Genomic DNA, 54,258 nt, shown 5'->3' on the forward strand with positions numbered 1-54,258 from the left:
TTGTTTGTCACGACAGAGAAGATAATTTCCTGTCCGTTAATTGTCGTTCGTACTTCAAAGTCCGTTCTTTGTTTGTCACGACAGAGAAGATAATTTTCTGTCCGTTAATTGTCGTTCGTACTTCAAAGTTTAGATTTTGTTTTTGTTGTCCTTGTTCAGAGAAGATTATTTTCTGTTTGTTTATTGTTTGTATTTAAAAATTAAAGTTTACATCTTGTTTATAATGTATAAAATCCTAAATTTTATCAACATTTGTTAAATTTATTTCGTATTGTTTTTTTATTAATTCTTTACTAATTAATAAATTTGTAAATTTTTAATGTTTAAAAAAGGTATTTAATAAACTAAATTTTTTAAATGAAAGTTTCTGTATGAATTATTAAATTGGACTATGTAAAAAAATTATTTAAATTTACTATATAAGAGTGTTATAGTTTTAAATGGTAAAATGAAAATTACTACAGTATAAAAGTATGTCGAGTGTAAATTTACCCTTTAAGTGTGCGGAATGTTTATTTGAAAAAGGGAAACACGCAGAGATAAGCAGGAGATTATTAGAGGTGTAAGTCTACTATCTGTCACGTAGACATGTGTAGAAATATTTTAGGATTTTAAAAAATTGCGATTTCATGTTGAATGAGGAGGGGCATTATTGAGCTTGAAACTTGTACAGATAATATGTACTAGTAAAACTAAACTGAATAGAAATGAAAGATGAAAACTGTGCAAGTGTTCGAGTGGTTGAACTATATAGTATTCAAGTAGCAAAGTAATGAATTATATTTCATTTGTAGAGAATCATAAAATATAATCTATACATACAAGGTTTAAATTTTTATAAGTCATTTAAAGTATACTTTCTTACTTACTGTATTGCAACATATGAACAAAGTTCATCTTAAGTTTCGATACATACGAAGGTGAAATGTTACTTTATTTAGAAGATATTAAAATGTCAGTATTAAGATTTATGTTAAGAAGTTAGTCATTACTTGTTCTCCAGATGTTGCCTGTACCATATTTCTTTTGCCTTTACCTACGTAGTGTAGCTGTTACGTAGCTTTTAAGCTGACGACTTTGTCTTATGTAGTATAGCTGTTATGTAGCTTTAAATTACTGCTGACGACTTCGCTTTGCGTAGTATAACCTGTTACGTAAGTAGAAAGTTTTCTTTTACTCTAACACGGATAACAATTATTACCCCGAATTAGTCTTTGATATCGAATTTAAAATTTATAACACAAAAATATATTTGAAGCATTATTTATTTCTTATTTAACTTCGCAATAATTAAACAAACAAATAATAACCATTGTATTTAACCTTTTTTATATAAATATCCATTTTTAATCCATTTTTTATATATTAAATATATTTGTTATAACTTAAAATAACTCACAGAATAGCGTTCAGTTTTGAATTTTGAAGTTTAAGTTTAAAGACACACACTTAACTAAAGTATTGTCATTGATATAATAGATTCTACAGTATTAAATCACTACTGGAAAAAGGTGAACCTTGGCCTATTATAAATACTGTATATATAAAAACGTGCAAGCACCCTCGTGAAAGAGTGTTATAGATGTGGGTGCCGGGAGGTGGACAGAGTCACACTTTCTTTTCTCTCGGCTAACAGGTCGGTGAGACCTGCCCACGTCTAGATGGCGGTTCCGATTCGTTACGCGTCACGCGTTATGCGAGTGGAGGAAGTTGAGGGGTCCGACGATAGAGCGGCGGCGGCGGCGATACTCGAATAACTGACATTAACAACGAATTAAAAACAACAACAATTTATTGAGACTAAAGCGAAAGTTACAATAGGGGCGAGCTACTGTCGTCGAAGTTCGGATACGTGGAGGGAGAGTTTACACGAATTTGGGGAGTCATACCTCGTATTCCGAATCGGTCTTGTGACGGGGTTGAGATATCCTCGGGTATCTTTTCGTTAGACGTCGGGACGCGCTCGCATTAGCCAAGGGACCCTACGTAACCGACTTCGAGTCGATCGGACGGACTCTATGTAACCGACCCCCTTTCCTCTCTCGTCGCCCTTTTATTCGAATGTTGTTCATCATGATTCATGGTTTCTCCGTGGGAACCAAACAAGAAAATATTTTATTATTAGCGTTTTGGTTCCGGCGGGTTCGAATTTTCACATAGGAAAACCCTTTTATTCAGTCGACGTGGCGTACTGTGATTTGCTCCTATTAGAGTGCGAAGATACATATTTATAATAAGTGCTTCACGTAGAGAAGAATAAACTTTTGTTACTAAAATAAAAATAATATATAATTAGTAGGAAACAGGAGATCGTGTCGCTAAACTGAAAACACATGTTTGTGTATTAGCATTAGAGACTGCCGTGGCCTGATGTGTATATCACTGTCGGCTAGTTCTTGGTGCATGATAACAGCATCTGTGCCATAAACTCGACAGAACGAACAGACTGTTGCCTATTTCGAATTTGGAAACAAAGAAAACAACGTCGCTGCACCCCTTGCCTGGCATTTGTAGAACTGCGCTTTGAATCTAAAGGCTCTGCTGCACTCGTTGTTACCTATCGCGGTATTAAAATAGATCGCCGAGACGATCACGTTATTACCTTTTCCTACCGTAGTCGCCATCTTTAATTCTGCGATTCCTAGCGGCCGGATCGTAAAGCTATGTATTTCGCTGTTGCTTCGAAGCTTGTTCTACAAGATGGTTTATCCTCCATTACTATACGAAAAAGCCATTGCACTCATACCAACCTTAGGATACTGTTCATTACTGATTAAGGCGGTGTGTAGCAAATTCTTTTTAAAATCCTTTATTGAACCGAGTCCGTTCTCGAAATTTAATCGGTCGACTATTCATTTCGAATGAATAGTAAACTAGAATATAAAATTCTCTTGCTCCTCATTGTGTCTGAATTAAAACAATTTATAGAATAGAATGATTTTTTAAGCGAAAATGTCACGTTAAGTTTTGCTTTCACTTGTTTTATTTCTTACGTACTGACTATCGAATGAAATTTATAAAACAGAAATAATTAATGTAAATTAAAAGGCACGTGCTTCACGAAACATAGTTTTAGAAAATCAATTGCTCAGATATTCTATCTCTTTAGGACGACTGAACTTTTCGTTGATTCCTCCAAGTGTAATACTTTTTCTGAATTTTACAGAGTAGAAACAAACAATTTCGGACAATCCTTAATTTTATACATCTTTCGAGATATGTACAGCCTTAGACAATTAAACACGGCCTCAAATTGATCTTTTAAGTTTTCGTCATTCCTACTTTGCTGTTTATCAAACAATAGCGAGGTTGAGGCCGAAGTTTTAAACGAGAAACTTGTACGTCGGACGTTCAGCGCCGCTTTCATGTAAGCCTAGAAGTTTGACAATGGCGTTTGGAATGTCGAGCATGATTCCACTGACTTTCCAAACGCCATTGCCAAACTTCTAGGCAAACGGGAAAGCGGCGCTGAACGTCCAATGTTTTCGCGTTTAAAACTTCGGCCTCAATCTCGCTAATAATATCGTACTGGTGACGTCGAAGATTGCACATAGGAACTCACTCTTTGTTGCTTAACATTTATTACGCGTGTTCGCTCTCTCGCTAGGCGTTGTTCCTCTACTCTGACGATGTCGCACCTTTGCAGGGATTTAAAATAATTCAATCGAAAAGGAGAGTGATGAAACCGATTATGATTGCTTTTCGACTTGATATAGGGGCGTTTCAAAAGTTGATTGGTCGTGTCGGAATAGCCGAGTGGTTTAAGGCGCCAGACTTAAGCTCTGGTCCTCGTGTGAGGGCGTGGGTTCAAGCCTCATTTTAGACAGATCGTTTTGCTCGAGTGAACACACCTCGGGGTTCAAGCTTCTTGTTCGTTTTCCATCAGGAACGTGTTATACGATGATTGCGCTTATTGAAATCGTAGAAAATGTTGTATAAATTAGTAAAATTTTTCATATTTTAATCAGAATTCAGGTATTTTAATTATTATATGCCTTTCCTATGCACCGTTTTCTTGCTAACAGCAGTGTTATATATGTATTTCAATAATATTTTTAATTAAAATAGAACTGTTTTTCACCATAAGAGGGCGCTGTGTGATGTTTACATTTTTATATTTGAAATTAACGCCTGCTGGAGAATTAGGTTGGTAGCTTGTTTACTTTATTGTAGCAGTTGCGATATTTAATTATTGTATTATAAAATTATACACAAAAACGATTTCTAATTTATTCACACTTACTAATAAGGATTCTTATGGCAATAATTCTTGTTATCCAACTTTATTTTTATGGTTTTTCGGTTAACTATTTCTACCATCTTTTCGACGCCATGTTGGAAACAGAAACAGAAACAGAAACATCATTATTCATTATGTGGCCCGATGCTAGCATTTCTAATTAATCTGCATTAAGAGAGTGTACATTATGTTTAAAATAGTTGGTAAAAAATCGACGTAAAGAAATTTAAATTTAGTATCAACTAGGACACGCTGCATGCTTTCTCATTTTCATTTAAACATGGCGTCGAAATGACGGTAGAGTGTACTGAAAACACGTGCATCTCTAGTTACAAAAAATATAACTTTTGAGGTATTTAATAAGAATTTGTTTTATTTACATGGGTATACTATAGATTACCACCTATGGAATTTCGGGTCTTTGGGTACATATCTGAACTCAGGAGACCGAGACGAGTTCAACGATACCCTACTTTTGGATCAGAGACGAAAAATAAAAAAGTTATTATACTTTTTAAGTTACCATACTTTTTTAATGCTCTCATGAAGACGGCACCATAGTTGCCAGTACTGCCATCTTGCGGTAAACTCTGCAAATCATGACGTCGGTCTACGGTCATTTCCAGTAGGGTTAAACATGCGATACGAGAGCGGAGAGAGCGACGCGACTTCCGATCATCGCGCGATTGCCATTTCGGTTAATGTTACTTATGGCAGCGAACATGGCAGCCGTTCGCACTGTTCGTGCTCTCGACCGACCACCCGGAGGGGAGCTGCCGGCAGGCCGCCATGGGCTAAACGTCACTAGTTATTGACTCACGGTAGTTCTTGAACAAAGTAAAAAAGGGGGGAAACGTCTACTAAAGACAATTTTAACGGCAAGCGACGCGACACCCGATCACGATAGCGAGGCCGATCTAGCGGACAGAGCGACGTGACTCCCTATCATCACGGGATCGCTGGAAAAAAAGTATAACAACTTTTTTATTTTTTGTCTTTCAACCAGTAAAAATTTCTATTATAAAGTCCGAACCCACTGGAGATATGACACGTGATCACCTCTATCTGCCTACCCCTTTGACTTTCAACCAACAAAATTTAATAGCATCAATGCTCCTAATATACAAACCTTCCTGAATAATTTCGGAAAGTCACAGGAAATATTAAGCTTCGAAGTTTGTGAACAAAATCGTTGACATAATTTTCGTGCTTTACACAATTAAATCACAAGGTCAATTTCATACAATCCGGAATTTTTTCAAAGAAAAAATATTAAGATTAATTGCTTTCGGAAAAGTTAAACACTTACACGAGTAACTTGACTTTTTTATAGCCCCAAAACTTCATTTAAGATCATTATTCAGTGACATTTAAAGACTTATGCTTCATATCTAAATATGCATAGCCGAACTTCGATTTAACGCCTCCATTTTTTTGCATATAAAGTTGGCACAAAATCGAGTGTAGCGCTAAATTTAAGCACTTCGACCAATTAGAATTATAAGTTACTTAGTAACGAATGCTACACAAATTCGAGTTTGAGTTTAGAAGTTTGGTGTTAACAATGACATTTCCAATACAAAATCTTACATATGGTTAGGTTATTAATATAAATAAACGTAATTATTTACATTAATTAAGTAATTACAATTTTATTGTTTTTGCTGCTTCAATTTACATTTTTAATATTAGAAATGTCATTATTCGATTGTCAAAAGCATCAAATATACAGATATAAATTTTTGAATTTGAAAGACACTTTATTAAAAGTTCATAAATATACAAATATAAATAATATAAATAAACAGGTAAAAATATATATAAATTGCTTTTCAATACAGTCCTAAATATGGAATATCTGAAAAATAAAAATTTTCATAAGATAAAGTCTTCTTAAATGTATTATATTTTATCCAATAGTTTAAAACTAACCATCGTCGTTTGGTTGGGTTATGGATCCTTGTTGATTCGATGACTGAGATAAATAACCGAATTGTTGTCCATAAGGTTGAGATATATAACCCTGTTGCTGCATGATAGGTTGAGATGTGACTTCAGATTGAACTCTACTCACACACGACTGCAATTTTTATTTTTTATTTCAGAATTATAAATTGGCACAAAATTGCATCAACATTAGAGGACGGAAATATGTTAGATTCATGGTTACATACCTCAAAAATTCGAGGAAGAGAGAAATCTCGATCCTTTTTCAGTTTGTATGCCAGACAGCACCGAAACATGAAATCCTCCTAAGACATATTTTTAATTATAATTGGAAATTACATGTTATATCATCCTATGTATATGACAATTAAAATACCTTTTCGTTTGCTTCTTTGCAGATAAATTTGGACGTTTCTTTGCTATTGCTAACGTGTCTTCGCAGAGGTCTGGCACAACTTTCAAAATGACTGAAGAGCTGAAAGTGTAAATGAATTATTTTCGATCGATTGGTCTCGTGCAAATTTCTGTTAATTTTATAATTTTTCCAATAGGTTTTACCTTTGATTTTCCACTTTCTGCCATACACTTTTTTATAGCGTCGTGGTCTTTTGTAGCTACACGAAAAGTATTCAAAATATTTTAAAATGTTAATTGTTTACACATCGTATTACTCTACGAATTTACGTTTTTTATACATTAGAAATATGTGCATAAAATATTTAAATTTTTAAAAAATCACGTAAAATAAAATTTATTAAACTTTTGAACATTTTAGGATTTTAAACAGTAAAAGTTAAACTTACCACAATATTTATCGACAATGTCGAATGCATCCAGACTTCTTCCCTCTTTTGCTAATACAAAAAGAGCCAATACAATGAGTAGAAACTTCATTTTCTATCGCAGTTTACGATTGTTGACGATTGATAGTAGATGAAATTATCGTAAATTTATATAGATCTGAAACTGTGTGGGAAGGAATTTCGCCTACAATCTCAATCGCAACACTTGAAGTCACCGGTATTGATGCAACAGTAATAACCTATTTTTAAATTAGTTATTGTAAAAGTAAGTTATTTTAGATCAAGTATTTTAGATAAAAAAAATGAATATACAGTCTTCATTTTTTAAAGTAAACATGAATTTCGCTACTTAAAATTTATTCTTAAAGTTTACTGCTAGCAGATGTGCAATTTTATTTTCTTTCATAAGAATCATGTAAATCATATTCAAAGCATAAATTTGATTTACATGTATTATACTTTCCATTGAATGAGAGACTATCTTGGTTGAAATGAAAAAAATATTTTCGGTTTTCAACTTTGAAACTATATTATTGCTTTGAATCTATTAAATATATCAAAGATTCGACTGATTCGGCACGAGTCTAATTTCTGTTTCTATTATCTGTAATCATCAGGAATCATCGGTGACGTTGTGTCATGTAATCGTAGGGTATATCTACCATCATTTTAGGGGTATCACTTATTCAAATCACTTAAACATTCAGCTTTTTAGCCTGCAACGTAGTTAGGGCTGGGAAAAGGGATATTCACCAGAGCTCAAATCCCGGAGGGCGCAGTCAGTAAAGCGAGTCTTCAATATATCTCGATTTTTAGGGCGCGAAATCAGAATCTTGCTTTGGGTGTCAATGATTAGCTACGACACTGCTCATAGCAGCTTTGTCAACAGTTCCATTAACATACTGGGAACAACTTCGTTGCCTTTTGATTGACGAAAATGTGTATATTTCTTTATTTTATTGTAATTTTATCCGTTAAAGTAATGAAATAAACATATGAATTTTCACTTGGCTATAAATTATCTCAGATTTTGCTGATGACACCGAGTTTGTAATTGAAGAGGGAATTGTTGCTCTTATTATCAGGTTAAAAAACTTCATGTATTTACTTAATGCGACATTATTAGTAGACACTCGTGAAGTTGGCTCTTGCAAGTGTTTGTTCAACTAAAATTTTATGCCATTCGATTGTTTTTCGTTTGTACCGGATTTTTCTGTCAAAATTTTTGTTTGTAATATTTTGGAAGTTAAAACTGAATTAACGTTGACCTACATTTATCTGTTGAGAATTTGATTGCAGGCAGGACCATCGAGAGATCGTAATGGGACTTTATCGATTAATTTTTTTTAAGAAATGAAATACGTAGAATTCTACTTTAATAATAAAAAGCAGTCTTAAAGATTTTATTTGCTGTCAGAAAATTATAACGTTAATTTCGTAGGATTAGGAATGACTATGAATCACTAGATTTCTGAGAACCCAGGGAAACTTTAGTTCTCCCTCTGAAGACTCAGGTCCAGGTATTTGTAACAAGTAAAAGGTGATGCCAAACTTCGTTTGTATCAGAATGGTGTGTGTACATTTTCTTTATGTTGCTTTACATTTATTGAGATTAAGATTAGTACCAATCACCATAACTTTTACGCCAAATATATACCGACAATTATAATATTAACTATTCATTTCTATTAGTAACAAATAATTAATTTAGATATTTAACAGTATTCTAGTCATAGTTATATTATGGCGTTATGTCGAGCCCTGGGGCTCTCACCGGGTGTTCGTCTTTGCACCCACGTTCGGCTTTTTAAAGGCTATCTCATTGTGTTCGGTTTATCGGGACCGAGTGTTCTGTCGGGCGCCTCTTCACTATCGGGCTCTGTTCCCCCACATTGGGGATGTTATGTTCTCATCTGGGGAATGTCCATCACGCGACCTTTCTTGTACCCCTGAACCAGTAGTAAGTCCTACATGGTACTCAGGGTCCCCCAAGACAGTGGTTCGTCAGTTTATGTTCATCTGCCACCTGTGCTTTACTCGGAATTCCATGTAACGGCGTTTGCTTCGTGGTGTTTTTCGTCCACTCCGAGTTGGTGTTTGTGTGCTACCTCTCCTTCGAAGGAGCATTTTGTTCTTGTTTTAGTTAAGTGTACTGTAATTGTCGGGTTTCATCTGTCACCTCCAATTTGGAGCACCCACACTGTTCTCTGTGGGCCTAGGCCCAAGTTTTGTAAAAGCTTATCTTGGCATTCTTATCTCTGCCCGGTACTTACCGCTCACGGCCCTCTCTTCACACTTTTCTATCATCCTTGCCCCATCTTCCCCCCCCTCTTCCTCTTCTCACTTCTCTTCTAAGGCTAAGCCATAGGTACGGCCTTCTAAACTTTTATAGTAGTAGTAGTAGTAGTTATATTATGGCAGTGCGAAAGCATTTCACCTTAATATATTTAATCTTTATATATCAGACTCACTTGAAAGAAAAGATTCAAAGTCTTGACAGAGATTTGTTCAGCTGCAATGCCGATTATCAGGATGCTTTTGAAAATAGGGAAGTACTGTACTTCAGTAGTTGGCATACATCTCGGATCATTTTTATATTGTAGTCCCGAGTATCAAAAAAGTGGAAACAGTTAAATTTCCTCACAGAAACATTGCAAGTAATAAGAAATGTTCAAGATTCGCTATCTCGACTCATTGCACAAATCGACAGAATATCCGAGAAAAATTCAAATCGTTGCTTGAAAAAAATAGCTGATCTGACGTTTTACTTAAGATAGGAAACGAATTGCAAGTTTCTTTTGCAGTAGAGATTAAATTAGAAAATGCAGCTAACTTTATGTATGCACCTGCAACATGTCGCGATGTCGAAAGATCTTTCAGTATAAACTCATTCTGGGTGCCGACTCTCGAGTTATGCGAGTAGAAATACGAACGAGTTGAGACTATCACGTGGTACAAACTCGCCTGGTGAGATCATTCACTGACGAGTTCGTGACACATGACACTCCTGTCATATTCGTGTTGCTACTCACCTAACTCATAACTAATCACTCCGGATTGAAATCAATCAACATTACTCCCAAACATATGGAACAATTTTTGGTTTCGCACTGTTTCAGCAGAGCCTAGTGGTTTCGAATCAATATATCGGTTAACGAAAAAATCGGATAACGAACACTTTCCTGAAAGATTTTTATGTTCGGATAACGAACACCTCACAAAACAAACTACAAGAAGACGCAACATAAATAACGAGTACCGATTGGTCTTCCCTTGTCTACGGGCAACGATTCGAAACCTTTCGGAGCGCGGGAGACTTCGACATCGACGCTCAACCCCGTATATAGGGGAAGGGAGGGCAGGTTGAAAGGTTTAACTTTAAGATGTATAAAAAACATAAAACAACATAATATAAAGCTTTTATTTTAATCAGTCTCGACAGAGATCTTAGATGGTTAAAAAATTGTGTAATTAAAAATAATTAATATTAAGTATAAAATCTGTTAGGAATCATGAAGTAAAAACTTCAAAAATTTCATCTTGCTTTCACCCTGAAAGGCAAGATGGAATACATAGGATATCCCTACATTTTACAATTGACACGTAAAAAACATCCATCTTTTGTGTCTGTACATAGTTCATGTACCCAACCACAACACACTAGACACTGTACCCAGTCCTCTGTGGGCGGTTCCACATATAGTTCTCCACATAATACACAAAACCTTTATCCATCGCCATCTGCATCGTTTCTTCAGTCCAAGAACGTCTGTTGCTCTTTCTTATATACTTGATTCACCATCTAAAAATAATTACATCCTCAATTAGTTAGATAAATTGAAAACAGAAATCAAAATAATTGCGCGCGGGCAACATGGAAACTATTCCATCTTGCCCTGAAATGCAATTTTCCATCTTGCCCACATGCCGATTGTCAATAATAATATCAAAGCTTTAAAAATCCTGAAGTTTTTTCCTCTTTAAATATCAATTCATGCAATCTATCCCTAATAGGTACTTTGTATAAAAACAAAATAGTAATACTTACCTTGTAGGCAGCGTCGTAACTAGTTTTTTATGCGCCCGGTGCGAGCTTCTGTAACGACGCCCCAAAACTACGATATAAAACTTGGTCCCGGTCATTTCTACGCTCCCCCAGGGTCTGCGCCCTGTGCCTAGGCACCGCTGGCACCGCCTTAATTACGGCACTGCTTGTAGGTATAAATAATAACACTACAAAAGTCCAATGATTGCGTAATAATCTGCTGCGAAATAAGAAATACTTGCACACGTCAATTGGTGGCACCAACTGGTCTGAATCGCCGTTCATAAATACAAGATATCCGGGTGTCTCTGTGTGCATAGAGATTCGGATGCTTCGTCGCGCGGGTCCGGGTGGGTAAGTAGTTTCCATCTTGCCACCCCTTCCATCTTGCTCTCCCTTCCCCTACTGATCGAATAGTATTCCTCCGAACTTTGAAACTCTCCCTTGTAATTCCAGCCTTTTATTTTTCTGACAAAAACAATTCTTTTATAGTATTCGCGAGCCTGTCGGGCGGGCACTCGTTAAGTTTTGCGTCGGATTTTATTATCGCGAAGGTAAGAGTATAATAGCAAAGGTAGAGAGTGGGCAGATGTCTGATGTCGCTGGGCAGTATGATTTGAACTGGTCTACAGAAGGCTGCAGTTCAATCTTATCTAAGAAAAATACAGTATAATCAAGAAGACTCAAGCAGCTAAAAAAGTAACAAAAATTACATCTGAGAAATAAAGAGCATTGAAGAGCTCATAATGAAACCCGAAACTGATCTGACGACAGAACACCAAGAACTCTTGAATGAAGAACACCAAAAATCTCGGCGAGAAATGTTTCCTCTGAAAAAGACGATTAATACCGATATCTGCTATTAGAGATCTTTTGAAGAAGTGGGAGGATGTCAGAACAACGATCTTAGAAGAATGGCATCCAAATCAGGTTGAGGTTAATAGGCTTCGACATTACAGATTTTTTAACCCCTACAAACGGAAAAAACATGACTAATAAAAATGCAAGATTGTGTATATATGTATTTTTATTTTTACATATAAATAAACGTAGTAAGAAAGTATATATATGTTTTTATTTTTGGAGCCTCCAGAACAAATTAATCAAATTCCCATAAAAACTAGGTAAATCGATAATCGGTTAACGAGCAATTCGGATAGCGACAAAGCCTTGGAACGGATTATGTTCGTTAACCGATCACCCACTGTACAAGCCTAATCTTTGTATTCAGTGTTGTTTAAAAGAATCGGAATGAAAAGGTCGCATATTACTTTGCATATTTTACTTGTCCTAGGAGCATATTACCACATATGTTTTTCAAATTTTAAGTGCAAAGAAACCTCATACTAGTTATAATGGATCAACGAACAGGATTCACTGCACAAGATCATACCAACATACGTATAATAAGGTTATAGTTAATGACATGAAGCGTAATACAGTATATTCACTTAATGAATATCCAAAATAATCTTACTGATAGATAACGGAATTTCGAGTAAGGAAAAGAGAAAATTAATTAAAATTATAAATTTAAAGGAAACTCGCCGATTAATTTCTTTAAAAAACTACAAAATTTATAAATCGTTGTTTTACCATATTATAAAAACAATTTATAAAATACACCATATAAAAACAATGAAATATTCGTTCATTAAATTCGTCCATTAAATTAATATTTAATTTATAACATAATTAAAACTGCTCAGGGTTATTAATTAAGAATAAATATTAATTAATTACTGTAAAATTTTATTGATATAAACTGTGATTGATAACATTATTATAAAAAACAAAAAATAATAATTTCATATTCTGCTGAGACAGGTCAAGGAAATCAGATCAAGTGCAATACAGGATATAGGCTATTCTATATAAAGCATACGATATATTTTATAACGTTACGTATAGAGTTCAAAAAGTGAAAGGGAAATTCCTTTAAATTATATATTTTGCAAATGTTTAAAACACTAATTGTGTGTAGGTTCAAGGTTTTAAAATGCGGTGTCGTTTTTTGTTTACACAGCAAAATCATACAAATTAATGAGAATAAAAAATTTTTATGCAATATATAAGTATCTATTCCCATTATATTTAGTTTAATAGTAATAAATAAATAAATAATAAAACTCTCAATAGATAAATGACAGGTTCAGAGATTTCGTTAAACGAGAATTTCAATAAAATTTCTCTGTTAAGATTTTGGTCTGCAAACATAACTAATATAATAATGCTACATTAACATGCGTCACTCAGGGAGATGAAATATTTGAGTAGAATAAAGCTAGTACTATCTAAAAGTTACTTAGAAAGAAAAAGTTACCTATTCATTATATCTAATATAATTTACTTTTACAATAACTAATTTAAAAATAGGTTATTACTGTTGCATCAATACCGGTGACTTCAAGTGTTGCGATTGAGATTGTAGGCGAAATTCCTTCCCACACAGTTTCAGATCTATATAAATTTACGATAATTTCATCTACTATCAATCGTCAACAATCGTAAACTGCGATAGAAAATGAAGTTTCTACTCATTGTATTGGCTCTTTTTGTATTAGCAAAAGAGGGAAGAAGTCTGGATGCATTCGACATTGTCGATAAATATTGTGGTAAGTTTAACTTTTACTGTTTAAAATCCTAAAATGTTCAAAAGTTTAATAAATTTTATTTTACGTGATTTTTTAAAAATTTAAATATTTTATGCACATATTTCTAATGTATAAAAAACGTAAATTCGTAGAGTAATACGATGTGTAAACAATTAACATTTTAAAATATTTTGAATACTTTTCGTGTAGCTACAAAAGACCACGACGCTATAAAAAAGTGTATGGCAGAAAGTGGAAAATCAAAGGTAAAACCTATTGGAAAAATTATAAAATTAACAGAAATTTGCACGAGACCAATCGATCGAAAATAATTCATTTACACTTTCAGCTCTTCAGTCATTTTGAAAGTTGTGCCAGACCTCTGCGAAGACACGTTAGCAATAGCAAAGAAACGTCCAAATTTATCTGCAAAGAAGCAAACGAAAAGGTATTTTAATTGTCATATACATAGGATGATATAACATGTAATTTCCAATTATAATTAAAAATATGTCTTAGGAGGATTTCATGTTTCGGTGCTGTCTGGCATACAAACTGAAAAAGGATCGAGATTTCTCTCTTCCTCGAATTTTTGAGGTATGTAACCATGAATCTAACATATTTCCGTCCTCTAATGTTGATGCAATTTTGTGCCAATTTATAATTCTGAAATAAAAAATAAAAATTGCAGTCGTGTGTGAGTAGAGTTCAATCTGAAGTCACATCTCAACCTATCATGCAGCAACAGGGTTATATATCTCAACCTTATGGACAACAATTCGGTTATTTATCTCAGTCATCGAATCAACAAGGATCCATAACCCAACCAAACGACGATGGTTAGTTTTAAACTATTGGATAAAATATAATACATTTAAGAAGACTTTATCTTATGAAAATTTTTATTTTTCAGATATTCCATATTTAGGACTGTATTGAAAAGCAATTTATATATATTTTTACCTGTTTATTTATATTATTTATATTTGTATATTTATGAACTTTTAATAAAGTGTCTTTCAAATTCAAAAATTTATATCTGTATATTTGATGCTTTTGACAATCGAATAATGACATTTCTAATATTAAAAATGTAAATTGAAGCAGCAAAAACAATAAAATTGTAATTACTTAATTAATGTAAATAATTACGTTTATTTATATTAATAACCTAACCATATGTAAGATTTTGTATTGGAAATGTCATTGTTAACACCAAACTTCTAAACTCAAACTCGAATTTGTGTAGCATTCGTTACTAAGTAACTTATAATTCTAATTGGTCGAAGTGCTTAAATTTAGCGCTACACTCGATTTTGTGCCAACTTTATATGCAAAAAAATGGAGGCGTTAAATCGAAGTTCGGCTATGCATATTTAGATATGAAGCATAAGTCTTTAAATGTCACTGAATAATGATCTTAAATGAAGTTTTGGGGCTATAAAAAAGTCAAGTTACTCGTGTAAGTGTTTAACTTTTCCGAAAGCAATTAATCTTAATATTTTTTCTTTGAAAAAATTCCGGATTGTATGAAATTGACCTTGTGATTTAATTGTGTAAAGCACGAAAATTATGTCAACGATTTTGTTCACAAACTTCGAAGCTTAATATTTCCTGTGACTTTCCGAAATTATTCAGGAAGGTTTGTATATTAGGAGCATTGATGCTATTAAATTTTGTTGGTTGAAAGTCAAAGGGGTAGGCAGATAGAGGTGATCACGTGTCATATCTCCAGTGGGTTCGGACTTTATAATAGAAATTTTTACTGGTTGAAAGACAAAAAATAAAAAAGTTGTTATACTTTTTTTCCAGCGATCCCGTGATGATAGGGAGTCACGTCGCTCTGTCCGCTAGATCGGCCTCGCTATCGTGATCGGGTGTCGCGTCGCTTGCCGTTAAAATTGTCTTTAGTAGACGTTTCCCCCCTTTTTTACTTTGTTCAAGAACTACCGTGAGTCAATAACTAGTGACGTTTAGCCCATGGCGGCCTGCCGGCAGCTCCCCTCCGGGTGGTCGGTCGAGAGCACGAACAGTGCGAACGGCTGCCATGTTCGCTGCCATAAGTAACATTAACCGAAATGGCAATCGCGCGATGATCGGAAGTCGCGTCGCTCTCTCCGCTCTCGTATCGCATGTTTAACCCTACTGGAAATGACCGTAGACCGACGTCATGATTTGCAGAGTTTACCGCAAGATGGCAGTACTAGCAACTATGGTGCCGTCTTCATGAGAGCATTAAAAAAGTATGGTAACTTAAAAAGTATAATAACTTTTTTATTTTTCGTCTCTGATCCAAAAGTAGGGTATCGTTGAACTCGTCTCGGTCTCCTGAGTTCAGATATGTACCCAAAGACCCGAAATTCCATAGGTGGTAATCTATAGTATACCCATGTAAATAAAACAAATTCTTATTAAATACCTCAAAAGTTATATTTTTTGTAACTAGAGATGCACGTGTTTTCAGTACACTCTACCGTCATTTCGACGCCATGTTTAAATGAAAATGAGAAAGCATGCAGCGTGTCCTAGTTGATACTAAATTTAAATTTCTTTACGTCGATTTTTTACCAACTATTTTAAACATAATGTACACTCTCTTAATGCAGATTAATTAGAAATGCTAGCATCGGGCCACATAATGAATAATGATGTTTCTGTTTCTGTTTCTGTTTCCAACATGGCGTCGAAAAGATGGTAGAAATAGTTAACCGAAAAACCATAAAAATAAAGTTGGATAACAAGAATTATTGCCATAAGAATCCTTATTAGTAAGTGTGAATAAATTAGAAATCGTTTTTGTGTATAATTTTATAATACAATAATTAAATATCGCAACTGCTACAATAAAGTAAACAAGCTACCAACCTAATTCTCCAGCAGGCGTTAATTTCAAATATAAAAATGTAAACATCACACAGCGCCCTCTTATGGTGAAAAACAGTTCTATTTTAATTAAAAATATTATTGAAATACATATATAACACTGCTGTTAGCAAGAAAACGGTGCATAGGAAAGGCATATAATAATTAAAATACCTGAATTCTGATTAAAATATGAAAAATTTTACTAATTTATACAACATTTTCTACGATTTCAATAAGCGCAATCATCGTATAACACGTTCCTGATGGAAAACGAACAAGAAGCTTGAACCCCGAGGTGTGTTCACTCGAGCAAAACGATCTGTCTAAAATGAGGCTTGAACCCACGCCCTCACACGAGGACCAGAGCTTAAGTCTGGCGCCTTAAACCACTCGGCTATTCCGACACGACCAATCAACTTTTGAAACGCCCCTATATCAAGTCGAAAAGCAATCATAATCGGTTTCATCACTCTCCTTTTCGATTGAATTATTTTAAATCCCTGCAAAGGTGCGACATCGTCAGAGTAGAGGAACAACGCCTAGCGAGAGAGCGAACACGCGTAATAAATGTTAAGCAACAAAGAGTGAGTTCCTATGTGCAATCTTCGACGTCACCAGTACGATATTATTAGCGAGATTGAGGCCGAAGTTTTAAACGCGAAAACATTGGACGTTCAGCGCCGCTTTCCCGTTTGCCTAGAAGTTTGGCAATGGCGTTTGGAAAGTCAGTGGAATCATGCTCGACATTCCAAACGCCATTGTCAAACTTCTAGGCTTACATGAAAGCGGCGCTGAACGTCCGACGTACAAGTTTCTCGTTTAAAACTTCGGCCTCAACCTCGCTATTGTTTGATAAACAGCAAAGTAGGAATGACGAAAACTTAAAAGATCAATTTGAGGCCGTGTTTAATTGTCTAAGGCTGTACATATCTCGAAAGATGTATAAAATTAAGGATTGTCCGAAATTGTTTGTTTCTACTCTGTAAAATTCAGAAAAAGTATTACACTTGGAGGAATCAACGAAAAGTTCAGTCGTCCTAAAGAGATAGAATATCTGAGCAATTGATTTTCTAAAACTATGTTTCGTGAAGCACGTGCCTTTTAATTTACATTAATTATTTCTGTTTTATAAATTTCATTCGATAGTCAGTACGTAAGAAATAAAACAAGTGAAAGCAAAACTTAACGTGACATTTTCGCTTAAAAAATCATTCTATTCTATAAATTGTTTTAATTCAGACACAATGAGGAGCAAGAGAATTTTATATTCTAGTTTACTATTCATTCGAAATGAATAGTCGACCGATTAAATTTCGAGAACGGACTCGGTTCAATAAAGGATTTTAAAAAGAATTTGCTACACACCGCCTTAATCAGTAATGAACAGTATCCTAAGGTTGGTATGAGTGCAATGGCTTTTTCGTATAGTAATGGAGGATAAACCATCTTGTAGAACAAGCTTCGAAGCAACAGCGAAATACATAGCTTTACGATCCGGCCGCTAGGAATCGCAGAATTAAAGATGGCGACTACGGTAGGAAAAGGTAATAACGTGATCGTCTCGGCGATCTATTTTAAAAGCACTTTTTCTATCGAAAGCAACGCTAGCGACGACAATCTTTTTCTCCGACCGAGTGTTCCTGGCCAATGTATGAATTCGCTCCGTGGTCGAAAAACTGCGCTCAACAGACCCACCGGTAGATGGTACCGTAAAAATTAATGATATTAAATCATATAATTCTTTTAGTACGTCTTTGTTCGGATCGACATTAATTATAATATGTTTTATGTTTAAGAGTTACTTCGTCAATATAGTCCGGACACGAATATAAATATTGCGATTCACTACGTAATTTAGATAAATCAAAAAATTTCCCATAAAATTTACTTAATTTAAAGAATTAAAATACGCTTGGAAAAATTGTTTAATAATTTTAATATTATGAGAAACATCTAAAAGTGATAAAAATTCTAAAGATTTTATGTCTGAAAATCTGTCAATATAATTATAATTTTCTTTTAATTATACTGTAATTAAATATAACTTTGCAAAAAAACGTACATAAGAATAACATTGAATACTCTTTACTTTTTAAATCTTAAACAATTCACTTAGTCAGATAGCTCTCTACCAGTGGCTAGGACAGTGTTTCTCAAACTTTTTTGTCTGGTGGCACACTGAAATTATTAAATAAAATTCACGGCATCCCTATTATTATTATTATTTGCCTTTTTACGGTTAGTAAAGATATGAAGGATGAAAAGTCTTTGAAAAAAATAAAATTTTTTTAAAGTAAGTAAGTTTATTTGCTAACAACACAAAAATATTCAAAACAAAAGTTATTATAAAGGTATCTGGTGATAAAATGAGCTCTGAATTTTTGATGATTCACTAGTGCTAATTGATTCCTTAGCTTTGCTACCAGTAACAACTTCTTGATTATTAGAATTTTCACGTTTTCTTTTTTAATGAAAAAAATTATTCATAATATTGAACGGCATAATTAACTTCAATATTTTATTATAAAATTTAATTAAAAGTTAATAATTTATTTGTTCTTGCTGTAAAGAAGAAAAATATTTGTATATGATGTTTTCTCGTTATTGTCTGAACATATAACAATAATAAAAACAACTGCTTACTGCATTCAACGCATTTATATTGCACTTCTACTCGCTGCAGGAACAGAAGAACAGAAAACTAGTAACTAGTTCGTTTTTTTTTTTTTTAGTACTGTATTTACGTATCGCCAATTACCGAGTCACTGAGACAAGTGGCGATGTAACAAGATTAGTAGAAAAAACCAATATTCATTTTTTATAATTGTTTTAATTATTTATTTAATTTAATACTTTAATTCCATTATTTTAAGTAATTTTAATTTAATTATTTAAAAATTTCGCGGCACCCTTGTGGCGTACTTGCGGCACCCTAAGGTGCCGCGGCACCCGCTTTGAGAACCACTGGGCTAGGGATAGAATCGTTGGAAGCGTTACACGTGTGTAGCTTCCACGAGCTAAACCGGGTGAGGTTGGTGCTCTGTAAAGTGCATGCGCCAATGCCCTCTGGCTGCTTTTCGCCATTCAGTTATTCTCGTCGTGGAAGCTGTCTCGTAAGCGCTTCCATTCCGCCACTGACATTCGAATATACAATAGCAATCTTATCGTTTTTTTCATATGTAGTATAGAAATTTGTAATAAGATACATAATGCAGTTGTAATAAAATATTAATTTTAATTAATCCAAAGTACGTTAAAATATGAACATTTATATTTTAGAAAATACAAGGGAAGGTCATTGGAAGGTGGAAGCGGCGCTTCTATTGCTTCCAATGACGGCACGCCACTGCAAATTAGTAATGATGATAAACTAAGGTACAGTACATAAATGCCTTTTTTTTTTTTACGCAGGTATTTAAAAATGATGTTTGCGGCTTGTAACTAATAGCTAAGGATAAAATAAAAAGTTTTAAATATCAACTTTTTTCTACTTGAGTTGTTGCGCGAGGCCCCGGGCGATTGCCCTGCTCGCCACCCCCTAAGGCCGCCACTGGTTCTGGGTGTCTTAGAAGGATAATTATTAGTAATACCATCCATATTAGCAATACAATCATAATACCAAGACTTTTTCTATGAAATAGAAGCATTTAAACATCTAGGGAATTTTTTCGAAAAAGTCCGGATTTTGAAACGTAATTTAGCGGAATTTCCCGAAAGAGCAATTCTGCCACCAGGTTGCATGAAAGTATTTGAATGCTGCGTGTTTAAAGAAAGTAGTTTGTTGATAATCAAGTGAAACAGGTGAAGGTCGATGTCATGTCTTCTCTCTGCATAAATAATCTTGCAGAATATTCGTGTGTTTATTAAAATTGTGATCATTGTAAGTCATTTCCTGTTACGTTTATTACGCGTAAACTTTATAATGATTATAAATAAGTATATCAAAGATTTTAAATAATAATACTTATGTTAATTAATTTAAAACTATAGCAAGATAGTAAATTAATGATTTGATCAATGAAATTCTGAAATGTGAAAAATACTGGTAAGAAATACAGTAAAATAATTTGTATTCGTTTTTGAAAAGATTGTGTTTGTAAATATTTGAAAAAGCTTTATATAAAACATTGTAATAAGAAACAAATATAATTTAGACTTATTTTGTTTAGAATGTTACCTTTGTGAATTTAAAGCCATGAAACTTGAATGGCAACTAGAAAAGTTGAGAAATTTATTAAATATCGGCTTCATTTTTTTTTCTTAAAATAAGTAAGAAAAAATTTTTTATGGATTAAAATATGTGAAATTTAATAACTTATTTACAGAATAAATATATATCAAAATTAAATTAATTGGCAAGATTTTACTTGTATTTCTATCAAACACCGTTGGTGTTTTGCTTGGATTATAGATCATCCCTGTATAAACAAAAACCCAAAAAGAAGCTATAGGTTCAGGAGGCTCCTTTGTGAAATATTCTGCTTCAAATTTTTCCTTATAACACTTCTGATTTGTCCAGACACATCCAAAAAGTGATCCTGGTTTTTTTTTAAAGATTTATTTTTCAAGATCATCTAATCTGTATATTATATATATTTATAAGCATTAACTTTGCAATGATATACCATGCAGAATTAATTCCTGTATGTTAAGTAAAGTCAAAGAATAACCTCATGTTGTCAAAGCACTTCTCATTTAAACATTTTTAGTCTCATCCTGTAAAGAGAAAAATGCTAATTTTAACCACTGTTTTTAATACTATTTTAGTTTTCAAATTAGTTTTCATAGTCAAGACTGAAAGAGGCAAGTTTTGAAAGGCATACATACAGCATGAATGTCCTGTACAAATGAAATGCTGTTGCTTGTGTAGGAAAAAGTTCCATTGTATTAAATTTCTGTACTTTTTTTTTCACAGTAATGTTTTCCAAATGTCCTAAAATGTCATCATATGAGATTTTGTTAAACAAGGCATGCCAGAAACTACTGACACTTTTTATTTTAATTTTAATTTGCATAACACCCATTACATGTCTCTGTAATATGACATTATGTCCAGCCTGAGATAGAGAACCAGTTCATGCAAGTCTGCATTGTGATGGTAGAGGTGTTTATCAAGAAAGTCTATCATGGCTACACAATGCAACTCTAATATGCATTTGGTTGACATGATATTCCCTGTTACAATACTCTAGTGCTACAGATGAAGAAATGGCATCAAGAAGGAACTGTAAAGAATGATAAACATCATCCATAACAATCTTGCGCAACATGTATACTGGAACACATTGATTATGTATGGGATGCAACCTTTCATAGTTCTGAATAGTCAGCTCAGTGGCAAGGATATCAGCATTTACCAAATCCTGTACAAAGGTCTTCACTACTATCCTTATAAGATCCAAGTTATCCAGAAGCTTACTGAACAGGACAAGACAAAGCAACTTCAGTTTTGCAATGAGATCTTGGAGTTTTTGCAAGAGAACCTTCTAAGATGGTTACTGATGTCAGACAAAACACACTTCTATTTGTCTGGCCATGTAAACAAGCAGAACTGTCATTTTGTTGGTCCAGATAATCCAAGTATGTTAATGGAATGTTCTTTGCATAGTGCAAAAGTGACAGTATGGTGTGCAATTTCCTTTAATATTTTTTTGAAAATTAGGTCCATACTGTCACAGTAACTGCTAGGCATTACACAGCCATGATGCAAACATTTCTGAATTAGGAGGACACTCCTCTTCAACATTGTTGCATATGATTCTAGCAAGATAGAGCAACTGCTTATATGGCATGTTGTTCCATGGGAGTTCTACAAATGTTTTCAGGTAAGGTTATTTCTCACTTTAAGGACATCTGTTGGCCTGATCACTTACCAGTCCTGACAGTACGGGATTATTATTTGCGGAGCTACTTGAAACATAGTTTGAGACACACCTAGACAGTACTGATCTGAAGGATCAAATTTGTCAGTGCATTTAGGATATTCCAAAAAAGACATGTTATAGCAAGTTATGATATCTTTTCTGGGCAGACTATAAGAATGTGTTCATCAGAATGGTGGTCATTTTCAAAATGTTATTTTCAAGAAACAACAATGATACAAATTCATTTCCCATAAAAAAAAAAGAATATATCTATACAAAACAAGGATGTTGGATAGATTACTCCCTAAGAAATTTCAGGAATTTCAGTATTTATCTGAATTTGGAACTGAGATGAGTTCAACAGTACCCTACTTTTGGACCAGAGACCAAAGATAAGAAAGTTATCAGAATAATGATTTCTTCCCTTTCACAGTGCATTCTATGCCACAGTGCGTTAGGTTAGGTTAATTTAATGATATGTGTAACCATACCTAGATGTAGTGTCCTACAAATGTGTTAGGTTAGGTTAGAGCGTGCAAACTAAATTACTAGCAATGCCACCTACCGCAAACTACTCAAAAAACACTGAAAGGCAAGAAATTGTTAATCTGATAACTTTCTTATTTTTCATCTCTGGTCCAAAAGTAGAATACCATTCAACTTGTCTCAGTTCCTTGAGTTCAGATATATACTGAAAGTACCAAAATTACATAGGGAGTAATCTATATAATTTCCCAAAGCAATAAATATTTACACTTTCTCCTGAAGTTTTCTTTATTTTAAAACCCATAATGTTTCTGGTGCATCCTGTATTTGGACTGCTAAATGTCTCTATAGACAGCATTGATTAGGTTACTTTAATTATAATCTGCCAATATAACAAGTAAACTACAGTATAACCTCTGAATAGCAGACACTATTGGGATTGAGAAGTTTGTTTGCTATTCAGAGGTAAATGTAGTAGATGTCTTATTTGAAGGATTTGGGAATTGTAAAAATGTTTGTTAAATAGAGGTGTCTGCTATTCGAGAGTGTCGGTTAATGGAGGTTTTACTATATTTACTAAATATGTTTTATTAGTCAGAATTAGTTAAATTCTGAATAATAAAATTTAAACTTTAAATTAATTAATATTGCCTGGTAAGAATTGAAAACTATTGTCTTTATTGGTTTAAAAAAAATCTAAAATAAAATTCTGAGTAAACACTAGGAATTGTATTTTAGATTTTTTTATTTATATTGTGCAGTAGAACCTCACCAATTCAGACTAGTGAGGTGAAACCTAGTCCAAACTAGTGAGGTTTTTGCTTAAATGTGTATTGTGCGGTCTGAAAAGTATACTTAAAGTCAAATTTTATTGTGCACTTTATTAAACCACTGTTTTTGACATTTAAATTTAAACTATACAAAAGTAATAATAGCATTGTTCTTATTATTGACAACATTTATTAATTAAGGTTTAAAAAAGAAACTAATATTTATTTTCAATTTTTTTTTCTAACTATTCCTTGACTGCATCTTGACAAATTTGTCTAATAGTAATGTAATAGTTAAATCCTAGATTAGAATTGGCAAATTTATTATTTTAAAAAATACAACTATGCACAATAATAATCCAAATTATTCCAAATCAGTGAAGTGTGTATAGTGAGGTTTTACTGTATTTGTATTTTTTATTTTAGATAGATGTATTATAATCTGCTTTTTTACTAAAGATTAGTTTCTCTAAATTACTGATAATTGAAACCTAATGAAAATATAAAATGTAGAAGAGAGCATACAATCTGAAAACTTCAAATCTTTTATTTGAGACAGACACATTCAGAAAATGTTTAATTGTCAGAGTAAACTTAATTTTTGCTATGTTATTTTGATTTCAAAGTTGTTTCAATAAATTCAGATTTATTGCTTTGATGATTAATTATTTACTAATGAATAATAGTAATAAAACACTATAAATAAATTAAATATAATTGAGAATGTAACTTTGAGTTTTTCTTAAAAATCTTTCAATGAAGTGGGAATCTTCTATTTAAAAAACAAACAAGTTTTTTTACTTAAAATTATCCATGTAATCTGTGTTAAAACCATCCAGTTGAAGAAAATGCATTTCGAATGTTCATCCAAAGTTTTTAGAACATTCCTCTTCAGTTTCTCTGGTGTATTAAAATTTTAACATAAACAATTAGAAAACCTGTTTCTTTTGTCGGATGGCTAAATTATTTTTTGTAAATTAAAGACACAATTGATTCAAATGACCACCATTTTATTACGTGCTTTTAGATTAAAACTTTTGGATGACCTGACCTGTCTTTTTAGGCTACTTGGCCGCCTCTAGTTAAAAAACACAAAATTTATTCAATTAAAAATATAAAACTTTCTAAAAAACTGGAATAGGTTTTCTTACGATGTCTTCTAATAGTGTTCCATCCTGTTCCACTTGTGGATTTCTATCGATTTATATCCACAGAAGAATGCGCTGGTAAGTGTAGATTTCAGGATCCTCTCTGATGACGCATTCTTCTGTGGATATAAATCGGCTGAAATCCCCGAGTGGAACAGGATGGAACACTATTAGAAGACGACGTAAGACCAACCTATTCCAGTTTTTTAGAAAATTTTATATTTTTAATTGGATAAATTTTGTGTTTTTTAACTAGAGGCAGCCAAGTAGCCTAAAAAGAAAGGTCAGGTCATCCAAAAGTTTTAATCTAAAAGCACGATAATAAAATGGTGGTCATTTGAATCGACTGTGTCTTTAATTTACGAATTAAAAAACCTTTAAAACCACTAAATGTCCATAATCATTGACAAATTAATCTTCACTATCAGTATTTCTTTATTCACTTGAGAAGCACTTATCCATAGTATTATCAGATATTCATATGAATATTTGATAATTGGGGTTGGTATATGAATAGTTTTATTAGTTTTTTTTTTATTTAAAAAACAATGTTTTTCTAATGGTTTAATATATTAATGTTTATAAATGTGTAAAATAAATGTAATAAATTTTTTCAATAATGATAAGTTAGATTTTTATATATTTTTTAATCTCAAAATGCTTATTTTAATATCAATATAAGCATTGATCTTTTTCTGAAAATAATTGCTACTGGTACACATATTGTGACTGAACATATAGAACTGTTTTTACTGAGCAATTATCAGTACTATTTACCAGCTACATATACTTTTTGTACTATCTATACCAGGGATGGGCAAATAAAATGTACTATCTATACCAGGGATGGGCAAATAAAATGTGAATAAATATATCAATTTCTCAGCTTAAGGAAGTACGCAGCAAAAATTCAAATATTATTTTCTACAACTTATGTGTGTGTATAGTTTTTCCCGCAATGAATTTAATAAAAATTAAAACAGACACATCAAAACTAATTTAAAACTAGCAGTGACAAATATTTAACCAAATATTTCCAATATATTACGTTTACATCAGTTCCAGAAGCTAAATTAAGTATACCTATGCTAATTTATAATTATATATGAATAAATAAATCTGATTTACCAACATTTTTTTTCTCTTTCTCTTGTATGTGGCTCGCATCAGTTCAAAAGTCTTAAAATGCGGCCCTTACATAGAAAAAGGTTGCCCATCCCTGATCTATACTATGCTATTTCAGATTGAAAAATATCCCAGGATATAAATATAAAAACCTTTTCTAAAATGAACAGCACTTGTCCATGCATTGTGTAATATTATTAGTCAAGGACATTTATGTCTATTGTATTTCTTACAATATGCATTCTGCGTAAGCAATTTTGCAATGTTTAGATTCATTCCTATTGTTTTATTTTCAAATGTTTTTGAGTATTTGAAGTAATTTATCAAATTTTGTAATTTGATGTTAGTAAAATTACAAAAATTTGCACAAAATAAGACACAATAAAAATTATTTTATTATAATATGACATTGACTAACTTGACATTGAATGAAATATTATTATAACAACAGGTTTTAATAAAAAACAAAATGGCAAAATCAAAAAAACAACTTTAATAGTAATATTTTCATCTTATAAAGTATATATAAAGATTTCCATATTGCAATTACATTAATTAAAAATAAATAATCTCTTTTGTTGAAGGAAGGAGATTTATACTTATTATACAAAATTTTTTACTCTTATGTCTATAATAGTCATTGAATTTAATAAACTACCTTACAAATTTTTTCAATTTATTCATTTCTACAAAGAATGTGATTTATGATTTCAGCCTTGACTACTTGACTTCCTAAATTTTTATTTTGTTTGTAAAAAGATGTTTTTGCTTTAACTTGTTGCTCCCTCTAGCATAGAACATCAGCTTCAATTACTGTGCCATTCTCTGTACCATACACATACTATCAATGTGTGGAAAGCCCAAAAGGATTACTATATCTTGCATCAATGATCATATTTTTCTTTTATACATTAAACCAATATGAACAGTGAATGAGAGACACATTTATAGATTATATGTATGTGTAATGTTTATGGAAAAGATCAATATTTATATAGGAAGCAGTATGCCTTAAAAAGTGGCTCTGTATTGTATGTAATACAGTGGAACCTTGGTATACAACCTTAATCCATTTTTGATGTTTGGTTTGGTATACGTCCTATTTGGTATAAGTCCAATCTTTCTCATAAGAAGTAATGTAAAAATGATTAATTCGTTCTCATGTAAAAAAATTCCTCTTGATATGATATATTAATGGAGTTGTAAAATAATTTAAACACTGTTTGAGCACATTAAAAATCTATAATAAAATTTATTTTTTTATTAAAGTTATTACAGTATATTGTATTATATTATTTAAATCATTAAATCAAAATCAAATCAAATCAAACTCTCCTTAATACTAATAATCTGTTTAGAAATTGATTAAACCCCTTTCGCAACATTAGCAGATTTAATAATGTCTTTATTTTTCACGATTTTCGATATCATTGTTCTCGGAATACAGTATGCAACAGTTAAATCTTCGAACATGCATGCCACCTTCATATTTCTCAAAAATCTCTTTTTTCAGTTTTATTGTGATTCTAGTCATTTTTTTAGTTTTCTGTTGCTTTACATTTGCCTTTTTGCAATTCATGATTAATAAAAATAATAAAATTTTACTTACAAATTAAAATCAGAAGAAATTTAACAAAGTTATAAACCATGGGACCGCGAACGTCTAGTCTAGTCCAGTACACCGATAGTGCTACTTGTTCATAGATGGCGCATATAATTGAATTAAGTCGTATACCAAGCAAAATTTATTTCATCCAAACAGGACGTATTCCGAATTGGACGTATACCGAGGTTCCACTGTATAATAAAATGTTTAAACTCTTTAATCATTTAAATTATTAAAGCTTTAGGTTTGGTAAATTAAATGTCATTTTATAGTACTGTAATAAATATATCATCAATGGAAACATAATGTTTTAAACAGTTTTATTCATTAGTAAATTTATGATTATCATTAATATTGCCTAATTTACAAATTTTATTATAAGATTGTTTTTATTAAATTTTTTCCAGGCTTTAATTGTTATTAAAAACTAAATTAAATATGAGTTTTTTATACATATTTAATGTCATTGGTGTATTGGATAATGTTACATATCGTGTGCTTCAAGAGGAAGTTTTTGAATGGTACACAAGTCACCAGTTATATGTTTGGTTGATGTGGCTACTTATTCCTGTAATTGTAAGTATTAAAAAAAATTGTTACATTAATTTTTATTTATTTAAATATATTTAAGTTTGTATATTTTAAGAATCCTTTAAAATTGGATGTCAATATGACAAAGTCATCATTATAATGGAGATATGATGATCTGAAAATATGTATGTGTGTGATGCAATTGATTATAATAAATTTAATTAATTTCAGCACCAATAACACACCATAATCTAATACTTGTAATAACAAAATTTAGTAATCACTTTTCTGTTGAACAAATATTGTAATCAATTGAGCACATTATCAACAAATACCATTTATTAAACTATTCATTATGTCTGAAATATATATTAGAACTTACATTAAATTTATTAAGTTTTGAAAATTCAGAATTCTTATTATCGTTTATTTGAAGATTTTAACCATACACTTAACTTATATATATAATTTTGAATTCAAATCAATGATTAATAGAATTAACACAGTAATTTTGTGTGAATAATCATGATGGTGTATAACTTAAATTATGCATACAATGCAAAAATTGCTAGAATGGAAATACATTTGCATGTTAAAGTATGTTGAAAACATGACACTTGTGTGCAGTTCAGAAGATATCTTCTCAAACATTCATTTTCTTTCTACTGTTTTTCATCCTATTTATACTAGCCATTTTATTACAGATATAAGTAGAAAATAAATGAAACAGAACAAACAGAATATTTGACATGGAACTTTCTAAACTGCGTTGTGTTGAAAATACAAAATGATCACTAAACAACAGTTTTTTTATTATATCATTTCATATTTGTTTTAATTATCAAATAATAGTAATATTAAATATATGGTAATAATAAAAATAGTTGTCAAAATAAACTAAAATTGTTTCTATTTAATTTTTTTAATGCCATTCACATCCATTGACAAGATTTGAGTCATTTGTTCAGTTTCTATTTGCTAGAGAAATAAAATAAGAAAATTTGACAGTCCAATTCTAAATAGTTCTCTGAAAGTTAATATACATGGGGGTGCAAAAGTAGGTATACAGTTGTTATTATGGAAAAAAAGCATACAGGGAGAAAATAGGAAGAAGAAACATTTATTTTCATGTACAAATTAAATCATAAATAAGGAATACAAACTAATAACAGATAATAAAAATAATAATGAACACCAAACATTTGTATTTCTCAGATTCTCAACTGTATACTGACTTTTGTACCTTCCCCTGTGTAAAGAGAAAGAATTATGAGAAACTTCTTTGCTTTCAAGATACAAGTTTTGGTAGAATTGTCTAATAATGTCAATTAATGTGCATGGAATGATGCACAGAAAACAAATAGGTGATAACTAAAGGTAAGGCATGTGTATATATCTTTGATGGTCTCAAGAAAAATTATGATGGCAGGTGAGTGTCTGTGGCATGCAAAGGTTTCTTCATGTTTTTAATGATGCTCTTGGTAAGTTTTAGAAAAAGTAAAAACTGTTTAATGAGTTTATAGTTACAAGTTAAATTCTCTGATTACTTTCATCATTGTGTAACCTATGCCTGCTTTCAAATTAATCATTGTTTTAAATATAGAAAACTCATTGATTATATGCATGAAATTACAGTAGTTTATTTAATAAATTACATTTAATAATATATAATGCAACACTGCATATTATATTAACCACTATATTATATTCTACTTAGGAATACTTGGTTATATACAGGACAAATGTTTTTGACTATTTTAAAAGCCATACACTCAAACCTGTTTTTGTGCGGTATATGAATTTCAATCAAATTGATATACCACACAAAAAAAATCGCACAAAACAAATCACACAAATAAAAAATCGCACCAAAAAAGACCACACGAAAACAGGTTTGAGTGTATTCAGATTCTAAAATACAAAAAAATGTCCATATAGGCTTCATCAGGTTTAGAGTAATTCTTATACTAGAATCTGATGATGACCATGTAAAATAATTGTCATATTTATTTGAAACACATTCATTCTCTATAATAACTTCTGTTAAATTTTAGATATTTTAGCTTTTTTGAATATATCAAAACACAAAATTATTGAATTATGGTCTAAAAATTTGTATACAATAATTTTTATAATTTTTTAGAGATGCATTAATATAGTTTATCAAAGACAGCCCACAGTTTATGAAAGATCTTGATGAAATCATATCTGTGATTGAAGACATCTTAACTGCATATGATTATGAAAAACTTTATTAATCAATACAAATTTTATTGCATAACTTCTTAGTGAAAAATATATTTCTATCTTCAGTCTGAACTCCAAAGAACAGAATATAAGATACAACTAGTATTCTTGATAGACTATTTGTGCGCCTTCCTAATTGTGAATATTTTGAAAAATTTTAATTTAGATATCTAATTTGGTGTAACATGAGATAAAGATTATATTAATGTGTTATACTAAGTAAAAAACTTAACTTTTGACAAGCAACATCCTTTTATTAATCATAACTTGGATATTACTCTAAAATTGTCTTTTTATTTATTAAATTTTTGAGATGGTTACTTTGATCTATAAGTCATGCTTTTTAAATGGTTTAATTTATACTAAATTATCAGTTAAATAACTTTTTAATTATCATTGTAATAATATATTCATCATTCTAACTGTTTTGCTCTGTGACCAAATAGCTACAGCAAGCTGGATACCTAATTTTAAGAAAGCAGAACAGCACTACTAGGAAGTAATTTTCCTGAAATTTTTTTGAAATTGGAAACAACTTTATATATGTATTCAGTATTGTGAGAAGTGTTCAAAAGTATGATGCTACTCGTATATATAGCTGTTACTATATTGTATTTTTTCCAATATTAATGTATCTTTTAATATACTAAAAACTTTTTTATAACACTTAATACATTTAATACAAAAGTATATTTAATTTTTATTTTATTTAGGTTATATTCTGTCTGCCATTTTTTACCTATTTTCTTCTTTATATTACTGCTTTGCTTTTGGAAGTATATCGTTATTGGAATTTAGCAAGAGGAATTAAATACAATCCTAAATTTTGGGATAAAGCCAACTTTTATTTCTCAAATATATGGCTTGCCTATGGACGATTCTGGCATGGTAAGTATAAAATTTTTGAGTTACCTGAATATATCTTTTGTTAATAGAATATATTAATAGAATAATAATAATAATAATAATAATAATTATATCAAAGTAGCTATATGTATATACATGTTTGTTTTTAAATATTTTTAGCAATGTATACATAAAAATGTTATGTATAGCAAAAATTTAAGTTAATGCAAGGAAACAAAACTCTTGTAACATCATTTAATTATGGTTGTATATGACTTCATAGTGAATAACATATATCATGATTGAAAAACTCCAATTTGCTTATTAATTTCAGAATTTGTCTGAATACATCATTATTAAAAGCTGAAAACTTTTTCTATTAACACTCATAAAATATTTGTATGAATATAGAGCATTAGGCATATCTAGCATTCTAGTATATCCTAATTTATAGAGGAACCACAACTAGGATGCTAACTACTCATATATCTGAGAATCAAAAGACAGCATACATGACAAAAAACAATAGAATTAAGTATTATATTTGGTTCTTTTAAGCCTGTTTGATCTAGTGTGAATTTGCTGCATGCATGTAAGGACTCCAGACTAAAATACATTTGGAAAACAGTTCACATTTTGAAAGCCAGTTTATGTGACAATGACTAAAGAAATTTAATTAGTTTAGAATTCACAAAAGTTTTGTTTGTTATGATATAATTTAAAGTTTCGAAATAATCAAAAGCTATATTTTAAAATTATTAAAAATATAAAATTTTCAAAATGTGTGTTCTGGAAATTTAATGTCTTGCATTTCTGTTCTAATGTTCTTATTCCATTTCTGTTCTAATGTTCTTATTCCATTTCTGTTCTAACTGTCTTGTGAGACTAGTCTAAATATTACTGAAAATACTTGCAATTATATCTTTATGATAAAACTTTTAATATTTTAGTGTATATCTGTAAAGGTCGCTTTTAACGTCCTGAGTCGAAAGCCGCACGACAGGATAATTAGTCCCACCTGGAGCTGGGGCCATAAACGGCCGGAAGGATCAAAGGAGTAGCATCTCCGCTTAAGGGTCATGTGTTGGCCACGTGCCGGCCGGCTTGGAAAAAAATGTAAATAAAGCACGGACGCAAATGTAAGCTACGTCGGCGGGAAATAGGGCGGACGTCTTTGAAAGCTCCAAGAAAGGGAAGGAACTGATTGGTCGCAGGAGGTAGTAGCAGGATCCCTTAAATTGGTAGGGTGGCGGGCAAAACGGGGAGAAAGGGCGAGAGACCGGATATGTGGTGATCTCTGACACTAGGTAAGCCTTTGAGGTGTATAGAGAGAGCGTTCTCCTCTTGGAAAGTCCTCCGGAAAAAGGTTAGTGTAGAGACGGCCGGCCACGTGGTTGAGCCATCTCTGGAAAAGCGACTTGAGTTCCCCAGACAGACAAGCCGACGTGCGACATCACAGCTTTGTTACATTAGAGTATGTAATGTTGTTGAACATTGTACAGACTTTGTAAATATTTGTAGTGTAAATAAACTGTATATAACTACTTGTTGAGTGTGGAGGTGTAGCTTTCCTCGAACCATCTAATGGACATACTCGAGTCGTAAAGAACAACTCGAGACGGAACATTCGTAAAGATCTCGTGACGGAACATTCGTAAAGATCTCGTGACGGATAATAAGGATCTTCACTATATCAATACTATTTTCCTTTCTTAAAAAATTAGAAAATAATATGTAAATAAATTTTTACTACTAATCAATTCAAAAACAAAAAAAACTATCTACTATATACTTTGTAGTATATACAAAAGACTATCTACTATATACTTTGTTAGACCACCATTTTTAAAAACAAAATTATTTAATTCTTCAGCTGTTATTTCAAATTATCAACTGAAAATTATATTTTCATTCTTCATATAATAGTGTCTGAAATTTTAAAATTAATATATGCTAAAATATTTTGCATGGTGTTCATAATTTATAATTTGTGAAGAAATTGAGTTAATATTTTTAATGAATATATTGGTAAAGATTACTGAAAGATGATAAATTAATTCATAAATGCTTCATGAACAGAATTAGCTTCATATCATTTTAAAAGTTTATTAAAAACCTGGATATTAATTTTGATTGATTAATAAAATTTTTTTCCTCAAATAACTGATGATGGCATCATTTTAAGTATTTAATTTGATTTAAAATTTAGTGTAATATAAGATTAATATTTATTTATAATGTTATCCCATTGTAATTTTATATCTTCATCAGTATGATTGAACAATCTACATTTTGATATTATAATTATTTTTAGCAAAGAATAATGGAAAAAAAGCAATATATTTAATACAAGAAAATTAGTTTTATTTGTCTGTTATTTTATCTTAACTGGTTAAATTTTATTTAAAAAATAAATACACTCATTTAATAACCAAAATCAGTATTTGGAGAATAATTTTACACACATTAGATTAAAATGAATAATAGATTAAAATAGAAGTTTTTAACATTAATCTTATTTAAATACAGTACTTGCAATATCAGTATTCAATATTTTATGAAGTTTGATCAAATGCATTATAAAACAAAATACTAAATAATTACTCTTTTTTCTGTAACAATTGAATTCATAAAAGGAAAGTAATATTACTTGTGTCATTTATTACAACAAAATTGTTTCAGTTTTTACTTTTATAAATTTACAAGTCTATCTAATAAAACTAAATACTACTAAAGACTTACATTTTTTATGTATTTTATTTATTAGTGTCTAATTTCTGCTTATTTAATTTTATTGCTGCCTTAGATACCATAATATTGGATATTGATTTGATATTATATAGTAAGTGAAAGATGTAACATTGTCAGATTTTTGTCAGAGTTTATAATTGTTATTTCATGGTTGATTAAATAATTTAGCTTTAAATACAGCAGAATCTGACAGTATTCAAGTATTTAGCAAATATATAATTTTGATTAATAAAGTTTATTGATTTGAAATTCTGCATATATATTTAAATTGTAAAATTTTATTTCAGTAGTAAAAAATTTATAAAAATAAATTTAAAATGTCTGTCTTGCAGATATTTCTGAAATTAAATATTTCTTAAATTAGTTAAGTTTTGTATCTTTAACATAGTTTTTAGGCTCAGTAAATTTAAAAATTATTTTAGTCTACATTAGTATTCAAATTTTAATTAAAAAGATATATTTACAGGTTATGAAGTTGTAGGTATCGATAATATTCCTTCACAAGGACCTGCATTGATAATATTTTATCATGGAACCATACCTGTTGATTGGTATTTTCTTTTTGCTGCACATGTATGTATAAAAAAAAGATTAATTCAAGCAGTTGGAGATAAATTTCTTTTTAAAATTCCAGGTATTTGTTTTTTTAGTACTTGAATAACAATTATTTAATTTAAACGCATTGCAATAGTACTGATAATAAGTGATTATAAAACAAGATACATTATAAGTTACAATAGTTGTGAAGCTATCATACTTGTTACATATTAATATGTTTAACTGTATTGCTTTATTAAATATCTTTTTGAAATTTAATTGTTTGTCAATAAATATGTTTATTTTCAATATAAATCTAGAAGTCTATTAAAAACTAAATAATTTATGCAAAATGTTAACTGTTTTTAAAGTTTCTAAAATATTGAATTATCTTTACTAAGTTTTTAATATTGTTTACCACTCACATAAAGTAAACAGGGTGTTTAAAAAAGCACTTAACATTTATATGGTAGCTAATACACACAAAACTGAGTAAGAAAACTTTAGTAAATATAGATTAAAAACTTAGTGGTTTGAGATACAGGAAGACCCCACTTAACGCAGGGGTTACATTCCTAGACAACAAGCGCTAAATGAAACAGTGTTACAAGGTCATTTTAACATAGAGTAAATAGGGAAAGGGGAACACTCAACCAAAAATAAACCGATTTTACTTTAATTTTAAGTTTATTTTTATATTAATTTGCATAATAATATATGTTAAATAACACACAAACATATGCACACAGAAATGTAAAGTTCATTTTTTATGAAGAAGTTCCTGGCTTTTTTGAGATTCTTGTTTTTTGTGATAAAGTCATGTAGTTTCATTTGTTGTGTGTTTTTCTTTCCTTAAGCAAGTGTTAGTAGCAGAAGATCACATCCAAAAATGCCTTGTCTTGTTTTTACACCCTTTTCAAAATCTGGATCATTAACTACAATTTGATCAACAATTTTGGTTATTGTTACCAAACTTCTACTAAGAAAGTCTATAGAGAAATTCTTGGGTTCTTCATTTTTAGAATCACTATTTTCCAGTTCTACACAAATTTCTTGTTCTGCTAGTTCTTGAAGGTTTTTGTTGGTAAGAATCTCACCAGGAACCTGCAGTAACTTCTCAATATCCTGCTCGTCTACATCTCCTAGTCCTGCTGTATTGATTAGGTTGACAATTTGGTCAACCTAACAATATAGTGATGGACTCTTCTCATTGAGAATTCTTGGATACCTTCAGCCATAGCTTCTTCCATACGTTGTTCAGGCATTTATCAGTTAATTCTTGTCAAGTGAAGTCAATATTTCCTATGGCAACCATGATGTTATATTTTTTCCAAAAATACACAAAACAAACATAGATTTAAGGGAAGTACAATGCTACGACGAATTTCCACCTTTTGCTGATTGGTTCCTGTTCGTAAATAATTGTATTATGAAGCATGTTTTTTAAGTACCATTTTGATATTAAAAAACCACAAGTGCAATTTTTAAAAAATTTTTTTTCTTACAAGAAAGTCTGTACCTTAACCTACTTTTCAACATAATTTCCTCCAATATTAAGGCACTTATTATTTCATACAACCAGCTTCTGAATTCCATCCTCAAAGAAACCTGCTGCCTGATTTGCCAACCACTGCAGCATGGCCGTTTTGACATCATCGTAGTGCTGACCACCGAGATGTTTCAAGTGGAGGAACAAGTGGTAGTCACTAAGTGCTAATTCAGGGTTGTATGGAGGGTGATTGAGTTGTTCCCAGCCATATGATATGATAAAGTCTTGAGTTTGTTGAACCACTTGTGGATGGGCATTGTCATGAAGCAAAACAATCTCCTTACTGAGCTTGCCACGCCTTTTTGTTTTGGATGACAAAATCGTAAAGCATCTGTTTTCTCAAACTTTTGCATCAACTTTCTGTACCAAGTCTTCAATAAGGACAGACTGTCACCCACTAAGCTCCTTGTCATGGACATTATTACAGCTATTTTTAAATGTTCTAACCCATTTTCTTACCATTCCATTGCTCATAACATTTTTTCCATTCACCTCACTAATTTTATGATGAATTCCAGCTGCTTTCACATCTTTTGCATTAAGAAAACGAATCACTGTACGTACTTCACAATGGCGGAATTTTCAATTGTCTGAGGCATTTTAAACATTCACAAACGAATGTAAAATGAACAAATGCTTCAATAATTGCATCTGTGGTTAGCCAACAGATGTAGGTACTCAGCACACATTTGCAGAACACCAACCACAGCACTACAGTACCCCTATTTTAAAATGGTACTTACTTAAAAAACATGCCTCATATATACAAATCAATGAAATGCCGCGATAATTTTAATAGGCATAAATTTTGAGCTTTTTTTAGGCTTTGAGCAGACCGTGTTATATTGGATCAGCATTAATCGAGGTAGCGTTAAGCAGGATCTTACTGTATTTTGTATATTAGAAGCCAATAAGATAATCTTACCAAAACTTTACCTCAGTATTTACAGATGTTTCAAATATCTTCTATATCCATGCACATTTGACATACTACAGAATTGCACTTTCAAAAATTCTAGATCCTTATTGGATTATTTATGTCATGTCCAGGCCTCCGAGTCGCTCACTTTTCTCACTTGTACTCACTTTTCTGAAGTATCCTCACTTTTCTCACTTTTTTGGTCATTTTCACATGCTTAATTAAGATGTGGGACAAACCAAAAATAATTTTAAAGCCAAACGAATTATCGGACTATCGGAATAGAATTTTTTAGAAAAAATACGCGGCCCTGAGCAGACTCAAAATTGCAACTGCCCGCTCAGTGTCGTTAGGTTATAGGAAACAAAAATTTATTTAACGTATTTAAAAAAATCTTTTATGCACTTAAAAAATCCCTCTCATTACAAATTCAGAAGCCAGTGTTGAGTAAAGTTATGTACTCATGCCATATTTTCATTATTCGCCAAAATCTACCTTATCCGAATTGCATTTCCTTCTACAGAGTTTAAAAATAAGTATTCTAAGCATCCCTGCAGTTTTGGCTGTTTTCTAAGAAAATCACTAAAGTCCTTTTGCAGGGGAAAACACATTACGCAGAGGGATTAATCTCTCAAGCTGACAACACTGCTGCCGCTTTTAAATTCAAAATATATAATTATTAAAATTAACACGAGATAGTAGCGTAACCTCCTACCACTAAAAAAGATTTCGTTTCTGACCATTTAGTTATCCTGGTTATAGCCCAATAATTTGGCAGATTATTTGGTTTTAATTAACAATCGGGTTATGGAGTTGTCGTTTACAAAAATATTTTTTTACTTGATTTATCTTTAAATAATTTCATAAACTTGAGTTTAATAAAATTACTTTAATGGTTTCATAGCATATTGTTAACGTTAAATCACATCTACATCTTTCCATAAATGTATGTTTAAATTGAAAAGTATAATTATTCCATATAGTTAGTGTTATTTTCATAAAATGTGTGATTACTTTGCTTGTGAAATATCCATTTTTTAATCTTCTCTTATGCCGATTATAATTGTGTATTAATTGAGAGACTAAAAACGTAAACGAAAATGTAAATTCATATTTACAGATAAAATTTACCAAATAAATTAAAATATTCGAAGTGTTGTAAAAAGTACAACACGTAATTGCTTGTGAGAAAGATTTTCACACGCTTCCCAAAGGTTAACAACTTTGCAATGATGTTGGTTTTTATTCATCTGCAGGAAAAAGTTCCTTTTTATTTATGAAATCATTAATAAAATATTATTTTACTTATATTATTTGGAAGTATATTTATTTCAGATTTATTATTTTATTTTGAAATCAATATTTACACATCTCGAAGCATTAAAAAATAAACAGTTTCTGATAATGATAAATATCCGAGAATAGCCAAATTAGTGAAATCAGCATCGAAAATCCCGTTCCCATGAAAGAGAGGATCAATTTTATGCCGGGCACTTTCTCCTGATAGAGCATCAGTGTTGGAAAGAATGCTTAATTCACTTTTGATTAGAAGTCTCGAACACTAAGAATAATACAACACGGTTTCACAAAAATCAATCAAAAATCACTTTTGATTGTTAAGGAGGGACTGAACATGTATGACCAAAGCCCACACCTTGTACCTATTACAAAGGACGACTGAAGTTAGCTTCCTCGGTGCATAGAAATTATCAAGAACGATTGGAAAATGAAAAGAAGTTAAAAGAATAAGAGAAACGGAAAAAAGAGCACAGAAATGTTTTGAAGAACAACAAAAGAAAGCTGTTCGTAACATGAAGATTATGGAACTGCAACTGAGTTTAAACCAGAAAAATGTAGAAGAAAATGAAATACATGCGACAGTCCAAGTTTTGTTAGAAGCAGCAAACAAAAAAACTGGAGAAGGCTATTAACAGCAAGAACATGAATGAAGTACAAGCAGCACGTGTGATGCTTATTAGTGTTAAGTGGTCAAAAGCAAGAGGAAGCGAAAAAGAAGGAAGCTGATAACATGCAGAATAATCTTAATAAAAGAACATCATCTTTCATGACTGATTATTTACAGAAGCCAAAGACTTTTCAAGTATTCATGGTTTACTTGAAATACAGAAGCCACTGGTTATCGGGAGACAGGGGAAAAAAAAAAATGCGATATAACCGAGTAATAAAAATTCTGGGCTTTTACTGAACAGATTATACATGCTATGGAATCACTATTCTTTCATCAGCAAGTGTTTCTGATATAAAATAAGCTTAGTTTTTCAATCCTGAATTTTATTCGTAGGTTATATCGAATTAATTGACGTTTACATAAACATCGAAACCATGAACGCCCATTTAGCATTATTGTTTCTTTAACAATGACATTGAAAGACAAATACTGTCGATATAAAAACAAAACATCAATTGCGATTTTATTATACAGTACTATATAAATCGCTTATTAGAAATTCGTGTAGTTTATATTTTTCAATAAAAATTATAAATGCTGTAATTGAAAATTTAAAAAAATAAATATTGAATATATAATAGAACATCAAAACTTATAAAATTAGAGTAAAAATTCTCTAAAAAGCAAAATAAAGTTACTACTGTATAAAAATTTTAAAGTTTTCGTTCCGAATTAGAGAGATCTTTTCCTTACACATTATGCGGTGAATTCGAAATTTCACACCTTTATGTGAATTGACGCAATGCCGTTAATTCACATAAAGGTATGACATTTCGAATTCACAGAAACTTGTAAATGAGGAGACTGTACTTAAAACTAATAAATAAACAACTTTTACATCAAAAGGAAACAAATGACAATCGATCTATCCACCTGTTCTGCATATTTAGCTCTTTCTGGTATTTCGTTGCAAATAGAAATTCAGTGGAAATTGGTAATTTAAAATTAATTGACTCAAATGTTTTTAAAATTTGGGGGACCAAAAAAACGCGATATAACAAGTGGCTACTATATTACAGTATATACAGAAATTTTTAAAATGTGTTTAACCATAACAGAATAAAAAGAAAATAACAATTTTTACCGCTATTTTGCTGAGTTTTGTCACTATTGCACTCACTTTTTATTCACTTTTTTCTGTATTTCAACTCACTTTTCTCACTTTTTCAAAGGGGAAATAGCACTCCTAGGCCTGGTCATGTCAAAAATTGACTGTTTCTATGTTTAAGGTTTTCTTTACTTAGTATGATGTGTACTTTGTCATATAAATGCTTTTATTTTTTCCCCCAACATCTTGTATATTAGTTAAAAAGTTCATTATGTACAAAAAATGTGTTATCACACTGTAAGAAAGCATTACTGAAAGTTCTGTTGTGACAAAACTTAATATAGGCCCTATCAATTGTAATATTTTTCCAGAGATTTTCATAACATAAACAAGAGATTTGTTAAATTTTTTAGTATTTAAATTAAATTTCCAAAAATAAATATATTAAATAAAAAGAGCTATTTTTATTTAATATATTTAATTTTTTTATCTAGACACTTAATGATAATTTTTAATAACATTGATTTTTCTGTAGCATTGATAATATAATGTAGTGCATATTACAAATACAAAGAACTTTTGTCATTGTCTTTCCAACAACAGCATTGTGATAAGTCATATACACTTTTCATATAAATTAATAGAAACTTTTGGTTAATGTTACCCTAGGTATACAAAATGGCGGCTCGTCTCTGACTCCAGCATACAGAAGCGAGGAAACAGTGGGGACGCACGTTTTCTAAACCTAACCTATTCTAATAAATTACCATAATTATTAGCAACTAAATTATTAGAATAGGTTAGGTTTAGAAAATGTGCATCCCCACTGTTTCCTCGCTTCTGTATGCTGGAGTCAGAGATGAGTCGCCATTTTGTATACCTAGGATAACATTAACCAAACTTTTTATTTTATTAATAATAATTTACTATAAATACTATGTTAGATGATATATAGCATAGTTCATATCAATAATTTTTTTTAGTTTTGATATGTTTAAGTAATAATTTTGCAAAAATAAAAAAAGTTTTTAAATTAAATAAGTTAAGTTTTTTGACAACTTTTTAAAGTAAATGTTTAAAATTTTGTTTTAGTTCAAAAAGTTGTCTTTACAAAAACTACTATTTTTCTAGTTGTATGATATAAAATGTTTTTATTCAGCATATAGATAAAATATAGTAAATATGAAGTAGAATTTTATGCCTTATTAAATTCTCCCATGCTTACATAGTAATTTGTATAGAATTAAAATTTATATTTTAGGATGGAGAGCTTTATTAGAATGTGCTAAAGTATGTCCTGGTTCCATAGAGAGCTGTTCAGAGGTATTAAAAAATGGAAATTTACTTGCTATAGCTCCAGGTGGAGTGAGAGAAGCACAATTTGGTGATGAAACTTACTCTTTACTTTGGGAGAAAAGAAAAGGTTTTGCACAAGTTGCTATAGAAGGAAAAGCAGTGAGTTTTATTTTACTTTTAGTACAGGCTTTCCAACCCTTAGGGGTTGAGGAGAAAATTATCAATAAGACACATATTGTACATGTATATGTTACTATATATAATATAGTAACTACATTAATTTTCAAAACTTTCTAAATCTATATAAATAAAAATGTAAATGTTCGTTTGTTCAAAATCTTAAATCTCAGAAAGTTCTTAATCAATTGCTTTGAAATTTTGACACAACGTTGCATTCGAATACGTGTGTGTTTTTATATTACATAGATGTTGAAATCACCCCACGGGAGAGGGACAAGATTAAGGCTTACCATGAAGAACTCTGCTTCTATTATAATATTTTAGATGCAATTCTTTGCATAAATAAACATCTATTTTTGTAAATTTTGAAAAATGCTCAAAGTATTTCATGAAAGACATTTGTCATAAAAGAACAACATTGATTTTAAAAAATTTCTTTTTGACTTATCATTATATTTCAATTTAAATTATTATTGTACTGTACATATTTGCTAGTGTATAAGCAGACCTAAGATATCAGTTGATGTCATTTAATTCAAAATTGTTATTTAGACTTATATAGCAGATAAAAGTTGATCCCCATAAATTGGCTAGAATTGTCTCAAGAATAGTTTGGAGGACCTGAAACTCCTAAGCAACATAATTCAGTAAACTGTATGAGGCTAACTATATTATACTGAACAAACATTGCCTTTATTTTAGTGCTAGCATATGTGTTTCATGGTGATTTAGTAACATGTGTGACTGATGCATTTACTCTCTCATGAGCCAATGTGAGAACAGTGCACCTAAAAATAGGTTTCTCATATTTGGAGCATTTGTAACTTTTGTGGACCTTAATACATACCAATGTATAGATGAAACTGAATGCAAGTACAATATATAAAACTGTTAATGTTTTCTCTTATTTTGTACAAATAAAGACACCTTTAGTTCTATTACGATAACAAACTTTACTTCCTCTTTCTTTAAAACAATACAAGGAGACTTAGCTCTATCCTCACACACTTTCTTCGTTAACTTTAGCACCAATGGAATACAGCACCCCCTCAAGTTTTCCTTGGTTTTTTCTTACTAAAATTAAATACTATCTCCAACAAAAACACAAAATCAAAAAAGTAAAAATTATTGAAATTTAATAGATAAACAAATATTTTAATCATATTTAATGGTCGTCATCAAGTTGTAGAATGGAACATAAAACATAGAACATAATATACAAAATTTAAAATAAAAGAATTTAGTAACATTGTGCATGAATAGCTGATTACATGCATAGAAGAGTAGCATCTAAATACAAATAAATGAAATATAATCTATAAGTGAATCAATAACTGGAACTATGATTAATCTTTGACTTCCAGCACTTATAATTAATTACTACGAAAACGTTTGTCATTATTATTTCATAAGCCTGCATCAGATTTATAATAGTTTAAAATATAATCACCAAATAACAGAAACAAGAGATTATCAACATTTAAAAAATTTCAAATATTGCTTTCTAAGCATGCAATACAATTTTTCTATCCTTAAAGTTTAACAGAGATGCCTCTTTGTAGCTTTATAGGTTTCAAGTCCTTCTTAGTACTTTAGGTATGCCAGAACAAATGTTTGATGTACTGTATAAGATAGTGTTGATCCATCTTGTGATAACAAGATGGATCAACACTAAGTGTACATTGGAATGACCTCTGGATTGTTGGGTATTAGAATTAAGGAGCATGTTAACATTGTAAAAAAGGTTTGCACTTCAATATTTGCCTGTGACAACAATGTCGTCGTATTTTTTGAGAGGGTCCATCTTATTCATCACATATAAAGCACACCTAAAGTACTTAGAAGAGCCTGAGATCTATAAAGCTACAAAGAGAGCACTGTTGTTAAATTTTAAGAATAGATAAATTGTGTTGTATGCTTGGAAAGCCATATTTGAAATTTTTTACTACTGAACATCATTTGTTTTTATTTGTTGTATATATTTTATTTATATTCAGATGTTACTCTTCTATACCTGTGGCCAGCTGTTAATGCACAACACTACTGAGTTCTTTTTATTTTAAATTTTGTTTATTACATATCCATTTGATAACTTGATGGTGCCATTTGAATATGGTCAAAAATGTTTCTTTAGCTGTTAAATTTTAATATTTTTACACATTATTGGTTTTTCATGTGTTATATTTTGTGATCTTATGTATATAGTCATATCTGGAACATAAATATTGTAATATATACCATATTTACTCACATATAGTATAAGGTGTGACTTTAAAGATCAAAATAAAGAAAATTAGATTTATTAATACAATTCTAATTTTATATCAAATGCATGTAAATGCACACGTTGTTCTGCAAAAATTACTGACATTTTAAACTTTAAGGAAAAATCTTATAAAATCAACAGCATAATTTGTAAATGTAAAGCTGGACAATTCGAAACCTTTTTTGCCTATTCTTAACAGTTGAATCCACTCTCCATCTATTACACTTATGAGTTTCTCTGAATTCTAATTTCCGAATAATTATCTGTTTTCACGTGGGAATAAATTTAAACTTGTATTGGGCTCTCGTGTGATTTTGGAATTCAATCCAAAAGTTTTGCTTTTCCTATTGCTATTCATCTTTAATCTTGACAATACACAAGAACAGTTCAAATGACTCAGATAAAATACTTTTGTTTTTAAACACTATAGGGTGAGCATCCGGTAAAAAATGTGAATACATGGTTCACAAAAATTATTGCAAAAATACAAAGAATCCTTTGCTCGCAGGTATAGGACGACCTATGTTTTTGAAGCAGTGAAAAATGAATAAAAACCTTGTCTTATATGTGAGTAAATAATGTACTTATGAATTATGAATGTTAATTTTATGCAATAATGTGATCACTAACATTTTTTACAAGTTTTTCAATTAGTTTAAACACAATATTAACTCTATCAACTTCAGATTGATTAAAGAATGTATACAAACAAATGAAAAGCATACAGCAGCATGCATCAATACAAAATGTACAATTTTTACAATGTTTAGATCTCATTTACATTGTCAGATTTTGCAAAAATACGAAAATATCTGGAATTTGGTATCACTTCAATCCTTAGGTGTCTGATTAATGAACTTCAACTGTATACAGTTCAAGAAACTTCTTTCAGCATATTTGAGTCATGTACAATTTAATACCTTGTATTATTGATGATTATGACATTATTGTTATTTTAAATATATTAAAATATATTACACTTACTTCATTTGATATAATTTTTTTTTTATAGCCTATTATTCCTGTTTTCACTCAGAATATCAGAGAAGCTTTTCGTCCTCTTGGAATAGGGAAAAGTGAGTTTTTTCATTTACTTTTAATTTTCTTTTAAAAAATATTAACTTGGATTCGACAAATGATAAAACATGATATTTTATATATAAAACATATTTAGCAAAAATTTTACAATTACTTGTTTAATTATTTATCAAGAAAATTTTTTAGCAATTATTTAAAGTAAACAGAGCAATAGTTTAGTAATTTAAAAATTTCTAAATTAATATTTAATCATTTTTTTGATATTGTGTAATCAGTAATAGATTATCATACCTATATTAATGTAATAAATGATATTTGATCAAAATAAAGAAAATATTTGCATTATATTAGAATCACCAAATTGTCTTTATGTAAGTATAGAATTTTTAGCTTACTATATAAAAATAAAATTTAGTAGAAAATCATTATTCAAAACTAATCAATTTGTTTTAGTATTTAATTCAAAGTTACATTAAAAAAACTTACCCTACAATGCTATGTTTATTAATAATATCATTTGAAATTTTGTTAAATATATTGCAATGAATATATTAAATAGTTTAAAAGATAATTCTAATAATGTGTTTGATTTGATATATATGCAATAGTGATTCATTGCTCTTATAGTTACCATTTATTTCATCATTAGAAACTTTTTTTGCAGAAATTTCAAGTAATAAATATCTTAAAATACAGTTGATTTTATTTAAAATATATAACTATTTGCTTATTGTAGTTAAAATGTAAATATTATTAAATTATATATATATTTTAAAAAATAGATTAATGTTTTGAATTAGATATAATATATTAGTTGTTTTGTTACTCTAAAATTTATATTTTAATATATTATTTTATAAACACATTGAAGTTGCTAAAATGCATGCTAAAATTTACTACTTTGGTAGGCTTATTTAGGAAAATTTATGAAAAAACAAGATTTCCTCTAGTTCCAATATATGGGGGATTTCCAGTTAAATTAAGGTAAATATATGAATAAAATTGTGAAAGAAACCAAAATAAGTAACTCGTTTATAAAATTTTCTTAGAACTATTATTGGAAATCCCATACCATACGACAAGAATGTAACTGCAGAAGAATTAGTATGCAAGGTAAGGTATAAATGAATTTATTAATTAATTAAATAAACTTTGTATTTTATATATATCACTTTGTCTTATTTAGACAAAATGTGCAATAAGGGAACTGATACTGCATCACCAGCATCTTCCTGGAAGCATTATTTTAGCCTTATTTGAAAGGATATTTGAAACTAACAAACAGAAATGCATTTAAAAAAAAATGTAAAATTTTAGAATTTTAAAAAATGGTTTGAGCAATAATCTATAAAGGATGGTTTTGATATTTTGTGATATACATAATAATAATATATATATATATATATATATATATATATATATATTTATTATATGTTATTTTTAAATTTTATTTTTTACATGTGCAAATACTAAAAGTATATATTGTCTCATTTTTATATTTGAAATTATAAAATATTTTTCTTGTTTTTATAAATACTTTATTTTAATCCAGATTTAATATTTTTGAGTAACAGTTTTATTTATATTCAATGTGTGTATATATAAAACTGTTGAATCATCTAAGTTTAAAGTTTGCTGGGGATTGAATTTTTATGCAGTATTCAATATACTACATAAAACTACATTTGACAGCTAATATTTAATGGTATGCCAAATGCATAGCCCCAAGTATTAACTGCATATTCTAAATATATGTTTTAGATCATGCTGTTGTAATACTCCTCAGTATTATGCAAAGATTCAGAACTTTTTAATAGTTAAAATAAATGCTATTTTAAAACTTACATTTTAATTCATATTTGGCTCATATTGCCAACTTAGCTGATGCTATTTTGCTGAGTTAAATTGTGTACCATTTAATTAAATATAATAATTTTGCTTTTATGTAGAGATTATCTTTCAAATGGTTGTTTTAAAAATTTATAGAGACAGACTAAGAAGCTTCTAAAAATATAGAAATTGCTTTCCTTATTCTCTGTAATATTTTTTTAAAAAGTTATTGCATTTGTTAAATTTTCTAGATTATTAATTAATAGTTTATGAAATTTAATTTTATGCAAATATGAAAAAATTATATTTTTAAAATTGTGTATAAATTGAATTTTAAAGTATCAAATCTAAAAGTTATCAAAGTTCATTTTAATATTGTGGAAGAAGCAAACTACATACAAATCAAAGTATTGTAAAGTGTATTTTTATATATAATAACTATGAATGTACAATTTTATAAGTATAATTTCAAATTAGAGAAATTCATAAAAATGTCTTCTTTCTTCTCAAATTTGAAAAATATAATTGGGATCATATTTTAATTGATTAAAATATCTATTTTTTGTCTTTTGTATATCTGATGATTTATCTTCATTATTTAAACTGTAGAAGGTTTACAATAACTTTTGTAAAGTATTTGAAATTTTAAAATGTTTCAATAACTTTAACTAAATATTTTAATTTTGTAGTCTTTTATAAGAATATATTCTTTGAGTTATGAAGTTCAATGAATATATAATTTATTATTATTAGTCTGTTTTATTAGTTAACCTTTTAAAAATTTGTCAATTTCTTTGTAATTAAAATTATGAAACATAATTCGGTTTAATCATATTTTTTCAAACAAATTCCTAGAGTTTTGTTGCATTGCTAATTTCTGTAAGTGCAGAAATATCTTTCATAGTATGAAATAAAAATAAAATTTATATCTGAGTAATTTTACCAATAATACACTAAAGCAATACACATTCAAATTTTCATTAGATTTAATTGACTTATCAGTAACAAATAACATACAAGTTATTCATTATTGATAAGTGGGTGTATATAAATGAACTGAATATTTATCAGTTCATTTATATACCCACTTACATTTTAGTTTTAACTCAGATTTTACAAGAACTTGTTATATCAAGTTTTTTTTCCTCTCTCTTCCTTAGTTATGAGATGAATTATTGAAAACAATGAGCACTGGCTGATATTTATAATAACAAAATATTCTAAGAATGCATGCAGGGAATTTAAATCCTATATAGTCTGATTTGATGACTTGTACATTCCAGTTTCCATTTTCTTTTTCCACAGAATAACAAATACCACCATTCACCTTCAACAAAGAGTTGTAACAGATACTTCACTTTCCCAATCGTCCTTCTTTCCTTTAGATAATTTTAATTAAATTATAATGTAAATATGCAAGCAGAAGACAAGTAAAATTGTCTTAACTAACTATTGTTTCTTTTATTGCAGTTTCTTTTAGCTTTTATATTGGTGATTAATCTAAACAGCACATTTTATTTTATTTATTTACCTATCAATCATTGATTCCAGTGTTTTGTATGATTCTACTATACAAAATACTAGAATCATTGGTTTATCACTATAAATGCAAGATTGTAATGGGTTATGATCAAATTTCATAAAACAAAGGTACCAATGATCTCCCATCACAATGTTTTATGTTTTGTAAAAATTGATTATATTTATTATATGGCAATTACAAACAATGGTATCCTGGAATGTAAAAGACAGTTAGACATAAATTAAACAGCAACATATATCATTTACAATAAGAAAGACAGTTTTATTTCCATACTTCTTACTTCTCTTTGTTGCACCTTAAACAATTTCAATTATATGTAAAATGAGAGTGTCAAAGCAGTTTCTAAAACAACTTAGAGCATGCTTCATTTTATCATATTTTTTATTCACTATTTGTATGTGCTTTTTTCACTTTGTCACAATAGGAATAAAGAAGGTCACCATATTTCCATAAAAATTACAAATGTTTTCTCATTTTAACAGGCCATATCCACAATAAACTTGTTGGCCATGTCTGTGATAGATCATAGTGTGAAGCTAAATGTTTTGAAGCTCCCTTTTGAATTTACTGTTTTTTTCAGTTGAAGAATGTCCATTGAAAAAAATAAGATTGTAGTTTCTAATACATCAGACTCTCTTGAAGTTGGATGTAAAGAGTATATTTACTTGTTTTAATCTACAAATAATTTTATTTTTAGAATATACAATCTTGTTAAAAATATTACTACTGATCCCATTGTTTTAATTTTTACTTACACACTCAAACCTGTTTTTGTGCGGTCTTTTTTTTTTTGTGTGATTTTTTTTTTTATATGTGTAATGTGTTTTGTGCAATTATTTTTGTGCAGTATACCAATTTGATTGAAATTCATATACCGCGCACAAAAAATCACAAAAACAAATTGCACAAATAAAAAATTTCACAAAAAAGACTGCACAAAAACAGGTTTGATTGTATATATTTACAAGATTCTAATAGCTTTAGCAGCTTAATTAAGTTTATTGTCTTTTATGCTCTTTAGTGTAAACTTTGAAATTTTTATTTACATTATAATTCTCTGAATTGATTTGGTTTACCTCCAATATCATTTCCACCAAATCCATTTTGACAGTCTGTATTTTACCATAATTTTTGAACATCTTCAATAGTTAATATGATTAAAAATCCCTCTTTTAGTGGCTTAGCAAGTTCTATTTTTACATTGATTTTATTTTCTGCTAGTTCAGTCATATGTAACATTGACAGCTGAATGTTTTCAACAATAAAGCTATAATTCTAGTACACTCCACAATTGAAAAAAATGTTTCTCTCTCCATCACTTTAATAGATTCAGAATATTTTGTATACGTTGTAATGATTTTCTGATGTAATGTGAATATTTACAAAAAAGAATTGAAATGTTACGTCTATAGTAAGAAATGTTTCACACAAACTCAAAAATATTGTTATATGAGGTTTGTCCTAAATCTGTGTTAGAGCACCATATTATACAGAGGCTGCCTTTATTGAAAATTGTTGAAAAATAATAGTAACAAGCAAAAATATTTTTAGATAAAATATATGACCAAAATTGTTTGAAAGCTGAGAAAGTGCTTGTAGGCAAAATCATGTGAGACTAAAATATGAATATCTTGTTTAACTACTATATAATATTTTCTAAAAATTTTAAAATATTTACATATGCTTTATTATAACCAACAGTACATTTTAAGTTAGATCCAAATAGAGTAAATACCCAGTAATAATAATAATAGTTTGATTATTTTAGAGCAGTGATTCTGAACCTTTCTGAGGCACAGAATGCCATTCATATACTTTTTATTACACAGAGCATTAGCATCAATATATTTAAAAATAGATAAGCAATTCCACATTTACTATTCTCAGGAAGTAATGAAGCAATAAACTTTAATATATTGAATAAAATAAAAGCATGGAATTGTCTATGAATGTGGATATATGTTGTATATTGGAATAAATTTGCAACAAAAACTTTAAAAGTTTTTTTTTTGTAGGACACTTGCAGGTTCTGCAGAACACTGGTTAAGAACTACTGTTTTAGAGTATTGTTATTATCTAAAGGCAGTAATTTAAAAATGTGAAATGATTAAAACTAACAGACACTTTTTTTTATATATATATAAACAAATACAGATATCCATGTCTGAAATGAGATTTGAGGCATTCACTGACTGAGAGGTTTCCTCTCAGTTCCTCTCAACTAAAAGTTGTTTCAACTTTTAAATAAACTTTCCTGTTTGACAAATTACTAAATATAATTGAATCCTAGACTTTTGCAAAATTGAACTTTTAAATAGTCTTTTAAAACTTATAATTCATAAACTAGTGTTCTTTGACATGTTCTCTGCATTTTTCATAGGTTGAAGAGTTATTTACATTTTGTTTTAAACTCTCAATTAAAAATGAATATACAGTACAATCTCAGTAATCTGTAAGTGTGCTAGTTTGACACATTTGACACTAGTTAACCCTTTGGTATTATCATCACTGCTGCCAGTTCCCATTAGTTCAAACTGGAGGTTTGATTCCACTAAATTTGAACATATTTCCCACTAAATGTTGTGTTATATCCCAAGCTTGAAAAAGCTTGGCCATAATATTAAAGATTCTAGGAACAACATCTCAGGCTACTCAAAAAAGGTACAGTATTTCCTAACACAGCATGCTTCATTATCTCATATTTTTTATTCACTATTTGTATGTGCTTTTTTCACTTTGTCACAATAGGAATAAAGAAGGTCACCATATTTCCATAAAAATTACAAATGTTTGATATAAATATTTCCTAAATATTGATATAAAAATCAGTCTGTGAAATTTTCCACCAAAGATACTGTACCTCCTGTTAAATTTAGTGGGAATCTACCAACTTGACAATTCTGATTACTATCAACAGCAGTACACTTGGTTGACAACATTACAAATGACAATTGACAATGACTCTGAGAACTCTAAAATACTGTAATGTATGATCTATGAATATTTTGATTAACGTAATGCAAATAAAAACGTGTTTTCTTTCCTAATGGTTAAACCATTGAATTTACCTTATTTCCAATAAGCTGGTCCCATACATATGATTACTTAGATTGTACTATACTGTTCATTTGGATGAATTATCTTTATTTAAATGTTCTAGAAATAGAAAATTGAGCAAAATTTTTAGAGGGAATTTTAGAATAATTTATAACAGAAAGATACTATGGTATCAATGATAGAAAACCATTTTCATAAAATGTGTGTTGAATGAATTTGTATATCTAGTAACAGAATTCAAGATTAGTTAAAAGAACATGTTTCATGATTACAGAATTCCTATAATCATGAAATTAAAATTCCTCATTATTGGAAAATTTTATATATTTCACTACATACATTGCTTTTAAATTTTGAAATTAATTATAATTTTATTTTCTATATGTTCTATCAAGAAGAAATTCAGTCTTTGAAATTTAGTGTGTTAAAATATTTTGTATATACATACATGAATGTTCTTATTTTTTTTAACATTGTGCAATATTTGTTATATACAAAAATGTGAAATGTAATAGTATAGAGCAGGGGTGGCCAACTTTTGTGTATGTGAGATCTACTTTTTATCTTAAAAATATATCACGATCGACTTGTTGTCATAGGCATAGTCTAAATGGGGAGGGGGAGGTGTGAAATACATACTATGTTTATACACTGTGTTTATTTCAGTACAAGGTGCACTCTTTTGCTAATCTATCAATAGTTCGCGGGAGTGCACCTCGTACTAAAACACCCTGTATATCTACCTACGTAAAAACAACATAATTATTTAACAGGCCAAAAATCTCACATCCAGGGGAATTAAAACATAAATTATTAACAATATTTAATTCAAAATAGCTACAGATAATAAAATAAATTCTAAATCTGTCTTTATCTTAACATTAATGGGAGGACTGAGTTTGTACGTCTCTAATCAAGTAGTCATAATTAGGTGTATATCCTGACAAAGATAATAATAATGAGTCTTCAATACGGGAATCAGTCAGGACAGAACGTTGTTTAGTCTTCGTTAACTTTAAGTATGAAAATGCTGATTCACACAGGTATGTAGATCCGAAACAAGAATAAATATATTCGCTACATTTGGTGATACTGGGCTGTGTTTCTCGGTTCACGCATTTCCAAAAATCTTCAAATTTTCTGGCTTGTAAGATTAAATCAGTTTGTAAAATTATAATTTCATTTTCTAATGCCTTTTGCTCATACAAAATATGTCTGAAATTTTTTGGCTAATACGTTTCACACAAATCTTTCTTAAAAGGAAAAGATATAAATTCCACAATTTCCTTTTTCAAGAAAAGAAGCTACCGTATGACAGTACCAAATATTCGAGCTAAATGGCTTTGTTTTTCTGAGTCGAGTCATAACTGCATGCATACTGTCGCGTTCGATTACAAGTGTAACACATTAAGTGAAGACATAGTGAGTGATTGATCGAAACTGGCTTCACGACCGACCGGTCAATCGCGATCAACTTGTTGGCCACCCCTGGTATAGAGCAATGGTATTGAAACATCTTAACAGCGCGACCCAAAGGTAACTTTCTGTGATACCACTGGTATAGAGTAAAATCCAAACAAACCAATTCCATTATGAAGAATCTCTTTCCCTCTCATTTTAAATGGTTAAAATAAACCTATATTTTATTGTTTTATACTTTTGTCTTTTTAAATATATTTATTCCAAACTTTTGTATAACCTTAAAATGGATATACAATACTCAGTCAGTTATATACTTTTTTTATTTTTAATTATTCATTGATTATCTAATGTATAGTTTTAGTCTCTTGATAAAACATTTTTATGGACTATAAATATTATTTATAATTTAGTAATTAATTAACTGATCTATAAAAAATATTTATATTAAATTTGTTACTTAATATTTTTATTGTTATCAATGAATAGTGGTGTAAAAGTTCTTTATAAAATTGTATGGTATGATGGTGTATTTTATGACTCAGAAATCACAAATGAATTTTTAAGATATTTGTTTTAAATGTAAGTTTTCATTTTATGTATTTGTTATGTATATTTTTTTATATTTTGGTAATATGTTATATAACAATAATGAATATTTACGGGTACAAGGCATTTTTGAAAGAAATACTAAAAACAATATATATAAATAATAGGCTCTATTTACATATTATATATCAATGTGATATTTCATTAATTCATTACTTGTGATCAATATTTTTTACTTGTATACAGTACATCATTTTAAGTGTTGGCCTTTTGTTTTGTTTTTTGAAGAAAAGCATTATTGCTATAGTTATTATAATTCTATGTTAAATATGAATTATATTAAACTATAATACATGTGAAAGAAGTGTTGTAATGTATAATTTTGAATGGGATTTAAAACTTTAAATAAAATATACAGAAAACTTAGTGTTTATTTTATTGAATTAATTTTTTTTTTATTTCTGTATTAAGTTAGAAAATTCTAATTAAAATTTTTAGTAATTAAAATTTGTAACAAGTCTATACAGTAGACCCCCCTATAACACGGGTTCATATAACACGGATTTGTATAACACGGCGAAAAAATTGCGATCATGTTTGTATAACACGCTAAAAAGAGATCAACAATAAATCGCTTATCTTTTATTTGTGACGTATTACTACTCAAACTGCTCGCCTAGGCCAACTACGTCGAGAAACATCGTTTCCAGTTTCTCGATGTAACTTACTTTACTAGTTTTAAATATGTATGAATTACGAAATAAAATATCGATTTCGCTAACAATAGTAGTAAAAATGACATGTCCCGTTGACCGAAGAGTACAATACATTTATACATGTCGCATACTGCATAGTTTAGTTATTTATTTTTACCGGTAAATAAAAAAAGTCCCGAAGGACAGTTGATATATACCTCCAAAATGAACAAATCTTGTACTGTACATCAGTGGCGTGCCATGACATTTGATGATAGGGAAGCTGTGTTTCTGTAAGAAGCCGACTTCCAGGGGCAATCAGTTAATTGCGCGTCAGTAATGGTCTAGGGTCCGTTCGTACATGGGTGATGGCTGTAGAGACAAAGACGACAAGTATCTGACAAAAACCGTTTATTTTAACATAAAATAAACATACACTATGTACAAAATAGTTTGCTTTAGAACAATCGGCCGTTCGGACGTCCTGGGCGTCGA

General features: G+C 30.1%; 3 protein-coding genes and 2 non-coding genes across 5 annotated transcripts; 3 read left to right on the forward strand and 2 right to left on the reverse strand.

Moving 5' to 3' along the window:
* The first annotated feature begins 3,742 nt into the window (after window positions 1-3,742).
* Window positions 3,743-3,826, forward strand: TRNAL-UAA (transfer RNA leucine (anticodon UAA)). The gene has a single exon. It is a non-coding gene; the product is annotated as a tRNA-Leu (tRNA).
* A 2,149-nt stretch (window positions 3,827-5,975) lies between these two features.
* Window positions 5,976-7,117, reverse strand: LOC136984176 (uncharacterized). Its single transcript, XM_067281111.1, has 6 exons — window positions 6,991-7,117; window positions 6,746-6,801; window positions 6,564-6,662; window positions 6,415-6,492; window positions 6,173-6,320; window positions 5,976-6,098 (listed from the first exon to the last, which is right to left on the reverse strand). The coding sequence occupies exons 1-6, from the start codon at window positions 7,079-7,081 to the stop codon at window positions 6,073-6,075; spliced, it is 498 nt and encodes a 165-aa protein (XP_067137212.1). The 5' UTR covers window positions 7,082-7,117; the 3' UTR covers window positions 5,976-6,072.
* A 6,427-nt stretch (window positions 7,118-13,544) lies between these two features.
* Window positions 13,545-14,665, forward strand: LOC136984160 (uncharacterized). The gene is made up of 6 exons (XM_067281092.1): window positions 13,545-13,650; window positions 13,840-13,895; window positions 13,979-14,077; window positions 14,149-14,226; window positions 14,321-14,468; window positions 14,543-14,665. The coding sequence occupies exons 1-6, from the start codon at window positions 13,560-13,562 to the stop codon at window positions 14,566-14,568; spliced, it is 498 nt and encodes a 165-aa protein (XP_067137193.1). The 5' UTR covers window positions 13,545-13,559; the 3' UTR covers window positions 14,569-14,665.
* Window positions 14,666-16,814: 2,149 nt separating this feature from the next.
* TRNAL-UAA (transfer RNA leucine (anticodon UAA)) lies at window positions 16,815-16,898 on the reverse strand. The gene has a single exon. It is a non-coding gene; the product is annotated as a tRNA-Leu (tRNA).
* Window positions 16,899-20,251: 3,353 nt separating this feature from the next.
* LOC136984158 (DGAT1/2-independent enzyme synthesizing storage lipids-like) lies at window positions 20,252-46,037 on the forward strand. The gene is made up of 9 exons (XM_067281090.1): window positions 20,252-20,374; window positions 27,901-28,069; window positions 30,985-31,159; window positions 34,335-34,502; window positions 41,152-41,345; window positions 44,645-44,708; window positions 45,579-45,654; window positions 45,720-45,783; window positions 45,857-46,037. The coding sequence occupies exons 2-9, from the start codon at window positions 27,932-27,934 to the stop codon at window positions 45,965-45,967; spliced, it is 990 nt and encodes a 329-aa protein (XP_067137191.1). The 5' UTR covers window positions 20,252-20,374; window positions 27,901-27,931; the 3' UTR covers window positions 45,968-46,037.
* Window positions 46,038-54,258: the final 8,221 nt, after the last annotated feature.

Source organism: Centruroides vittatus, unplaced genomic scaffold, assembly GCF_030686945.1.
Source record: "Centruroides vittatus isolate TY-2023 unplaced genomic scaffold, ASM3068694v2 contig_905, whole genome shotgun sequence".
NCBI lineage: Eukaryota > Metazoa > Arthropoda > Arachnida > Scorpiones > Buthidae > Centruroides > Centruroides vittatus.

What these genes read in the sequence shown, in the direction of transcription:
- LOC136984160 (XM_067281092.1), top strand. Translation starts at nt 13,560, where the DNA reads ATGAAGTTTCTACTCATTGTATTGGCTCTTTTTGTATTAGCAAAAGAG. An exon ending in CAGAAAGTGGAAAATCAAAG is followed by an intron (nt 13,896 to 13,978) that starts GTAAAACCTATT and finishes TTACACTTTCAG; the next exon opens with CTCTTCAGTCATTTTGAAAG. An exon ending in AACCCAACCAAACGACGATG is followed by an intron (nt 14,469 to 14,542) that starts GTTAGTTTTAAA and finishes TTTATTTTTCAG; the next exon opens with ATATTCCATATTTAGGACTG.
- LOC136984158 (XM_067281090.1), top strand. Translation starts at nt 27,932, where the DNA reads ATGAGTTTTTTATACATATTTAATGTCATTGGTGTATTGGATAATGTT. An exon ending in CTATGGACGATTCTGGCATG is followed by an intron (nt 31,160 to 34,334) that starts GTAAGTATAAAA and finishes ATATATTTACAG; the next exon opens with GTTATGAAGTTGTAGGTATC. An exon ending in GGATTTCCAGTTAAATTAAG is followed by an intron (nt 45,655 to 45,719) that starts GTAAATATATGA and finishes AAATTTTCTTAG; the next exon opens with AACTATTATTGGAAATCCCA.
- LOC136984176 (XM_067281111.1), bottom strand. Translation starts at nt 7,081, where the DNA reads ATGAAGTTTCTACTCATTGTATTGGCTCTTTTTGTATTAGCAAAAGAG. An exon ending in CAGAAAGTGGAAAATCAAAG is followed by an intron (nt 6,663 to 6,745) that starts GTAAAACCTATT and finishes TTACACTTTCAG; the next exon opens with CTCTTCAGTCATTTTGAAAG. An exon ending in GCAAAGAAGCAAACGAAAAG is followed by an intron (nt 6,493 to 6,563) that starts GTATTTTAATTG and finishes AATATGTCTTAG; the next exon opens with GAGGATTTCATGTTTCGGTG.